This window comes from Athene cunicularia (genome assembly GCF_003259725.1).
Source record: "Athene cunicularia isolate RWA chromosome 2 unlocalized genomic scaffold, athCun1 chr2_part1, whole genome shotgun sequence".
Taxonomy (NCBI): domain Eukaryota; kingdom Metazoa; phylum Chordata; class Aves; order Strigiformes; family Strigidae; genus Athene; species Athene cunicularia.
The window spans coordinates 9,965,925-10,031,421 of record NW_020799095.1 but is presented as its reverse complement, the minus strand read 5'-3'; the positions used below and the strand labels follow the sequence as shown (position 1 = coordinate 10,031,421).

At 37.1% G+C, this 65,497-nt stretch overlaps 1 pseudogene; it reads right to left on the bottom strand.

Moving 5' to 3' along the window:
• Positions 1–7,165: 7,165 nt before the first annotated feature.
• On the bottom strand, positions 7,166–63,098 carry LOC113476925 (annotated as a pseudogene).
• Between the last annotated feature and the right edge of the window lie 2,399 nt (positions 63,099–65,497).

Sequence of the window (65,497 nt, the reverse complement as noted above, 5' to 3'; positions counted from 1 at the left end):
GGGCTGTGAGGGCAGCCCCAGCGCCGGCTCTGCCCGCCGCGCCCCTCCCAGGGCCCCCTCTCCTTCCTTTTTCCTTCTGCCTGAAAAGCTCTTCTGAAAGCTTACGTGACAGCGAGCTCCTCGGAGGATCTCGGAGGTTGAAGAGTATTTTCAAGTGCAACAGATCCAAATAGATCTGTGTGTCTCGCTGTGTTGGTTTGACCTTGGCTAAATGACATGTACCCACCAAGTCTCTCTATCACTTTCCCCCCCTTCCCCCTTTTTTCCCAACAGGGCAAAGAGGGGAAAGCAAATAAGATAGGTAAAAAAAACCCCCAACCATTGTGGGTAAAACAAATGCAGTTTTAATATACGCAAAGCAAAGGACCACACGCAGAAGCAAAAAGAGAAAACAGATTTATTCTCTCCTTCCCATGAAGAGGCGATGTGGGGCCTTCTCAGGAAGCAGGGCTCCAATATGCATAGTGGTTGCCTCAGTGGACTAAGGGTGATCCCACCTCTTTTCTCCCAGCTTTATACTCAAGCAGACATCATATGGTCTGGAATATCCCTTTGGTCAGTTCAGGTCAGCTGTCCTGGCTGTGTCCCCTCCCAAGATCTTGCCCACCCTGTCCCACTGGGGGGGAATGTCGGAAAGAGCCTTGGTGCTGTGTAAGCACTGCTCAGCAGCAGCCACAACACCAGGGTGCTGTCAACACCCTGCCAGCTCCCAACATAAAACACAGCACCATGAGGGCTGCTATAGGGGAAAATCAATTCCGGCTCAGCCAGACCCAGTACACTCACCTAGTTTTAATGCTGCTGCCTTGGAACCCACGTTCGTTGAAACAGTGAATCCTCACAGAGAACAGATGCTTTGGCAGATTAAAAATTAAGTCCTGTTAGGAAGGAAGTGCTTCAAAGAGGTTAAAAATATGAAGTATTGAAGTTTGAACTTTCATCGTCATCCATAGCTTAAGTAGTCAGGTTCTTTCGGTTGAAAAATCAATGCAAATCTTCCACTGAATTCAGCTGAGTTCAATTTCTTTTGTTGTCCCTTTAATGCCTATAGATTTTGAAATGCTAAATTGTTTTGTGCATTAAAATTGAACATTTCTTGTTTGTAGTCAGATGAATATTATTTGTAGATATTTCTACATTGTCACTTCTCTGTTTTGAGACTTAAAACAACAATTAGTGCCTATTTGCGTTCGGGAAACTTCACTAACTTTTCTTTCTGTGTAGCTAAAATACGTCTATCAGGCTTGTTCTATATATCAAAAGAAAGAACTGTCTGTTTGAAGCTTTGTACAATTTACAAATGACTTGAAAAGATTCTTAGAAGTCATATTTTTACTTTTGTTTGATGTTGCCAGGCGGTAAATATGCATGTGAATGAGAAGAGAAAAGAAAGGAAACGGAAAGAGATCTGTCCAGAACTAATTTGGTGGTAAACAGAATGGTCAGTCCTTTTTATGAAGGAAACACTGTTCTGAAAGAGAATGTAGTCAACAAAATGCATAAACTTCAAGGCGTTAGAGCATTGCCAGTCCAAATATGGCAATAAACAAACTTTTATTACAGTTTTTTAGAGAAATAGGTTTTGGATTAGAAAGGAATCAGGAATGAGGGGTGGCAGTTTAGAATATCGCTCAAGTTTTGCCACTGTCTTAGTAAGTATGGAATCAAGCTAATTAAACTTTTTTTTAATTGACATTTATCTATCTTTACTTTTTTCTTACCTGTTTCATGTATGCATTTAGTTTTATTCTGCAGTGCAATTAGGATATGGTACAAGTGGTCTAGAGGAAAGTCAGATATTTTCAGTATGATAAAGAAATACAACTAATTAGTAGTATTATGAAATTCATAAGCTGAGTAAGTAATATTTTTATTGTCACAGTAGTGGTTAGCTCTGTCTTTGTCACATGTCTCCTAAATTAAAGCCATGATCTGTCTACTTTTACATTCAAGGATTACAGTAGAAGAAGGTGTTGAGAGCTAATGATACCCTCAGAAAATGCCAGTGTTCTGTGACAGCTTCCTGTAGCAACTTGTTCTTACTGTTTGCTTGCCTCCGCCATCAGAATTCTTATGGCTAATTATGTTTTCTTTCCTTGTGAAATAGTTTTACTGTTTTACATAACTCTTCGTTGAAATTACTGTATAGGTTAATCACTTATGGGTAAGTAGCATGCCATCTTCTGTGACCTTGTTTGTAAGCCTTATAGTGAGTCTCAGGTTGTATAATTGTTATTTCCAGTAACAAACTGTTATTCTGTTAAAGTGTAAAAATACAAAGGTAGAATTGTTCAGAACTTGTAGCTCTCTGAAAACTTTATCTGAATTCAAAAATCACCATATCCCAAGCCATAAGCATTGTCTTCACTTGTCGAATGCTAGACACTAGTTGGTGTCCAATATTTTGTTATTCTCTAGCAGTATCTAATCAAGGTATCTGAGCCAGAGAGATCTGCTGACTGGTAGAACAACGTGTTCTGGTAGGATTTCAGCTAACCAAAGACAACAGGGTCTGGTCTTGAGCACGCTAACTCATTAGTTGCAACAAGTTTGAACTTCCATATGCTAATATGATAAAGACAGTTAATATTTCATTACCTTTTTCTGAGTAAGTTTTTTATTTTATTTCATTGTTAATCCCAAACTGCTCATCCTCTACTTATGAGTATTTGGAAGTGGAAATTTAGCTACTTTTGAGCTAAAGGTTTTCAGATCTTGCTCAGATAGAGGCTTTTGCACTGTTAGGCTGTTTCTTTATTAATTTATTGTACAAAATTTAGTGAAATACATTAAGAAAGCATAAGGGAAAGGAGAAGAATATTTGGATTTGTTTTTTTTTTGGGGGGGGGAAAAGGTGCTTTGTGGGGAGGAAGACTATAGGAAGGAAATGTTTGTACTCCTTGTTCCCGTAAGTTATTAAGTGGTACTGTGATAAATAGCTGATTTGGTACTATAAGAAGAATGAGTCATTTTCTGCTGAGATAAGTTACATTAATTAGCAACTGGTTTAATAAGTCTCCAGTTCAGTGATACACACTGTAAATGCTTTGTATTCTCAGGTCTTTCCCTACCAATAGAACTCTTTTTCAACAGCCTCAGTGTTTTAAACAATTTAGCTGATTCAAGAAAACTTATTTCTCAGCTCAGGAAGACTGCATGACTTTCTCAGGGCCCTCTGTTGGTAACACAAGCATCGTCCCACTGCTAAGGGATAGATCTCTTTCATGGACCAGGAAGGTCCTTTGACGTAATTTTCCACCTCTGTTTTATACTATTTAATACTGTTGAACCGCTCAAGATCCAAGATGGCCGTTTCAAAGCCATAAGCTGATAAGCATGAAAAGAAATGTACAGAGATGTTCTGGTCTGTTCTGTGATGGACCTGCATCATGTTCCAGAAGGCCAAGAAAGAGAATTAATTTTGTTAATTGTGGGGGAGTAATCACAGTTCAGGATAGATTGATGTACTCACCAGAAAAGCAGCATTTTCCTGGGGACTCTTTCTTCCATCTTTTTTGAACCATGAGAAGAGAGAGAGGTACAGATATGTATACTGTAGTGAAGGTAGGCTCTGTGTTCTTTGCGCTTCTCATCTTTTTCCTTTCTTCTCTTCTACTGGGCTCTTGTACGAGAATGCATTTTTGGATGTCTTTCCTGGTAGTCTTGACTGTATATAACAGAAAAAGAGGAGTCTGGACCAAGACCAGACTTGATATTCTGATATCAATATACATTGTTGATTCTGGCACACACCACACACCCACACACACCCACCTCCCCTTGCCCATGCATATGTGTACTAACAATGTCATATTCTGCAGTTAAAACCAGGACTATTTTACATGGTTTAAGTGCTGCCTAACACTGTCTCTAGTCATTGCACTGACCTGGTAATGTGGGCAAGGGTCTTTGCTGTCATACTCCATCTTGTTTTAAAGCACCGAAGCAATTCATTTTTAAGAGGACTCCCTTCCTCTTTTTGTGCAGTATTCTAATTTAACAAAATTAAAAGCAAAAAATGTGTTAGGTATAGTCATGCTTCTGTGATAAACAGAGCTGGTTTTGTGAACTGCAAAATGAGTGAAAGTAGAAGGTTATGTTATGATTTTGTTACTGAAATGCCATTAATGTACATATAATTAATTATGCATCTTAAATATCTGATATTCTTTTGGATGCAAGAATTATGGAGAAATGGGAGATCTCGAGAGCATGTATTGACAAATATATTTTACATAATTCTACTTTTTATCCACAACATTTCTTTGTCTTTTTTTCTTCTATCCTCTTCATTACTTGATAGAGAAGTAAGTAGCTGAAGTAATGTTACATATTGACTGATTGATAGTTTGTTGGTATCCTTGTTGAATGTTAAGATAAAATGCTTTTGTTAAAACATGTTACTTTTGGATCATAAAAAGAATTAAAAAATAACTTCACTGATAAGTAAATCTTCCTTGAAAAAAAATCTGTTGCACTAGTTGTTTCAGGTTTGGGGTTTTATCAATTTAGAATAAATATAGTTTGATGCTTTTTTTTTTTAAGGATTAGCAAAAATTTGACATTTCTATGGCTGAAAGAAATGAATATTTTATCTAGACAAAGTGTGGGTTCAGACTGAAAATGGAAAATGTTTAAAACAGGGAATGTTCTCAAGTGATGATGCTATATAAATTTATACAGATTAGCCACGGTATTGTAATGTGGCTACTTGTCCATGATTTAATAAATGTTCGATTTCTGACAAGTATTTTCCTGAAGAGTCTGAGTTCCATAAAAGTGAAAGATAGTATATCTGTCCAGAGCTTTCTCTAGGAAGTAGTTCTGGTAAAAGTGTGCAGATGGCCAAGATAAGATTTACAGGTGTTTTAATCTTGGGTTTTTTGGTTTTTTTTTTGGTTGTTGTAATTTTTTCTTGAGACATGCACATACTTACTTTTTATTATGTGAGAAAAACTTTAGATGAACTTTTTTTTCTCAAGTGTGATTTAATATGGAAAATTAGTCGTGAAAAACACAGCACTATCTCAATCACTGTTGAATCTGTGCTTGGTTATTGGGGTAAGATGGTTTATATCTAATTTTCAGCACCAGTGATATTTTTTGACTGGTTGGTAGTTCACGTTGTCTCCATTGATACCTATTTAACTGCACTGATTAATGTTTTGAAAGAAGTCTTTGTTAAAGGTTTCTAGTACCAGAGGTCGTTGAGCAAAGATGACTTTTTAAGACACAGTTTTAGGTATACAGAAAAAATTGAAATATGCAAGCCAAATTTTATCCTTTCAACAGACCAATATTTGACCTTCCCACCCTATCCCTTCATTTTTCAAAACTTTCTATTCCTTGGGGCTTTCTTTTCCTTTTACTGTCTTAAAAACCTTACCATTTTCTTGCTCACAAATGAATATGTTGAACTCTCCAAACCTTTGTTTGATGCTCTTTAACAGACAACTGTTCTGTCCATTTCCCTGGTGAACCTCACATCAGGCACTACCCTCTCTTACACAGTGCTTGCAGCACTGCTTTTTATAGTGCTCACAGGTGGTCACATGCCCTGGCTTACAGTTTCCAAGCCTGTTTGCATCGATTCTAAAGAGCTGCAGCACTTCTTTGGAACAAAGGTTAGCTCTTGCTTGCCAGTTGTAGCACTGACAGAATGCGTAGACCTTTGCTGTGGAACAGGAAAGCTTTCTAGTTCCTTTTGTGAATTTTGCTTTTACAAAAATGTTAAGAATATAGAAATTATAAAATATGCATCTTGCATGCTATTTCAGTTGAAGTTTTACAACCATTATTTATTTTGGGGTCAGGTGACATCAAGATGATCTCCAGCAAAATTGCACAGCTGTGAGATGTGTCCTAGTACTATTGGATTTTAGTGTTGACAGGTCTTTCAAATCTATGGTAAGAACTTCTGAATGCCTATAAAGACAATCACAATAAGAAATTTGATCATTGAAGAATCTTCAAAGATTTATGCCTGTATTTTCTGTGTGTTCTAAATTATAGCAAGCAAATCCATAAAGTCAAAAGAATGAACAGCTAGTATGTCCTGCCACTGCAGGAATATCAGTGAAATGGGAAACTAAATTTTGTTGCCCTCTCTTGATACAAAGGTTTATCATAAAATTCAGATGAAGTTAATATGGATGTTATAATTGTTCATCTTTACAGAGCTTTCAGAGTAAGATAAATACTTTATTTCTCCCTTCTAATGCATTCCATGCAGTAGTTGATGGTAACAGAGGTGTGGATAGATCTCCCAAATAGAATACCTGTGAAGGTATATTTTCTTTTGGCTACTTTTTAGGGTGGCCTGACACAATTTGTTCCAATCCTGTTAACAGGCAGTACATGATACATGATTTATATGGATTTGTTTAAAGCCATCACATGGAATTCCTGGTTAGTCATTGTTGCAGAGCTTGGCTTGCAGCAAAATGTATTAACAGTTATTCAAAATTCCTTTAAGGTTGGGAAAATAATTACTTTATACATAAATGACTGATAGAATATTTTCAGATATGAGTTACTGTATATAGCATGCTTAAAGGCAGGTGGAAATTGACTTTGCATATTATGTAGGTATTAACAGACATAAGAACAATGTGCTAATTTTTTTAGAGAATTTGGGTATTTTTTGACTGTCAAGTCAAAAGTTAAAGTGGATTAAAAGACTCTATTCAAAAGTAAAATTTAAATACAAAGTAGATTTAAAAATGAAAGTAATGTATACTTTCAGATAGACCATGTGCATCTACAGCAGTTGTGGTATGAAAAATAAGTAGTGTCACCAAAGATATAGCTTCACTTTATAAAAAAGAAGGTGCAAAAATATGATTGAAGTTTCTATAATCACAAAGGCAGTGAATAAAAGAACATGGAACTGTTCCTTGCCAAATTTTACAGTACTAAAACTAGCTGGCACTTAATTAAGGTAGTAGGAGGTGAATTTAAAACAGATAAAGCAAAGTGCTGCTTTACACAGTGGGCATTGAACTTTTGGAATTTACTGGAGATTGTAGAGTCAGGTAGTGTAAGTAAGCTCAAAAAGGAATTGTTGTCATAAATAAAACAACGATTTTATGGACTGTTTGGAAATTAATTGCCGATTTCAACCTGTATGTTTGAAGTGACATATCTCAGCTCAGAATAAAATTTATTAATCAAAATAAAAATCATTAGAATCAACACATTTTGCCAATGAGAAACAAGCATATTTATTCCGGTTGCATAAAATTCTGGACTTCTGGAGGTGATGAAGTCATCAAAGGCAGTTTTGGCCTCCTCTTGGTTTCTGAAGTGTCTCCCGCACAGGAAGCTGTTGAGATGCTTGAAGAAGTGATAGTCGGTGGGCGAGAGGTCTGGTGAGTATGGTGGATGAGGCAGAGTTTCGTGGCCCAGCTCGTTCAACCGTTGCAGCATCGAAAGTGCAATGTGTGGATGCGCGTTATCGTGGAGAAGGATTGGACCCCTTCTGTTGACCAGTGCTGGGTGCAGCCGTTGAAGTTTCTGGTGCATTTCATTGATTTGCTGGACATAATTCTCTGCCGTGATCATTTCACCCGGATTCAGGAAGCTGTGATGGATTAAACCAGCAGCAGACCACCAGACACTGAGCATGACCTTCTTTTGGTGCAAATTCAGCTTTGGGAAGTGCTGCGGAGCTTCATCGCGGTCCAACCACTGAGCTGATCATCGCCAGTTATCGTAGAGCATCCATTTCTCATCACACGTCACAATACGGTCGAGAAACGGGTCATTCTGGTTGTGAAAAAGAAGCGCCGCCAACTCTTCAAAATAGCGATTTCTGTGATTCTCATTCAATTTGTGCGGCACCCATTTGTCGAGCTTCTTCAACTTTCCAATCTTCTTCAGATGCTCAGAAACAGTTGATATGCTTGCCCCGAGTTCTTTTGCAAGTTCTCGAACAGTTGTGCGTGTATCTGCTTCCACCAGAGCCTTCAATTCATTGTCGTCAATAGCAGAAGGATGTCTGCGACCTTCTTGATCTTCAAGGTCGAAATCGCCACGTCAAAATTTTTGGAAACAAAGTCGCACTGTCCGTTTGTTAACACTTCCCTGGCCAGATACCTCGTTGATGTTTCGAGCAGCTTGCGCTGCATTACATCCAAGTTTGAACTCATAGATCTGTCGAAATTTCTGTTTTGACATCTGAACTTCAAACTTCCAAAGTTTGTCAAAAACGCAGTTTATAATTTAATTATACAGCATGAAAGTTCATAACATGAGCTTTTCAAAAATATGTAACAGTATGCTAGTCGAGAAAGTACTATTCCTCAAACATATACAATGAAAATCACATTACAAAATGGAAATAAATTTCCAAACAGCCTATAGTAAGAAAAGGAGTAGGCAATTAAGTGCCTTCTAGCATCCCTAACCCCAAATTTGTAGGTGCTGTGCTAGTGTGCTGGGAGAAACTGGCTGGGCATATGTGTTCTGCCTAAATAGCTTTTCCTTTTGCTACTCTGAAGAGCTGTGCTAGGTGGACCTTTTGTCTGACTTAGCAGGACAAAGTTCTTACTTATAAAACCTTCAATTTTTCTCCTGAAAATATTTTTTCTACTAGCGCTTGCCGGCAACTTCATAGGAGCTTACAAATTATATGAAAAAGGAAGAGCACTTTCTTTCTAAATTACTTGTAATTTGTTGGTTTGGTTTTTTTTTTTTTTTGTGTGTGTGCATGTTTGGTTTTGCTTTACAGGCATTCAGAACATCAGTATGCATTTCTTGCAAGTGTATACTAATGAAAATGTCAGATATTTACCATAAAATAAAACTATTTCATGACTTGCTTTGACTGCTTTTGAGTTCTTGCCAGAGATTAGACTGTGGGTATAATTTTCTTTTAATAACTTCATGTTGGGTAGCCCTGCACTCTAGTTTAGCCAGATTTGTGCCAGAACAAATCAAATATGAAATAGATGTCTTAATTTGGAATTCTGAATGTAAAATAGCTTATGGATATTTTAGGACTGTATGTTCTGTGTGTTGTCATCAACTATAATCCTCTCTTCCTCCAGTTATTCAGTGTATTAGCACTTGTTCCTCAGTGGTATGCATGTTTTTCTGGAGGATGTTATGCTTAGATTCGACTCACAGAACTGCAAAACATCTAATTCAAAAGTGCCATCTTTTTTGTTTAATATTATCTGAATGATTTTTCTGATGTCTTTCATTTTCAAGAAATCAATAATGCATTACATGTTACTTGCTATATTATCCATAACCAGTGCTTATTTTATACTGATAGAAACAGCAGTATGCTAATATATTTACACAGGAGTCTGTAAGTCTCAATATTCACTTATTTGGGCCCCAAACTGTTGAAGTACTGTCACTTCTGAGTGTTCAGGCACAGCACAGCTTTGTTTGTAGATACAGACCCATAAATAACATGCATACCAGTAAACTGACATTTTGAATGCTGAAATTAAAAATAACTTGCTTTTAAATAAATTAAAGTCGTCCTTAAAGAGGTAATATTTTGTGCAGAAAGGAGTCTCAGATCATTTTTTGAAACATTCTGTAACATTACTATGAACTTTTCTTATTTATGTGTAGCTTTACCAACCTAAGTATGAATGTTCTCTTTTATTTAGTTTTTAGACTACATCTTAAGAGGAAAAACTCTGAAGAGGCCATCTGACTTGTTATGTCTCTGAGAAGTGTTTGAGTATTTTTTTTAGGAAAGATAGCATGTTGTCACTGATCTTTAGAACCTCCAAAAGATTATTAAAAAGTTAAGGTGTAGAGTGTGGACAGATATGACCTCAAGCAGAGTTGACAATTTAAATGGTTTCCAGTTTGTCTTAGAGTGAGTGGATGAAAGATTTTTCTCCTTTTTTATGTATGGAGACATCTGAACCTTTGTCCTTTAATGCTAGACCAAAAGTACTTGCCAGGTACCTGATACAACTTCAGCTTAATTCATCCAACTCATTTATGTATTTCTTAATACACCCATTTCTGTTATTTTCAGACAATTCAGTTCTTTTTCTCAACAAAAGCGTGTCCATTCATGTAAAGAAAAAAAAATATTTCTTAAAGGAATGACTGTGTTCTTGTCTTTGGCTGAAGCATACATCACAGTTAAGATTGTGAGGAAGCTTGCTGTGCCACTCTGCAAGAGAGCAAGATTGTACCTGAGATTGATAGTCCTGTTGACTTCTTTCATAGACTTTTTCCTAATACCTGACTGAGAAGGTGATTACCTACAGCACTGATTGGCAGCAAAATTAACTCCAAATGGGAACTATACATGAGGTCTGCGGAGCTTTCCTCCAGAAGTCCTCAGAACCATCTGCTAGTGAGAACTCCAAGATAATATGCTTCAGGACTTTATTTCAATTTTCACATCCATCTGTTCTGATCATTAGACACATCTGATCTCCCTGCTGGAGAGGCTGACTCTGACCAAGTGGGGCGGGGTGGGTGATACAACTTTATGTAGATGTTCCACAACTCTGACCCCTCTCCTTCTGTCTTCCCCTCAAAACTGAACACTGAACTGAAACTGAACTGAACTGAACTGGGCATCTTTCAGCAGCTAACACAAGGCAGAAATCTGTATTTTAATGAGCATAAAGGAAGATACTTATTTTCATTCTGGTAGCACTTTGAGGCTGATATCTAGCTTTTCAAGTACATCTGATGGTGGCTTTGCCAAGTGGATGTAAAACTACCAGCAGGGCTCAACTGCAAGTTTCAAGGTTTCATGTGTGCTGGTTAGATTGTGATATTGCACTAGACTCACTATTCAGGAGGTGCAGTGATCTACCTGTAGATAAAATTATGACCTGATGGATAGGAAGTATTCTCAGTTTTTGCTGTCAAATCTACATGGATGGAAATTTGGTCATTAATGGTTTTGTGCTGGATTTATTTTTGTGAGTTTCTGTCAATTCTTATAATCAGACATACACTGTGAATCACACTGTATCATAATGGCTGCTTCTGTACAGATCTGACAGTAGAGGCATAGACATGTTCTCACCTCTCTTACCAGTATCTCCTTCCTATATGGCTAATTCGGAATAGCTTGTCTGATCCTTATCTTTACGCCATGGCTTAATTCATACAACACTGAGTATAACTGACTTTGTATCTAAGTCAAGATGCTATCTGGAACTGTGTATACTGTATAACATTATGCTTGAGAGAAAATGTTTATTTGTAGCAGAACAGTGTAGTCCCCCTCCTTCTGTATTTATCTAGTCACATTATTTATTTATTGTGTTAGATATTTCTAGTTTTGCTGGGCCTCTTATTCAGGTACTTCTGTCTTCCCTCTCACCTTATGCCTTGACTAAGACTCTTCTGAAAGGTCTTAGTAATACTTCAATCCTTGTCCTAAGAGTCATTGTTACCTGACCTCAACCTATGGCTAAGAATTAATTTTTTTTTCTCCTTCTGAAATGTTCAGCATGCTCTTTGCTTATCTTGCTGAAGACAGAATTTTTGTTACTCTAAAAAAAAAAAAAGAAAACTGGGAGATTGTAATCTTCACATTGCTGAATTCCACAAGAATTTCACTCTCATCTAGGAAAAGCAGACTTGCAATTTAAATACCTAGGGAGCATTACATATGCTCATTTTATTTAGTTATTATTAAATTCTTGTCAAGATTATAAGTTGCTTAAAAAGTTGATCAGTGTGATTTGCAATACTACTGAGCTCTTGCTATATATACAATTTTCAGGCTGTTAGACCAAATACTAGTTGAGACTTTGGGAGGAGAAAATCCCCTTGAACAAGTAATAGGAAAGTTTTGTGGGACTCTAATGGTGTGAACTCTTTTGTGGTTATTGTAAGTGAATAAACCAAGAGAAAATCAACAAAGTCAGACCACATAGTAGCTTCAGGAGAAAGCATGTCCCAAGAATGATTGTCATGAGCAAAGCTCATGTAATATTGCCTGTCACTAAAAGGCAAGCTTCTGCTCTTCTCAAACAAGCATTCACCACTTAAAATATGGACTGTACAGAGTGAATGAGGATGACTGCAAAAATCCAGATATTCTTCCACTTGTACATTTCATGAAATTCCTCACTTCACAAATAAATCTTTGGATAAAGAAATACGCCTTTATTCTGACATCTTTAGCCAGAGACATCTTGTATGTGTGTATGCATTAGGTATATTTATACACTTAATTTATTCTTTGGACTATCAACAATAAAGTTCTGTCATTAGTTCCATTAATTTGTATTTGCATTACTTATTTTAAAAAACCTCTATTAACCTGTCAGGAAAGACAATAAAGCAGTTTATTTTTAACTGGAATTGTTGGAAATGCAGAGATTTAGAGATGAGGCACAGAAACAGATTATTTCACTACAAAACTTTCTTGTCCTGCTACTCACTACAGAAAATAAGTGTATCAATATGCAAGTTAAATAAAATTTGTTAATATTTCTACATGGAAATACATTTATCTAAATTATTGTAAGTAGAGAAATGGGTTTTTAAAACACCTTGTCACTTTATTAATATTTTATTCAAGAAAGATTGTTTTTCAGATTGAATATTTGTCAGTTAAAGTGACTTTTTTCAACTGATTTGAAATTTACCCTTGAATAGGTATCTCAGTGAATGTGTTATCCCATATTTACCTTTGAAATTCAACATTAACTATATGATAATATTTACTTTAAAAATTAAATATTCAATCATTTCAAAAACCTAAAAGTAAGTAAATGAAAGTATCTAATAGTTGAAAGCTTGTGCTATTGTTGTCACAAATTCTATATACCCCTTTCTTTTAAGGATCTCAAAATAAAACTATTAGTATTGCTTTTGCTGTGCTGAGCTGAATGGCTCTTAACAGGTGCACAGAGCCAAAACAAGGGTTAGGAGGAAGTTCCATTCTGGAAGGGTTTCCAAATGAACAGCTATGTTTTGTTTCCTACTCATGGGTCTTTTAAGATTCCATGTGCCCTCTTGTCTGCTAGAACCCATTCCATTCACAGCTGGAGTGTTATTCAGGTGGTTTATGATTTTTGGGTTCAGATTAGGCTCAAAATTTAGTCTATTTTCCTCAATAATTGAAGTTGTATTTAACCATGTTAATGAAAGCATGTATGCTTGAATGGTAGAACATCATTTAAGTAAATTATTTTTTTATTTCATGTATTACTCTAGAACTTGATACTTTAAAACTTGAGATCTAGTGGGCCCTTTTAATAACCCCTTTTCTTAGGTTTTAGAAAAATAACCTTGCGTATATATATATATATATATATATATATATATATATATATATATATATATACAAGTACTGACTATTCCTGATTGTATTGCGCTCCCTGACCCCATCACTGATCATGACTTCAGGGTCTGTGCTATTAACATCGAAACCAAAACTCTACAGGTGCTCTACAGCATATTTAAAAATGCATTTACAGGGTCTGACCACTAGATGTCACGCACCTATTTGTGAATGTTAACATAGCTTAACACCGTTGCTTGCTTTTTTTTAATCTATTGGTAAAGATTTTTTTTTTTTTTTTTCCCCTTTCTCCCTCAGAACTCTATATTGTCTTTGGAGATGTGTTTGTTTTTTAATGGAAATTATTTCTGTCTTCAGCTGTCTTAATCCCTTGCTCTCTCTTTGCTAACTTGGTAGTCAAAATACTTTTGTTTTGTGACAAATGTTCCTTCAGACTTTCTTTAGAGCTTTACTATTTTGCTTTCTCTTATAAGTAATGGCTTTTCCCTTTTGTTGTTGTTGCAGATGTTAATTTTTGTGAAGACATAGTAAAATAGGAAATATGAAATAAAAAACCCCATAGGAATTCTGGAAGCCTCTTGATTGTCTTTTGGTTGTTTCAGATCTTTGAAAGTGCTGTCACCTTACTAATATTCCTGCCAGTAAGAGAGTTCTTCAGAGGCCTTTTGCTCATCTTCAGGCCAGGATTCTCTTGCTGGACACAGAATTCTATTTTTACACCTTTACTGTTGTAAAAAAATTGATCCACCTCCCCCGGTGGCGCTTTTCTATTGTCAGTTTTTGTCACCTCTTGAAAGGTGCTCCAATATATTACTTTTGTGTTTTGTTTTTGTTTGTGTTTTTTCTTTCTTAATCTTGCATAATATATGAACTTTTAATGTCCTTATTCCAAAGCCTTAATTTTTCCTGTCTTCATATGCTTCCTCCAAATAACTTGACATATTTTCTTTCTTGAAAGCAAACTAGGCTATGTGTACAAAACTACCAGAGAGTGTGGGGTTTGTGATGTGTTGAAAAGGAATGTACATGACACAAAATTATAATGTAATTCTAGCAAGTCAGACTGTTGGTCCAACTAGCCTGCCATCCCTTCCCTGATCAGTCAATGCAGAATGTCCAGTGAAGAGTATATGGACAATACCGATATGTAGTGGTACTTCTCTAAGATGCCCTCCCAGCCTCCAACAGTTTGTAACTGTAGGGTCTTCCTTTACAAGCAAAGGTCTTCATGATTTGTTATTTTCTTTTCCAGAAATTGTTCAGCTACTTTTTGGCCCCTATAAACTTTTATGTGATGTGACAAGGAGTTTTTCAGTGTAACTACACATTCTATGAAGTATCTTCTTTTCTTAGTTTAGAGCCTAAAGTGCACAGAAGTTGCTTGATGCCATTTAATTCTCATGCCAAAAAAGACAGTGGAAATCATTCCCTATTTACTTTCTCTATGCTAGTCAAGATTTAGTGGATCTCCATTTTACCACCTTGTCAGCCATCCCTTTTCTAGGCTAAAGAACTACTACCTTGCATAGTGGTACTTGAAAGTCGTTCTATACCTTGATTCCTTGTTGACTCTCTCTCTCTTTTTTGGTTCTATGTTGTTCTTGTGATTGTGGAACCAAAATTCATGCAGCCTGTAAGATTTGGGAACATTGTGGAATCACACAGTGGTGTGATATTTTCCTCTGTTCCATCTTTAGTAATTCCTATTGCTTGATTCACTTTTTTTTAATTGCTACTGACCATTGAACCAATGTTTCATAGAGCTGTCACATTCCATCGCTTCTTGGTTTTAATTTATTCTGGATTTCATCTCCTATTTTTATTGCCTGGTCAGGACTAGAAACTTGTGTTTTGGTTTTGTGTTTTTTTTTTTTTGTTTTGTTTTGTTTTTTGTTTGTTTGTTTGTTTTGTTTTGTTTTGTTTTGTTTCAGTCCCTTGTTCTATGCCTTTCATCTTTCCAGAATAAGTTAGTATCATCATCAGAGGATACTTAAAGATTAATCTCAGTGTTCACTCCCTTTTCCAGTTAATTTATGAACATGTTGCACAGCAAAGGCCAAGCACAGACCATTTTGGGATTCCATTAGTAAAATGTCATTATTAAGAAAACAGACCAAATATCCTTTTACTCTTTTTTTTTTTTTTGTCATTGACTTAGTCATTTGAGGACCCATATTCCATGGCATTCTTACTTGTTTTAAGAGCTTATGGTAAGGAACTAAGTGCCTTTCAGAAATCTAAGAATAATGTATAAACCTGATTTCTTTGTCCAGATACTGGCAGACTTCTTCAGGGAGTTCAAGTAGAAGTAATAATCTTTCTGTCTATATTCATTCTCTACAGTAAGCTGTGATTCAGTATTTCCATCAGCTGAAGGATCTTTGAAGAACAGTGGGATTTTTTGAAGAACATTGGTTCTTCAAGGCAGCAGTTCAGTAGGCTGCAGACATCTGTTTTCTTCATAATAGCACCATACATTTCAGCACTGTATTCTAAAACTCATCTGGTACAGCCTTTGCGCTACCACTATGGATGTTTCCTCAGCCATGGCATTATCTATCCCAGTTACAAAACTTTAGTGTTAAGAAAAAGCAAGAGAACAGAAAGATTCTTCGGTGCAAGCTCTTTTGAAAGAAAAAAATGGTGCTACTTGCGCTATGCTGTTATGCTGGGTGCTGCCACCTTGTGGTCTTAAAATTTGTTTTCTGAACAGCGGAAGGTCTGCAATCAGAAAATAGTTTGAGTAAAGGAGGAAGTCCTTTGTCTTGTAGATAGGTGGGGCTTTTGTTATTTTTGTTTTGTTGTTTTTTTTTTTTTTAGGTTGGTGTTTTGGTTTGGTTTGATTTTTAGAAGCTCTGAACTCTGTGGTCTTGCACTGTTTTCTCTTTTCTCTTATTTTGCGTGAATAGTTCACCTGTTGAATTCCTGAAGGCTCGTTTGGTATCAACCCACATGTCCCATTTAATTTCCCTAAAACTTTAAAAATATCAAACTTCAGAAAATACATGTTTATTCCTATGAACATTATTCTTTCTGAATGCAGTGCTAATAGAATTAAGGTATCTGGTTGACTATCCTTCTTATAAGGTAACATTCATGCCTATTTACCTGAAAAATCTGGTGGGTTATCCAAAGGTTTTCTACATACTTAACTGGTGCACCTTCATTTGTAACTCTGACTGAAGTTCCTGTCTTGAATTGAAATTATTCTAGGTACTATTGCCTTAATTGCAGCTGCACAAATTAAAATATGTAGAGTAGCCGTAAGAGAGTTGATATATCTTCTTTAGTAGTCATACCTTAATCTGTAATTCTGCTTAAATGTTATGCTTTATTTTTTGCGTAATACTTTTTCCTGTGTTTGACTAAAGAAAAACACACCTCCTTGTATTCTGTACATTTCTGACTGTTACTGTAAAAATGTACAGAGGTCCTTAGAGAAATGTTTTCTTTTAATAATAGTGGTTCTCTAAGAACTATCACCATATACACAAATTTTCTATGAGTACATCTTCTGCATCAAAGCTCATTTGCTCAAGGTAACATTACAGGTGAAGAGATTTAACTCAGTGTGTGGTCACCTCATTCTCAGATATAACCAAGTCATTCATGTTTTAGGAATGCTTTCAAGAACAGGGCCACTGGAGGAAGAATTTCTATCCTTCCCTTTGACTTCTTGTCCTAATTCCCAACCTACTTGTCCTTGCTCTAGCATTTGATCAATGATCAGACAAAAAAGATTGAAATTAAACTGACAAAAAGTGAATTTCCAATTATGCCAGTTTACAACATACTTATATTTGGAAACAGGATTTAAGACAAACACCAGTTTCAAATGCTGATTTCAGTGGCCCTGAGATTTGTTAAGGATTTTGTAAGCTTATCAATCAGAGGCTGCTAATTCCACAAACAAGAGTACACAGACGTAACACTTAACAGTAAATTTTCTTCAACAAGATATGCTCAAGAATCTTCATTCACCTATTGACTTAGTCTCTCCAGTTTCAAAACTCTCTTAAGGTGCAGAATAATTCATTGTGACAGGATGTAGTTTTAAAAGCTCCACCCTCAAGAGTGGTATGAAGCAGAAGACAGATTTTGTTAAGAAACCTGAGGGCATAAGTTACAGACAACAGCAAACCATCAAAGTTTAGTCTGATAAAGCTACTCTCAGAAGGCTTTAATGGGACTTGTGTCCTGCAACTGTGGATCTGGTCCAGTGTGATTAAACTATGTTCCAGTCAAGGTAAATGTCCTGTTGAATAGAAACTCTCAAGTTACAATGCCATTCAAAAGGTTTCAAGTCTAAGGGTCCATACTTTTGAAGCAGTCTTTTTACTTCATATGAGCGCTGCTTGGTCTTTTCAGATGCAAGTTCTGGTACATGGGTATAGCAAAATCCAAGAGTGCTAGGAATGTGTTGAAGATTATCTCTGTTTTCAGATGTGAAAGTTTGCTCAAGTTTAGAAGCTGAAAAACTTGCAGGCATTCACTTTCTTTTCTTGTCAAAAGGTGGAAAGCATGATCCCCAAAACCATCTGCTCTGATCCTTCATAGAAGACTTTTTCGATCAAGTTACTAAGATTCAGTTCAGTGCTTTTCTATCACTACAGAGTATTTCAGATAGGCTTATTTAAGGCTGCAAAACCAGAAATCTGAAAAGGACATGAAATTTGATCAGAAGCAATAAAGTATATTTTAAAACTATAGGTGGGGGGGGTTTATGTCTGTTCAAGCAGATTATAGGTCGAGATTTTATTAGTGTTTTGTTAATGTAATGTATTATATTGAAGACTTTATGCTCAATAAACAATAGTATTGTGACTTGTATCAGACTCAGAAATAGTTACTAAAAATGTTCATTTTAAAATATATTTTGTTTTGTACTTAAAATATTTCAGTCAAATTCATCAGCTTTTATGTGTAACATCTTACTAATTCAGAAATTGTAGGAAAACAATATGCATTTCAGCTTCCTGCTGAAACTTCAGTCAGAGACATAATGCTCCCCAAATGATTACATTATGTGAGTTGAACAGTGATGACAGTGAAAGATAGAGAATTATACAGGATTTCCTACAGATGCCCAGAGAGTATTCACATTTCAGTAGCTATATAGAAAAAAACAGCATTGTTTAATTCAATTTTTTTGGATGATGTTTTCAAGTAATGGTTTCTAAACTTGTTCGGTATTTATGAAAGTTTCATGTCTTGATTTATACTGTCAACTTCCACACAATATCAAACAGCTGTCACCTGGAGGTACATGATATAAATAGGCAACTGCTCTCAGTGGTTGCTATTAGTCTAGAATCAAGGCTGGAAACAAAGTTAAGGTGAGCCAAAGTTGAAATAGAAATTAGGGGTAGCACAAAGAATTGTAAAAAAAAAGTGAAAAGCATACTCAGGAATCAGACTTGGAATGAGAAAGCCACAGAATCAAAATATATATTAAATATATACTAAATTAAAGGATATATTAAATATATACTAAATTAAAGGACAGCATCAGAGTTTATTTAGACCTGGATTGAATATCAAGAAGCAGTGAGCTGGCAGTCAGGAGTGGGAAGGAGAATTAGGCAGGTATTAGCTGGGTCTGAGAAACAAGCCATAGGAATGTAGTTGCAACCGATCACAAATAACTGAGAGCTCACTTGGATGGCATCTCAGGGTTTGACCATGACAACATTCAGACACACAAGCTGATCCTTAACAGTTCAACTGGTCAGACTTACTAGGCCTTTCTGGGAAAAGTCCTCTCTCTTCAGTAGAGGCTGGAAGTTTCTTTGTAGAGCAAGATAATTCAGTCACCTCCCTGTTGTCTGTGTTTGTTCCAGCAATTACTGGTTCTGTTATTTAAAAAATAAAATAAATGTATGTAGCAATACCCCTTTGACACTCCACCTGATAGCTTTGTTAAGAAACTGGTTGTGGTGGTTTAGGCTCCACATTGCTGTTTTCTCTCCCCCACCTTCAGTCCGGACAGGCTGGAAGTGAGGCACAAACCCCAGGGTTGAAATAAGGAGAAATTTTATACAACAGTGTAATAAATAACAATCTGAACAACAACAATAGCAATAATAACAACAATAAACAGTAATAACAATAAACAAGACAAAAGATATACAGAGAAATACCGCAGTGAACACAGCCAGCCCGCTGTGCGTGCTTCTTGCAACAAAAGCCACAAAGGAAAGCTTCCCGCGCTGCCACGCTGGACCTGACATCAGCATGGTATGAATAACCTGGCTGGAGATCCCTTCCCACTGCTGGGGAAACTTAACCCTATCCTAGCTGAACCAGGACACTGGTACTACTGGAAAAGTCTTTCTTGAAGCACGGCCTGCAGGATAGTGATAGAAACATTTTCTTTTTTAATAGTAGCTGTAAGAAAACAATGGGAAGAATTTGAATTATATATGAATATAATAATTTGGTTAGTGATCATCTAGAGCAGTGGTCTCCAAGGTGTGCTGTGCACACACCAGGAGGTACACAAGATGATCCACTGGCATGTGGGGAAATTATGTTGTCTAGTTTTAACTACATTAACCCTCACAAAATGTACAAGTGGCTTATGATTCCTACAAAGAAACCTTGACTGAAGATAATACTGAGCACAAGGAACAAGGAAATGGCAGAGCTGACACTTCTGTTGATAGTACAAGCTCTTTGTCAGCCACATGAGATCAAAACCAATGGTGATCTGATCGGATCTGACAGTAGATTGATCAAAAATATTAAATATGATCAAGCCTGTCTGAAATATAGATAGACATCCACTCTTGTTAATGATGAACTTCACTCTAAGTGTGTATTATGTCCTGAGATAATAGATAATGATAGTATGAAGCCATTATGATTTGCAAGATGTTTACAAACTAAGCATTCAGAATATGAAGACAAACCTTCATTTTTTTCAGTGATGTTTCAAGTCGTGATGCTCAATCCAGTACTTTGCAAAAATTAATGATAAATATCTAGAAGTTTCTTAGGTAATAGCAGAAGACCACACACCATTGGGGAAACAATTGTTCTTCCTACCATGGTAAAAATAGCTGAAAGAGTGTGTGCAAAACAATATGGCAAAAAACTAAAATGAACTCCTTTGTCAGTAAATCCCGTTGGAAGATGCACAGAAGACAAGGCTGAAAATTTGAAGAAACAAGTATGAAGACAAGTTACACAGTGTGGGCGCTTTGCTATGCAGCTGGATGGAAGTACAGATGTTTCTAACTTCTCTCAGCGTACGGATTTGCATTTCAATAATGAAATGCAGCATGAAGAACTTCTTCGAAAGATAAGATTCTCAACAGGAAATGGCTTCTTTAATAAAAACAATGTTTTAGGGAAAAACTGTGGAAGTGTAACCTGTGGTGGAGCGAAGGGTAAGGTTACAGAGATGGCACCACACGTGAAAACTCTTTCACTGCCTCACTCATAGGTGAGCTATTGCAGCACAGAAGTCAGAGCCTGGAGCGCACAAAGCGCCACAGGATGACACCGATGTGGTTAACCTTATAGAAACAAGCCCTTCAAATAGCAGCACCTTCACCAGACTTTGCAGGGAGATGGGGACGGACCATGAAAATCTCTCCTGCCGTGCAGAGGTTCAGTGGTTATCTTGTGGCAAAGAGCTTAAAAGAGCGGCCAAACTTCTTTATGCATTTTTCTTTCATGAAAAGACAAGTGTTCCAAATTTGCTGACCTTTCTGGTGATGAGAGGTGGCTGCGAGTAGTTTGCTACCTCGCAGGTATTTCCAAAAAAGAAACATCCTTGATGTGTCCCTTCAAGGTGAAGGTGAAGTTTTAACAGTGAGTTAGAAAGTGACTGATTTTCAAAAGAAACTTATGCTATGGAGAGAGCTTTTTGAAAACAGATGTTTGAATATGTTCCCCTTATCATGTGATGGTTGGTTTGGTTTGGTTGCTGAATATAATATATGCCACCTATAAAATCCTCTCGTATCTGGACACTTTAAAAGGATACAAACAGAATTTTCTAACCTATTTTAAAATCTCCCAAATGAGAGTTTCAGTGGGTTTTGAACGTGTTTGTTACAAACATAAACATGCAACCCCTCTTGATTAGTTTGGAAAAACAACTGTTTGACATCAGGGAAGACGGTCATCTATGAGCCCAATTTCAAGCAAAACCTTTGCAAAACTTATGGATGGGACTGAAAAATGAATATCATGATTTAGTAACTGCAGAAACGATGCACTTCTTCCACTGGGATTTCTGCATCAATGTGAGTTCTCTTTTTCAGCTATGACACCCTTTAAAACCAAGTACTGAAATAATCTGAACCTAGAACCAAACCTTTCAATTGCTGTATCACAAAGTGTTAAGCAAAGATTTAAAAAAACCCCACCATATACAATCATAGAGGTATCACTAAAGTATTAATATATATTCAGTTATAAATATACATATGTGCTACTGTACTGATATGTACATTATAAGACATACACAAATTAAAAAAGGATGAAGTAAATTAAGATAACAGGCAAAAATGTTTTATTTTGTTATTTATTAACAGTATGCTTTTTATTAAAAATAATATTAATAGTAACAGAGACCACTGATCTACATATCTAAAAAGGTAGTCATTTGAAAAGCAAGCTGAATTTTTTTCATACCGTTCTTTAGTGTGACATAATATGTCAATTGCAACAGCTTTATTAATATTTCAACAGGTAAGGAGTACATTTATATCATGAATAACCAGTATAACAGTTCTGTTTGTCAGGAGTGTTTGGCTTCTGCTTATATTGGGTTTGAAATGGTCTTTTTTGCAGTACTAGACGATCAGGCAGGTGATAATTACACTGTATTGCTCAAAATAAGAATGAAACCTCTTACAAAATTTGTTGTAAAATATAAGTATCTAATGCTCTGATTAAAACTGATGATAAGCATGGTATTAGATTTGTATTTTTTAATTGCTATATCCATGTTTTTTGCTGTCAACCAGTTTTAGACTTTGAGCTCTTCAGGTACTTCAAAAAAACAACTGGATTACACCCACCCACTCCCACCCCCCAATTCTGTTGTTCTTTATACCAGAATAGTCTTTAACTTTTTTTTTTAACTATATCTAGAAGGCTGCAATAATATTTTAAGATATGATAAAAGCAATTGTATTTGTAAGTATTATTTGAGTTTTGAATTTCTTTCATATTACTATTTTTGCATAAGTTTTTCAAATTTTTCACTTTTTTTGGGTGTGTATTTTCTATATTTTAAAAGTAGATATTTCAAGTGTACCACTGTAGAACTGTGAGGCACAACGAGGGCATCCTTTGAGGTGGAAGAAAGCAATATCAAGTCTAAAATCTGAAAACTTGGTTAGTGTTTTTTGATGTGTTAGACATAGTTCAGACTTATATGGTAACATATGAATACTATTTAAGAAGTGGCATGTAAAATATTTTGTTTGTGTGGTTATGCTGAACAGCATAATTCAACTAACCCTTAAACTATATGTCTGAATTTAATTACATTTATTAGAATTTCTTTAAAATGTTAACAAAACATTTTTTTCTGCTATTTAATATTCAACCTCCACCAAGTTTTTTAGAAAAATAAATCCTAAAGTCCCTATTGCATTAAAAAGAATGTGAAAACAAACAAACAAAGCAATGCACATTCATTGCTCCCAGCACAGACCTCCAAAGGAGCTGCTACAGTACAACTCACTGGTATGAAAAGAGTTTACCATCTATGGTTAAATATAAACGATTTGCTGTAGGTTGGTATGCTTCAAGACTCCACAGTTTGTCAAATTTCTTATGCAAAATAGCAAACTTTAACCATGTTCAAACTTGCATCAAAGATTTTGGAGGGTGCCTTTTTTTTTTTTTTAATTTTAATATTAAACTCCCATTTAACATATAGGAAAACAGATTGCCTACATTTTGGTACTTTTTTTTGTTTTGTGATCTTTTTAAAAATTTTAGCTACATATATTTATTTTTGCATACTTTGCCTTTTTTTGGAGTCAAATCAATGGATTTAGACACCTCAACAGGTAGACAAATTTCTAAAAAATCAAAATACTGAGTACCAAGCTCTCTTAAAAATTAGGTCACAAGTAATGTAATGGGTCCCAGGGCATACAAGGCACATCTGAAAGTTTCATACCACATGTAGCGGATTAATTCTTTGAAAAAAGCTGTCTGACTAGTTTTGGAAGTTTAGAGAAATGATAGTAAGTCTGAAGTTTATTTTAACTTTACTGGTAAATACTACTATTGGTAGTGTTTCCAGATGTCATAATATTAGCTTGTATAAGTGATGCCATTTTAAAATTTATTAATTTACCGAACTGGACTTCTGGAAAATCAGGGTTTTTAAAAAAATATACTATACTCCAACACAATAAAATGTATATCTATTATCAAAAAAAGGGAACAATTGTTAAATATGGGATTGAAAAAGAACTTCTAAAGTACTGGTAGATAGCCAGTTGCTCTGCTGTAAGAACTGGTTATGTTTTTGTCCCTTTAACTGGAATGACAACTGTGCTTTTGTGATAGTTAAAAGCCTTCTGATTTCCAGCCTGAAGTAATTTCTGATAGATTTATAACCATTTCTTTGAGCTTGTGTTGTGTTGTCTTTATGTTTAACAGCTATGTTCCTTCTTGGTGTTGCCAGTCAACATGTATTTATTAGCAAACAGTGATCTCCACTTGCACCATGAATTGGCATTGCTACTCTTACCTCAGTTTGGGATTTCTTTTCTGTGTGCCAGGATAGACTTACATGCTCAGAAAATAAACCCCATCAGCAAACTGATGATTAAAACTAATTAGTTCACTGCATGAGCATTTGGGTTGATAGAAAGGCACAGGTGATGCTGAGGCAGAAACTGGTAGAATTGGGGGTAAGGAAAAATGTAGTGTGACATCACTTTATGCACGCATAAGTTCTTGGTTCTTATAAACCAGGGGATTTTCCATTCTCTGGTTATCCTAGTAACATTTCTCTGTGCATGTCTCAGTTTAAATCCATTTTTCTTTAATATCAGTTGCCAGAATTCTGCATAGCTGTATACACAGGGGCTTATTAGTGTGATGTAAAATAGTATAAAGACTTCTCTTACTTGACTGAGATGATCTTTTCTGATTTAAAGTCATGTTTGCCTTGTAAGGTTGCATCACACTGGGGGCTCAGTTGTCCTGAGACTGACTAATATGTCATGATCTTTATTTCCCTAATAGGTTTTCAGTGTATTAGTTTCTGAGGAACTGTCACAGAACTAGATTTAGGAATAAATAGTTGTGTATGGTGACAGACTGATGTGTCTGCAAAATCATCATGGTACAGAATTGCTCCCATAGCTCATCCTCTCTTAGCAGCTCAGGGTGTCAAGATCACGCAAGCATTAATTTCATGTGGCTGCTGCTGTGCTGGCTGTGTGCTCAGCCCCTTCTGCCCACACCTCATACCAGCCTTGTCAGCTCCCCTGCTAGAGTGAATAACAAAATAGAGAGCACTCATTTCAACGTGGGGGAGTAGAAGATAGGTTTAAGGGCTTAAAGTTGGCCCCTACTTCAAGCAGGGCTGGGTGTTTTAAGGTTTCATAGCCATATGTTACTGGGACTGGGAAGTTTTACTCAGTTGTGGCTTTTCTCCCCTTTTCATTTCTCCAGATTTGGCCATTGATAGAGGTGAGCACAGAGCAAACTGTGGGATCTTGGCTATCTGATGCCAGAACTGGAAGTTCTTTTGACCTGGGGTGTGCCTGTTTCAGCTCCCCGCCTCTGCTGGCAGCGTTCTATAGTCCTCCTCGGGCAGGGTGCATGGATCCAGCCCTGGGTCAGTGGGGAGTTTGTGCAGAAGGCAGTGGGACTGTGGCCATCTGTTATTGGTGGTAGGGATGTTGATTGCTCAGCAACACACAAACTTCTCAGGGAAGATGTTCCCATCCTGGTTCCTCTGTCATCACCATGAAATATAGTTTTGATGCCTGTTCATGCTGAGAAAATAAGTAATTTTATCCTCTCCTTGAGGGCATCAAAATCCAATTTGGTATACACTGCTAAGAAGCCTTGAGCGCTGAGCCTGTGTCCCAACCTCATACTTTGTATTATTAAATGTCATGACACTTCTACTACTCCAGTCCCCAAGTCACCCACTTTTTCCTTTATCATAGTTCAGTTCTCTGTATTGACACATAGTTAGGAGGCATTGACATCACTCCTACTTTTTACGCCAGGCAGTTTTAAAAATATTTGATGATTGTTCCCAAAGACGATCTTTGAGGAACTCCACTACTAACCTCACTCTAGGGCAGAGGTCTAGCACACAGGAGTTGACATCTCCACAGCCACTTTCTTGCTTCCTACAGTTGTAGCATTAATCCCCATTTTATGTAAAACTTCTTTGTAGTGTATTACAGAGGTCTGGATAAATCCTATCCTGCTTTTAATTTGTCCATAAAATTTGCTCTTTTATCAAAGGCATCCAGTTATTCTAACAGGATTGCTTTGGTAGTCATGTCATTTTATCTCATTTTCCTTTTACCCTCATATATTTAATAGTTTATTTTCTTCAGAAGTTGTTTTAGATCTTTTGTAGTCTAAGATCAGAGTAATGTGTTTAGGTGTGTAGATCACTTTTTTCTGTACTGTTTGCTGACACAGAAATGGTATGGCAATAGAGAAGTAGGACAACATTAGCTAATGGCATAAGCTAGACTATTCCTGTAATATTATTTTCAGTTATGGTTGTTATATTTCAAAAAGGGAAAATTATTGAAAAGGTGTTCAGAAATAGATATAAGAATATTTGTGGGCTTCTTGTAATATGAGTTATAATGAGAGGCTTAGAAAGCTCAATCTGTTCAATATGTTTGAGTGAGGATTCAGATATAATTTGATCAGAGTCCACAAATAGGTGCATGAAAATGAGATTTCTAGTATTTGATGGCTTTAAAACAGTAAAGAATATAATAAGGTCCAGAAGCTTGAAACTGAAGGTAGACAAATTCAGACTAATAAATAAGGGGCATACTTTTTAACAAAGAGGGTAACTAACCTTTGGAACACATGATTTAGGTGTCATTACTTGGAATCTTTACAAAGACATTTAGTTTTGATTTAATATGAGGAGATTCTTCGGCCTGTATAGGAAGTGTGGTCATGCTAATTTGGTTAGAGTCCCTTTTGGCCTTGATAGTTTTCTACTTCTCTATTAAAATTTTGAAATATAAAATAAGTCCCTCCAAAAAGCAAAAGAAAGGAAATAACATTAACCTCTATTTTCAGTTTGCCACGTACAATGCACGTATCTTCATTTTCTATACTTAGGAGGAAATGACCTTACAGAATGAAATCTACTTGCCCTCCTGCCTTGATAATCTGCAAATGATGGCATTTTATAATCATAAACTGTTGTAAACATTATACTATTTTTATAATACAACAAAGTTTGTCATTTAGTCAAGATTATTTGAGCTTAAAATAATTTCTAGCCAGTCTGTTTTCAAATGAGCATTGCTTTCTTTGTGCTGTGAGAACTATAGTATTTGTAAAAATATTGGTAGCCACTTAAAAAGGTAAAATTTACACTTCTGTTATATGTGGAAATCAAGTTGTAGACTATATAGGGAAGTATTGGGATTTTTTTTTGAGTCATGTTTTATGGAGATGGACAAAAATTCACTGAGAAATAAGGGCAGACATAGGGAATAGCAGTGGTGCTGTTTTTATCAGCCATACAAAGCAAAGTAGATGGGCTTGAAGTGACTCTGGCATGAGGATATCTGAGGTTTTTGTTAAAGAAAAAATTTAGAAGGTCTATGCTTTGCACTTTCTATTCAATGTAAAAAAAGAACATTATTTAACCATATTTATCTCTCCAGACTTCACCAATTAGTGAATAGTTAAGGAGGAAATTTTTATTAAACTATTAGAGGGAATAGGAAATAAAAATGACTAAGCTGAAAATATTGCATTTAAAAATATTTTGTCTATCACTTTCTCCTTCTGTTTTTCCATGTCGTATCAAGTGTTTGTGTGTTATATGAACAATTTATAAGCTATCATCACTTGAGGAAAAAGAAGCATGAACAGAAAGATAAACTAAGTTTTTTCTAATTTAGGAACATTTTCCCTTCAAAAGCACAGAACTACTGATTATTGTGTTAACATTCCTTGACATTGTGCAAAAAGTAGAAGTCAGAAGACTGAATTAACTATAACCTTTTAAGAGAAATCTTAATCTGGATGAGAGAATTAAAAATGGATGAGCAGTCTTTGACAGATGGATTAATGGATTGTCATCTAGTACACTTCTAATACCAGAATTGTTTAATTAGTGCTCTCTTTCGAGAGACATAAATTGACAGGGCCACTAGCAGAAAGTTGAAACTGATATGCAATGTCATGAATCTGGTAAAAAATCTCGAGAATTTAAGGATGGGAAATCAACTGTTTCTTATAGAACTGTATAGAGAGAATGCAGTATTCTTAAACGTTAGGTAACAATTATACTTATTTTTTACGGATCTTTTGCTTGACATCTGATTCAAGAACATTCAAAAAATATAGAATTTTACTGGAACAGCCTACCTTTGCCTTCGAAGTAATGAAAACCTGAGTGAGCACTGTGGTATTTAATCCTTTCCTGGAATTTTATGATTGATTTATCTGAAGTATTTTTGGTCCAGAATACTTGTGATCATTTATTTGAACATAAATAGGGTCTAGGAAACACTTATTTTAGAAATGTGGTGAGGCAAAACATAATAGCATACCATTACATAATTTCATTCTGTAAGGGCAAAATTTGAAGCAGAAAGTGCAAAGTTCCTCTGTATTTTTCTATTAGAGCAGAAGTCCAGGATGAATACTGAATTATTTTAGTCTTTAAACAGGAGATTTAGGAAGCTTCATGTTTTCAGTTGCACTGGAAAGAGCTATAAGAAAGAAATTTATTTTTATGCTGAAGATATGTGAGTGAGCTCTTCTGTATAATTTACATTGTATAACTTTATTCTGAAATTGTAATACTGTTGCTATTCCATTCACAGCAGTTTTTATGTGTCATGGTAAATTGTACCAAATCAGTGTTTTCTACTGTGATCCACTAGAGGATACAGGGATACTATCTATTCCATTTTTAAAAGCTGAAATTTCTAAATAGTAGCATATTGCTTCAGCAAGTTTTCAATGCACATTTTGCCCTGTAGAAAAAAGTTTTGGGGACATCTACAGCAGCTAGGAATAAAGCATCATATTAATTGATCTGAAGTGTATTCTCAGTAGAGGTGTTTTAAAAATAATGGGCATATTGGTATCATACTTCTTAGATAAGCTTTCTTGTTAAAAAATACACAATTTATTAGAACAAACCTCAACCCAAACATGGAATATACAGTAGCACTTTCTGCTGCTCTTAATTAAAAACTGTTCTCATACAGCATCAGTTTATAAAACTCACTTATTAAACAGATGTGCAGGACTTTATATAATACTACTAGTTAGGCAGTCAATCCTTGTTTGCTTGAACTTGCAAAGAATTCAGATCTACTGTGGAAAAAAGTGTTGAAAAGGCATAAAATTAGTATTGCTTTAAAGTAAGTTAAACTTACATGCTGAAAGCATTTAAGCTGCTATTTCTTCAAACTACATATGAACACAAAAGCTGAGATTGTTGAATACATTAGTACTGGTAAGAGGTTTGCAGGTAGGCTACACTCACAATAGAACCGAACAGAACAATCTTGTAGGACTGAGAGTATGGAGAATCAGATAAATGATAATGAGATATAAAACATACTCTTTAATGATATAGCTGTTAGTATCATATGGAGGGAAAGTAATAATTATTGTTATAACCAGTAACATTGGTGTGACTTAAGACTTGCAATAAACAGAGTTGGAGAACAGTGATATATTTTTATTTAATTGCATTTCTAAGTATAAACTTCAGGACTTCTTTCCTGCCAGACATGTGAAAAACAAGTTTGGGCGACTACTAATTTTCTATTGAATGACTACAAATGCCCAAAGACACTTTTGACAAGGTGGATAGGATCTGAAAATCATGAGATTCAGGGAATGAGAGAGAAAGTCTTGAGGAAGGAGAAGGAACATTACTGTCTTATGTATTAGACAGTTAAATTATAAGTTTTCTTAAAACATAGACTTTCTGAGAAGTACATATAATATTTATGTAAATACAGGTAGAAGTCAGAGACCATAGGTTTTTATTTGTTTGCACAGAAGTATTCACAGGGTTTATGTTACGGTCCTAGAAACATTCACAAAGACAAATCTTAGCCGTACAGAGTGGTTCAAGATTTGATGTGGGCAGGAACTCCTTAAGCTGACTTTGATACACAGGCTGACAAATCAAATTCCTATTTATTGGAAATACCGCAGTAAATTTACCTGGTTTTCCTTACTGTGTACTAATTTAGAAAATCTTAAGGAACAATAGCAAATTTTTATTATATGCATTAAGTGCATCAAAAAGCCTACTCCATGGGACAGTGTAGAAATACACTTCCAAATATTTCAAAATATGTTTAAACAGAGCTGACAGATAATCAGAAGGAAGATAGAGGCTCAAAGAAATGAAGCATGTTACCCAGTACTTCAGAACGGGTCAGTGGCAGTCAGAGGTGAGACCCACATCACCAGACTGTCTTAGCCAAATGATCAATGTTTACTTGCCTTATAATATTATGAAATTTTAATGGGCAATTCTAAGGAAAACTGGTGATGAAGAGCAGTTTATTATATTAAATAGGTTTTGTTTCCTTTGACAATAAGTCTAATCTTTTGGTCAAGAGTCCATTAACATGGTTTTCTTTACCTTCCTTTTTTGATATTTACAGACAAAAAATCCCCCACTATATGTCAGCCACTGTATCAATGCTAGAGTCTTAACTCTGCTAGCAAAATTCTCAAATCTCAACTTTTTACACATACATGCTTGGTGTAGCATGTAATTTACTTTTTAATTGGAAAAACTTATATAATGCTAAATTTAAATGTAGATTGAAGTTCATTTTGTAGCCAAATTTATTAACATACAATAGAAATAAAGCATTACAGCTAATTGTCAAATACCAGAATTTATTTTTACTCTCCTGGGGAGAACAAACTCATAATAAAAGATATGGACTTGGACAAAAGAGAAAGTTTGGAGTAGTCTTAAAAAAATGCTTTTATGTAATCTAATAAATTGTATAAACTAATAACTTTGTTACTTGATAACGCTATGACTAACATGCAGAATAATTTACTGAGTTATTTCTGCATTCTTCATCTAGTCATTAGTGATCTGGATGATAGGATCAAGTGTATCTTGATGAAGTTTACTGATGATTCCAAACTGAGTGGCGAAGTGGACACTTTGGAAGGGAGAGCCACCCTGCAGGAAGACTTGGATAGGCTGGAAGAGTGGGCTAACAAGAACCTTATGAAGTTCAGCAAGGACAAGTGTAAGGTCTTGTAACTGGGAAAACATTCCAGGAGTGCAACACAGGATGGGATCTATCTGGCTGGTTAGCAGGTCTGTGAGAAGGGACCTGGTGGTCCTGGTGGACAAGCTCAATATGAGCAAACAGTGCGCTGCCACAGCAATGAAAGCCAACAGGATGTTGGGCTGCATCAACAAAGGCATCACCGGCAGAGATAAAGAAGTCATTATCCCACTCCACTCATGCTTGTCAGGCCATACCTGGAATACTGTGTTCAGTTTTGGTCCCTGATGTAGACAGGCTGGAGAAGGTCCAGAGGAAGGCTACAAAGGTGGTCAAAGGATTGGGAAGCCTTCCATGAGGCTGAGAGAATGGGGTTTGTTCAGCCTTGAGAAGAGAAAGCTTAGGGGAGGCCTTATCCTCATGTTCCAGTATTAAAGGGGTGGCTACAAAGAAGATGGAGACTCCTTTTTTACAAGGAGTCACATAGAAAATACGAGGGGTAATGGGTACAAGTTAATTCTGGGGACATTCTGATTGGACACAAGAGGAAAATGTTTTACAGTAAGAACAATCAGCCATTGGAATAATCTCCCCAGTAAAGTGGTGGATTCCCCAACACTGGACAGCTTTAAGATTCAGCTGGACAGGGTGCTGGGCACTCTTGTCTAGAGCATACTTTTGCCAAGAAAGGGTGGATCAGATGATCCTTGAGATCTCTTCCAGCCTGGTATTCTATTATTATGCATCTGTTGTTCATGGGGATATATGTGTGCTTTTAGTGTTCTGGGATATAACCAGTATTTCTTAGTAGTTTATTCACAACACTGTTGAAAGGAAGAAACTCTGTGTGGTTGCAAGAAACAAAGAATTTCAAAGGAGAAGACACAGGTAAGATAATACTTCCCTATCAAGTAAACATAAAATTATTTTGTTCAGAAGTTAGAAACACTCTTAAGTAAGAATACCTTTTCCCAAATTCACATCTGCTCACCTTGCTAAATAGCTTATTGCTACTTCTAATGACTTAATGTTCATGGTGATTTTTATCAGGCTTTAATTTTTGGTCCAAACTATGTCAGCGAAAACAACAGCAGATGCAATTCTTACTGGGTAACAGCATAGACCATTTGTACCTTTAAACATCTCATTTATCAGTGAAATTAAGTACTTAAAGAACTATATAACTTAGATTACTTTGTGAGATATTTAGGCAACAGAGTTTTGCCTCATTGCTCATAGCCAGAAAAGCTGTTTTTCAGAATGTGTAACTGTGGAATCATTGCCCTGTTAATAAATCGCAGCAAAATGAGCTAAGTACTATAATTATTGCTAAATGGTGAAAATAAAGAGTCTTTTTTCACTGTTGATGTCCAGCCGCTAGCTCCTTTATGAAATGATATGGCAGGAGATAATTTTTCAGCTTTTTGAAACTATGAGTCTTATGGATATTTAATTACATTTCACAAAATGATGACATCTTTTTAAAGGAAAGGTGTGCTAAGATGCTCTGTTGGAACAGTTGTTGTGGGTATGTAAGCTGCATAGAAGTCTTTTGTTTATTTGAGGGTCATCTTATCAGGAATTACTGATATACAACTAGCATGCGATACATGTGAAATATTTAATAATTTCTCTGGAAGGAGAAAAACATTTATTTCTGATAGAGCAACATTCTAGCAGCCAAGTCAGATGTGTACTTCAGGCCCAAGAAGAAAGCTTCTATGCTAGTGCTTTTTTCACCCAGATTTGGCCTAAGTAAAGATTATCTTCCTATAGAAATTGTTTTTGTTTTTGTTTTAAATATCACAACTGTAATGGTACTACTATTGCCATAATAAGTATATATAAGTATATATAAATAGTATAAGGAAAAAACACAAGATCCAAGACATCTGTTATTACCATATCACATTTTATTTCTATTAATTTCAAGATTTTTGGCAGTCATATCCTTACCCTTTCAGTGTAAGTAACATTTTCAGTTTGGCACTGGAAGCAGTGGCAGAACATAGGATAGCTTGCTTGTTTGTCTGCCAGCCCACCTTGTTGTCTTAATAAACATTGTGTAATGGAAGACATTTACTTTGTCTCAGACTGTTTGTTTAGCTGAGATAGTTCTGTTAAGACCAGCTTCAGTTTAAAACCAGTTGAACCTAGTTGACATATAACTGAACTGTGTGATTCGGATCTTCCATGGTAGGGGACTAGGTTCTCTGGTGTTCCTATGCCACATTGTTTTGGCAGCATCTTAGATGATCAGTTAATTTGTTTATAAACTGTGTGAAGTGAAAAGACCCCACTCAGTAAGAGCTATGGAATTACAGAGTTTATACTCTAAATCTGTTGAAAAATTGAGGTTGAAATGGCTACGCTCTAGTTCCCAGCCAAACTCATCTTCATATAAGTCGCGGAGTATTTGGAAAGGATGGGAGTGGAAAAGGAAGGGCAGGGTGGAGGGAAGAGAAGCTGGTCTTGCTTTGTTTTTATCTTGGTTAGAGGTAGAGTTCTGTATGTTCCATATGTAGAAGGTCACATAAGTGAAACTTAGGAAACCTCAACCTCATTTGTACTGTTAATTGTAAAAGCATTTTGGAAATAAACAATAATCATAGAAGTAATTTCAGTATCAGTAAGGTTTTCTTTCCCCCTGCTTTGACAAGAGGAAGTTTTCACAAGTTGTTTTGTCATAGTGATTCCAAGTGTAGTTCCAGCTGTTTATGTGTAAATCTTTTCAATCTCTTGTATCATTTTCTTTCGTGAGTTTTGTTTTTGCTAGATATGCCTGGACTTTCCAGGGAAATAGTTGACAGGCAGAAACAGAAAATCAAAACAGCTGCTTGACCAAATCCCATTCTCAAATACACTAAAAATTACTTAAAATTGCTAAACTTCACAACCATGTTTTAGAGCATGTATTTTTGAGACCAAAACCCTTTTTAGATAAACCTATGAAGTGACTGTGAATTACAGTACGTAACAGTGTAGGAAAATAAGACTAAGTGAAATAACCCTGCAGTGTAATACTACCAATGTACTAGAGGCTAGATGGCAGCTATTTGTTTTATTTCCTCTGTTTTCTTGTCTGGCATTCCAAACAGGCTAGCAGTGGACCAGTTGGAAAAGCCCTTGAAAATACTGTATAGAATTTTGTGTAAGCCCATCCACAGGTGGTATTTATGAATATATGGACTGCAGTCAATCAGACAAAAAGAAAAGGAAGTCAGATCGACCAAAAGGAAACAAGACAAAACATCCTAAAAGCAGAATTAAAAAATCCTTTCTCTTTTGTTTTTCAGATTTCTTGCCGAGTACTCTCAGTTATGACATTGAAAGTGATTAATAGTATCAAGTTTTAGGTTATATAATTTTTGTGTACAACTGCGTTTCCTTAGCTACAGCTTTGAGGGACACAGTTTCACAAATATTCTTAATATGCTGAAACAGCCCGAGTATAGGCTACAGTAAATGCAAAAATGTGAACTTTTGACATTTCATATATTTTAAAAATATTTCTCTCTGTTACTTGGTATGTAAGTTTTCTTCTAAAAGAGGAATTTTTATCAATAAGGAAGAAATAAATCATACATAAAATATCTGGTATTTTGATAGCTGATTTTCACATAAACAGCAAGAAGCTGCTGTAAATTAAATGCTTCCTGCTGATCCACTTCCTTTTAAAACACAGTAGGAGGGGCATTAGTTAACATTAAGGCAAACACAATTATCTGCTGACTACATTGTATTAAAAATAGCTAACAGCAATAATTCTTTGGCTTCTTCCATCATTGCAGGTATGTTATAAAATTAGTTCATGTAAAAATGTTGGACACCAGTAAAATACTGCTTAATGATTTCCTGTATGCCAATCCTTTGCCATCAAAATAATTTTCATTTATGAAGAAACATATTAACCATGTTCAGTATGACCAGTTTAAAATTATCTTATTTTCAGTGGGCGTGATGAAAAAGTATTTGTGGTAAGCATGAAATAACCCCCTTTAAAAAAAAATTAAAAAAAAAAAAATATATATATATATATGCACCTATATATAAATAATGTATTTTCCTCTTGTCTTATACCCATGTATGGAAGTATGGAAGAGGTCCATGTATCTCTTTGTCCCCAGAATCCTGTTGTCTCTAGGTGGAACTCCCACAGCTACCCTAATACTACTGTATCTGAGAGAAAGCTGAGGAAAACCCAACCAAACAAAAAATTCATATCCTTTTCCAGAGAGGTCAGCCTCAGGAATTTTGCCTTCTCATGTGGTGTTTTGTAAAGATTCTTCCACAGTCTTCTGCCTAAAAGGATGAAGATGTTTGTTTTGATTTGTGTGTATATATAAAAACTTGAATATTATTCATTTATTTCAAATAAGTGAAAACTCTGGGGTAAGTGAAGTCCCAACTTGAAGCAAAGATAATTAATCTGTGCTCACATTAGTATCAATGAGAGCTTTTTTTTTTTTTCTTCTATGTGCTTTGACAATGTGAAAGCCATTTTTTATGGTTAAAATCATATTTTTTCTTACAAATAGTGTCCTTCTGAACCACTATTTTAAATGATCAAATAATAGAAATAGTATTGCATTAAAAAAATAACATATATGTTAACTAAATTTTGCTTTTTAGGAGACAGCAATTATTTTAAAAGATCTGGAACTAATTTTGAGGCATGTTGCAGAGCTGTTGTTTTAAAACAGCTTGTGAGTCATGTAGAGACAGAAGGAAGAGATACAAGGAGAAAAGGTACAAAGTATTCATATTTTTCTGATAACTGATGACTGGAGGCATTTTTGCATTTTGGAAGTATATTTATAATTCTAAAATGCAATTAAAATTTCCTTTGCAATTAATAAAATCTATTTATAAAAAGAAGATTTTTTTTTTTCATCCACTGTATCAAGGGGAGTCAGCTATGGGAATTCATTTTCACACTGTATTGATGTTTGTGCTGCTCTTCTCAGACAAGGCAGGATGCACAGATTGGGATGCTGGCATTTTTTGTTTTCTGTAAGCCTTCACATGGGCAATCATATTCTTAATGAAGGTCTTGGGTGTACTTCTAAGCTTGGACCTTTAGAAAAAAAGTCAAAGCTGCTCCCTTCTGCCTCATTCTGTGCCCTGAAATTACACCCAAGATCTGCCTTTCTAGGTCTCAACTGAATTGACAAACTTTGCCTTGTGAATAGGAAATTAATACAAAGAACTGCAGAGAATAATGATAACTTATACAGTCTTACTATATATGGTGGTATGTGGAAATTTTGAAGTCTAAGATTCAAATGAGAATGACAGCCTCACAGCAAACTTTTTTGATGATAGAGACCTTGTGTTCCAGTGGTAGTTACAAACTTAACAATGAGTAGTAGTACACACTGCAATTTCAACAAAAATACAACATCTGAAATGGAAAAGATAATGTCCGAGCAGGTCCTCACTTTGTGTGTGTGCTTTACCTTTTGACTGCCACAGAAATTTGCTATTAAGTGTTGGAACTTTGTAGGGATGTATATTTAGCTGTCTTTTTAATGCAATTTATTTCTAACTGATTTTGAAGAAAGAAATTTCCATAACTCATGAAGATGTCTCAGCATATTTTAAAATACAGCATTATGACTCAGTATTTGTTAATATTTGTTATTCCATATACTTTCTTTTTATTTGAAAAAAAGAAATATTTTGGCTAATATTCAAATGTCAAATTAGCTTTTTTTCAGAGAAGCAATGCTTGTAACTTGGGACACTTTTTAGACTCTATTAGGCTCTGTTCCTTTCACAACCCTTGAAACATTAGTGGTCTGTATTGTCTTTGGACATGAGAGTACGTTTCTTTTGCTGTTCCCTCTTGGGAGCAGTATCCCAGGGAACCCCATGGTTTGTTATATCTTACACTAGGCTGCTCGGTTCCCATTATACTATTTATTTTAGAAAGGTCTCGTAAGAGAAATGCTTTTGACATACTTCAGCTCTCTCAGCTCTCTTGTGTTTCTTGTCTTTCTTTTCTCATCATGATTTGTAGGTCAGACACAGTAAGGCTATGTTTATATAATCTAAATGCAGTAGCATTGAAACGCATCCTCATGCACACTGTTTGTAGACCCTCTTGGGCATGTTTTGCAAGTTATTTGTTTCCTTGTGTTGTAGGGGCCTTTTTTGAATCAAAGTATGCTATGGTGTGAAAAAGATAGCAATTCCTGCCCCCTCCCCCAAAAAGGGGTCATGAATTAATGTATTATTTTTTTCCTACAAATCTACATCTCCTTTAAAAAGTGACTGGGTAGGGCTGTACAGTGTTTAAGTATTCCACATGATCTGAAAGCTTTGTTGATTCTTTTGACAGGGTGGTTTTGTATTTATGTGAAGAGGGAGATCAGAATTAATTTAATACTATTTATAAGACAATGGATCATAATCTTTGCTTTAAGAAAAACTTTAGAACTGTACGTTGTCTCTTAGTGCAGTATACTTTGAAGACAACCATATTGGCCTAAGGCATTTTTTCAACTGAAATTTATTATAAATCTTTCCCAAAATACTCAGAACCAAAAGCTCTCTTGTGAAATATCAAATAGCACATATTTGTCGAAGTTGAATGCAATAAGTATATTTTCATATATACTTCAACATAGTTGAAGTCAGTTGCCCTGAAGGCATTTGACCCAAACCATCTTCCAGTCCATAAGGATGGATCTCAGTAGAGAAAGTCCAGAATTGATTGTCTTTTAGGCTTTACCTACTTATACATTAGGTACAGAGTATGTTAGGAATCTGAATTTGTGACAGGAAGACTCAGTGATTGAGTTGTAATTAACTAAAATTATGGTAGTGGTGTATCCTGTGTTAGTAAGGAAGACATTTTTTTATTCATTCATTATTCCTCAGTAGAAATTAAATGTTTCCAAATGTTAAAAGCAAAATGGGATAAATACTGACTTTGTTATTTGCTACTTACATTATCTCCTGTGAAAAAGCTGGTTTCTGCCAGTGCTTCCAGAAATGCCTTCTAACAATTAGAAAATTTTCATCATTTTATCTTTGTGTTTTGGATGATTTTGCTGTGGTGTTACATTCTTTAGAACATAATCTTCCCATTATTTTCTCTCTCAGCATTTTGAAACAATTCTGACAAGAAGATTATATTGTAATTTGTTAATCAGAGATTCATATATCAGACTTTGATAATATTTCTTGAAAGTGAGCATGTATATGCAAAGAATTAGGAATAAATTATCTAAAATTTGTTTAGAAAATTGACCTCTTCAGACAAACCCTTTTAAAGAAAATAGGAGGAGCAGCAGTACCAGAAGGGACTGTACTCTTACAGTTGGTATCCACTTGACCAGGGTCCTAATATAATTTTCAAATGGAAAATGATCTATATAATTATCAATATATTTTTGTGACCCTCATAAAGCACAGAATGCTGTTCAGTGTCATGACTGTGCTGCAGTCACAGGGTGTTACCTCTCTTATTTCTACACAGTTTTCAATCTCCCATTCAGTAATATTTTATTTCAACATATTCTTGCTGCAGGTATGCTCTTTATAACTACAAATGCTTTGAAAGACTTTTATATTTCAGGACACATCTGAGATGCAGGAAAATGTGGGCAAAAACTTCATGGTTTTATGCCATTGCGTTGTTTTGCCTTTCTTAGTGGCAAAATTATTCCATCATGATAGGAGTATCACAGAATCACAGAATGGTTGAGGTTGGAAGGGACTCCAGTGGTCACCTGATCCATCCCCTCCAGCAGGGCCACCCAGAGCCCATTGCCCAGAACCATGTCCCGGTGGCTTTTGAATATCTTCAAGGATGGAGACTCCACAACTTCCCGGAGCAGCCTGTGCCACCAGTGCTCAGTCACCCTCACAGTGAAAAAGTGTTTCCTGACATTCAGAGGGAACCTTCTGTGCTTCAGTTGGTGCCCATTGCCTCTGGCCCCATCACTGGGCACCACTGGAAAGAGCCTGGCTCCATCCTCTTTGCAGCTTCCCTTCAGGTATTTACAAACACTTATGAGATCCCCCTCTCAGCCTTCTCCCACTCCAGACTGAACAGTCCCAGCTCTCTCAGCCTTTCCTCGTAGTAGAGATGCTCCTGTCCTTTCATAGTCTTTATGCCCCTTTGTTGGATTCTCTCCGGTATGTCCATGTCTTTCTTGTACCGAGGACCCCAGAACTGGACACAGCACTCCAGGTGTGGCCTCACCAGTGCTGAGCAGAGGGGAAGGATCACCTCCCTTGACCTGCTGGCATTGCTTTGCTTAATGCAGCCCGGATACCATTAGCCTTCTCTGCAATGAGGGCACATTGCTGGCTCATTATCACTAATGGGAGAATATTTTGAAGATGGAGATGCATTGAACATTGTTTCCTACCACAGTTCTCTTTCAGAAGCATATGCTTTATGAGCAGCTGTTTTTTTTTTTTACTGCTTTCTTGGTACCATCTTCAGAACTGTGATACCTCAACTTTGAAGAGTACTCTGGAATCTGGTAATGGGAAAAATACTGTAGAGCTACCCAGTCATATACAGTATTTGATTATATTGTGTATATAAAAAATTACATATCATATTAATGTATATTTTAATACATAAAATAACAATAAATATAATTAGCCATGCTTTGAGAAACTTATTTTGCACAGTGCAGAACAGCATCGTAGTCCTTCATGAGATACTTTTCACAGGATTCTTGGTAAATTGGGGGGGGGGGGTGTTGGCATATAATTTTTCATATGCTAAGATGATACCAAAATAATGACAGAATGTAAGAAATGTTGCTTTTAGGGTTATTTTTTCATGGAATCAGAATGGTTTGGGTTGGAAGGAACCTTTAAAGTTCATCTAGTCCAGCCACCTCTCCATGAGCAGGAACATCTTTCACCTTATCAGGTTGCTCAAAGCCACATCCTTTGCATTTATTTTATAATATATCTTGGGATTCAGCCATCAAAGAATTGGTTAGGCAGTCTGTAGCACTATGCTATCACTACTCCCCTGCTGGAGTGTATACTCAGATATTGTCCACTTTCTCACAAATTCACTGGTTCTTAATGGAGTAGAATTGTTTGTACTATTCAAAGAAATAATTATTTTAACTGAGCATTACATGACATGATACAAATGATAACAACTTACTGTATGTTCAAGTTTAAGGTTGAAAACTGAAGTTGGATTTATTTTTTTTCACAGAGAATATTTTTGTGAGATATTACAAAGTTTGAGATAGCTGAAATGTGACTGTTCAAGCAACTGTTAAAATAGAACCAGACAAGCTTCTCTGATTCTACACACATCTTCAGTTCCTAATGCATTCTAGCAAAATGCTGGATCTTTGTATGTTTGAAGCTGATTTACACAAATCTTTCAGCAGTTAGAAACTACATTTCAGCTGTATAATCTTGAGTACATTCCTTTTTTCAGTATTAAACAATAATGGGGTTTCATTGTCCTTTGATCTTCATATATAATCCCTTTTGGTTAACATTAGGTTTAAGTTCAGTACTGGAAAATTCGGCTTTGCAAACTCCAAGTTGTCTCTAAGAGTTTTTCCGCTTCAAAAATAGTATGTTTGTCCAGAGGAGTATTATCTACACAGCTTTTAGATATATTAGAGAACATCCAAAGTATGCTCATTTCACTTTCCTACAACTAAAATTATATTTAAAAAAGAAAAACCTGCAAAATATAATAAAGATCAAAGAACATTCCTTCCTCCCACCCCCAGGAGTAGGGAAGGAAAAGAGAAACAGAACAAAGTGGATAAAAATGGAATTAATAAAGGTAGAAAGAGACAGATAAAATATTAATATTAAATGTGAAGGCTTTCACTTCACTATTCTACAGGATAACAGGTCATCACCCCCATACTGAATTTTTCAGTGGAAAGCCTTTTAAAATTATTTTATGCTATTGTTTTCAATAATTAAAAATAATTCTTTTTGAGACTTTTAACAAATAAAAGTATTACTGAAATTATTTCCAAAATATTTATATCTCTGAAAACTATTGTTTTTTAAGGTTTCAGATAATTACTTATTAAAGTAATGCATTACCTCATTTAGGCCAGTCATTTTATAGTAATTCTTAAGGCCTCAAGCAAACACATGCTATCTTTGAAAATGTTTCTTCTTTGCTACATTTTGCTTGTGACTAAAAGACAAAAGAACTCTAGGAGCAAACCCGTAACATAAAATGTGAAAGTGAAACTATAAAATCTATACATTATTTAAACTAAAAAAAGTTATGTTTGAAAAGTTTCTAGCACTGCTCATGCATTTTAAAATGGATTTAAGAATTATTAGAGGTATCACAGTCTGGCAAACTTCTCTTCAGTACTAGAAGAACTAACGGAGTATAATTAAGGACAAAGTAATGAAATGCTTGGATAAATACATGCTGATAAGATCAAACCAGCCTGGTTGCCACAAGAGTAAATCATGCATTCTTGACCTGCTAAATTCTTCTGAGTCAACAGTACAGTGTATAAAGGGCATCTTGAGGAAGTAATTTACTTTGATTTTTCAAAAGGATTTCTGATAAAATCTCTCAGAAGAATCTAATAAGAAAAATAAAGTAGCCATGAGGCAAGGCCAAAATTCTGAGAGGGATTAAAAGTGAGTAAGCCAAAACAAACAAGGTTTTAATAAATAACTTCTTCACAGACTAGGGAGGAATTCTTAGCAGGCAATATGAAACTTAAGGAAAAAATAAGGTTTTGTGGTTTTACCCAATAGCTAATAGTTTAACCTGCTTTAGTAATTTTGCTACCTAGATTGGTGATTTCCAGGAAATCTCTCATGATTCACTTTTCATCACAGTTATCTATGGTAGAGCCACTGATGTGTACCATTTAGGTACCATTTTATTTTCAACCGTGCTGTTTTCTAATATTGTAGCTTCAAAGCATCAAATTGACATTGCTGCAGTCCAGTCCTTCTGACTTTGGTGCTTTGTTTTTGTCAGTGTCATTTGATGTAGCTCCACTATTTGTGTGGGGTTTTAGTAAATTAGATCAGGTAACCAATCTGTGTCAAAATTAATCCCGTATCCCTCCAGCAAAGAGTTAGTGTTTTGCCAGATTACTTTGCTGATGAAGTTCACCATGTAGCTACATAAATATGTCTGGTGAGATAAGAGAAGGAATAGAGCAAGGGGAGGAATAGTGTCTGCAGGGGGCTCCTTCATTTGATGACAGTTCCTGTTTATGCTTGCTTCTTGTTATTTTTGAAGTTGTGGCTAACTCTGAGTAGAAAAGGTAGTGAAATCAATTAGATCCAGTTCAGACTTGAACTCTAGTAATTGCTAGCACAGATGCAAATGCAAATGGAGAGATCTGTGATAAATGCAATGATGAGAGATATTCTAAAAGGGCTGTAATAAAGTATGATATATCTTTGTGTTATACATTGATTTTTCACTGGGCATCTATACTGATATCCATTTCACTTTACCTAAGCTTAACAATCAAATTGGTGATCGTTTAAAAAAAATATTTAAAATTATTTGAGGTAGCAAAGTTTTGTCTGCATTATAATTAGAAATACTTAAAAATGAACTGAACTTTTTAGAATGCTTGAAAGTTTACAGAACAAAATATAATCATGCATGATGTAGTGTATTAAGCATACATATTAATATAACATTTCACATGTATTAAAAGAAAATCTTCAGTATATTTTTCAATTGGTTAGTAGTAATAGAGACAGGAAAAGCTGATTAGGTTAAATGCTAGTCTGAGAGTTACCTGTCACACAGAGCTCTCAACAAAGCAGTAAATCTTTCACCATTCAAATAAAAAAAGTGAATAAATAGCTTAACTAACATTTGCCAAAAGAAATGTAGAGGTGAGAAAGATGTAACAGAAAATTCCCTGCTTCTTTGGTATCTTGATTACACCTGAACATTTTGGCCAAAGATAGTTAGTAATGGATACTGGAGAGAAGTAACCTCTGAATTTTTCACTATTCAGGTGCTTGTAGCAGGTGACTGGCACCCAAAGCATTATAAGCAGCATGGGTGTAGTACCCTTTCTGGCTGCCTTGCCAGAAGATATTCAGCTGGCCCTCAGTGTTGGACAAAAGTAGCATGCATAGAAGGTTAATTGATTGCGGCTGGATAGGGCACACTTTTACAAAAAGTCTCTAGCCACATCTACAATTCATGAATCTTCTACTTAAGTTTAGTAAAACTTGTGTTTGTGAACTTTCTGAGGATAAGGTAGGAGTGGTATTTGTTGATGGAAGATCAAAGAGGTGTCAGTTCCTCAGAACACAGTATGCTCCCTAGGTAATCTGTGCTACCATTTATTCAGATCGACCTTTAGGGAAACAGATTTCTTTAGGTTGTGTGTTGCAAATATTCATTGAGAACGCAAGGAAGGAAACTGCGTAATCTCTTAAATGTGTCTTATTTAACACTACCATTAATGATCTGAAAGACAGGGCTGTTGAAAATAGCAAGTTGCACAGATGATACTAATTTAGGAGGTGTTGCAAATATTAGTGAAAACAGAGGTAATACAGAAGAGCAAAAGGAGGTGACAAATACAGGGAGGAAATAAGTAAAAGAGAGAAAGTTTTCTTAGAAAATTCAAAGCTAATTATATAGAGAAAAATAATATGAAAAAAGTTCTGTGTTAGAAATATGGAAAGTAGTAACTCTAGAGAAGCTACAGGGACAATAATCGGACTGTATATTATATATGAAAGTGAACTGGAACATGGAAGAAAACAAACAATTTGATTTGGGAGGCAAACTCCCTTCTCCAGCTCACTGATCTGCAGAGCACATAAATAAACTATATCATCTTTCAGGATAGTGCATCTTGTTCTCTCAAGTTTACCTTGCCAATTTTGTGAGCTGGTTCCAAGAGAGGATCTATCACCACAGTGCAGCATTTTTATTGTGCACCAAGTTAATGCACGATGTGAGCTACATTGCTATAAGCAGAGAAATGATAAGCCCTCACTGTATCTCTGAGGCCAGAGGTAGATGTGGTACAGCTGCTAATGGTGGAGGGGGAGGCTGAGTCCCATTTTCATCGTTTCAGGTCATTCCCTGTAGACTGGGTCATACAGTGGGGCGTGCTGCCAACCTAAGAGCTGCAAAGCATATTTTTTACACTCATATTTTCAGGTGCTGCACAGCACTGCAGTTTCTCTCCAGCACTGGAGGAGCTAGAAACTGCAGTGCTCCCCTCAAGTCAAGACTGGAATAGTGAGTTGCTGGTGCAGTGGTGGAGAATGAAAGAGGAAGTGGAACACTATAATAGTAGTACTGTCAGTAAATATCATTATTAGCTATAAACATCTCAGAGCTTTCTTTTCTCTTCAAGGAAGAGTTGAAATGAAAAAACTTTTTGATACTGGAAGGGTTGGCTTGTGGAAGAGAGTAAAAGAACTAGACATATGTTCATGAATATGATTATGTCTACATTGCACCTTAGGGGCTGGACCACAGAGCTCACTAAAGCTGCTGTGCCCCTTGATGTGTCTCAGTGCTTTGCATGGTCAAATATAGGACACCTGTAGCATACCCTACAGGCTTAGAAAGACTTCTGGAGCTCAAACAACCTACAGATCCATCTGCCTTTGTATTTCACAACAGTGAGACTCTCCTAGGAGGATTCACATAGCTGACTTGTCATTGGCCATGTTATGTCACTGCAAAGCAGATGCTTGTCCAATGTATAATTCAGACAGAAGCATACTCCAACTTGCTAGGACTTGATTGAAATTTTCAGCCTGCAGCATGCCCCAAATCTCTCTCACTTTTTCACAATAAACATATCATTTGTAGCCAAATAGTGTGGGCCTGAGACAACCGTGGGCCTTTAAAAATGGGCTTTAAACATACACTCCACAAAACCAGGAATGAAGCCTCTATAATGTTTCTAACAGATAACTGAAGAGAACTGAATAAGCATTCTTTAACAAAATATATACTGTACAATAAAATGGAAATTTGCCAAAAGGTACCTGTCTCGTTTAACACGAGTAATAGTAAATGAGAAGACAATGTTAGGATGTTAGTATGTGCTGACTCTTAAGCGACCTTGGATGTGTGCCCTGCATGCCAAAGCATGCTGGATGTACTGGAAATCTCCATTGCTATTGTCAGTAGAATATTCTACAGTTGCATGTCATTTTGCTGTGCACATATACCCAAACATAGGAAGACTGCGCAGCTAACACCTTTCAAGGGCGCTGCCAGGTTTGAACAGGTTTTGTTTTTGTGGGGTTTTTTTGTTTGTTTTTTTTTTAATGCCATGATTGCCTTCATCCTTTCTGGCTGCAGGTATCTTAGAAAATGGTGGTTCAGTCTCTCTCCTTAGGCACTGTGTGTCTTTCATACCTTCTTCAGAATTGCGCTTGACATTTCAATATCCAAAATTTAGCATAGTGATACATTGTGTTGATTTCCACACTTGAGTTGGGCATTAGGAAATGTTCAATGTTGCTGCCCCAAAGAAACAAAATATTGCAAAGGACTGAGTCTTAAAAATAAAAAATTGAAAAGAGGAGACATAAGACATTCAATAATTTTTTAAAAAAAGTGCAATATAAATATTTTATAAAAGAAATACATATGCAGTGCACTATTGATAAGCTTGGCAGCCAGACAGCAACCATATCACACACAAAAAAAGTTATCAGAGAGTAGAAAAATGTTAACAGTTGGCCAGTGATTAGAGGAAAACCTTATCCAAGTTTTAAACACTAACCTGCAAAGAAGCAAGTGTTTTAATGTATCTGCAGCTGGGGAGCTGAGCATGGACATGAAATCAGTGCCAGTGGAGGGTTCTGTCAGGGGAGGGCTCTGTTTTATTGTCTAAGCACTAACCTGAAGAAGTGTTATTACAAATGTGGCAAGCGGATGTATCTATTTTTGTCAACCTTTCTCCATCTAGACTAAGTCAAACCTTAGACTCATTCAGTTACTCTAATTCTGGCAGAAGTGGAAAGTCCAATGCTGCTGATCTCTGACTATTTCCATTGGCACTTCCTTAGATATTTCTTTTTGTCCTACCTAGATTAAAAGCTTTAATTTATACATCATGGTCTCTAATGTCAAAATTTATCTTTCTATAAAGCGTTAACGCCTACTAATGCTTATACTAATGCCTAACTACCTATTAAAATCTGTTAGCATTTTTATATCCCTCCCCCCCCATCTTTTTTGTATTTGTTTTTTGGAGTAGGAGTCATCTTTCTTATCTTTTTTGTTACAGCACCTAGCACAATGGGGCCCGGATATGAGACTGATTTTCTTAAGTAAAAAAGTTATAGAGGAGATGTATTGGGAGTAAAAGTTTCAAAATAGATCCTATGTCATCTGAGTTTCTGTGCTTCACTGCATGACTCCCATTTTAAAGGCAGGGTCATATTCAGGAGTAAAATAGTTGGAAAGATAAAGAGGAGGGCTACATGAGATTTCTGTCAAAAATAAGATCCGTAGTCCTGCAGTCTCTGAGACTGACCTGTCATGTTGTGAAATCATGTACCTTGTGCCAGCCTTCATTTGTATGATGAGAAAACACAAGGGCAGAATGTTATAACTGTTTCCACCAAAAATGTTTAATACTAAAGATACAAAAATGTCATGTGAAGCTTTGATAATTTCTTAAATAATTATTTGATTAACAGAGATACCATATCATGTACTCAACAACATTTCAATCAAAAAGAGTAAATTCCAAAATATGTGAATGTTGTATTATGCAGTTGGATAATATAAAGTGAAAGAGTGGCTATGTGAGACTGACAAATAATTAACAAGAAATAGACTTTATCATTATTAACATACTTATAAATTTTCATTTTTCTTCATTGTAAAAGGAATTTTTAAGGAACCTCTATTAATGAACAGGGAAATATTATGGAGTTGCATGAAGTACTTGCTGATAAGCAATCCTTTGAATCTTTAATAATTATACCAACTGCCACCCCCAACCACAAAGAAAAGCTTAACTGGCCCAATGTCTTAAGAAATGCAGCAGTTGTCAAGGGAGACTAAACAACATATAATTCTGCATTTATTTTTATATTTACATGCATATACAATTTGTAAATGCACATACTTTCATACATATAAGCAAAAAGAACAAAAATACCTCAGCAAATGATACTGTTGATGATTTAAAATTCCATAATCCCCTTTATAGCCCCCTAATAGGTATTGCAGCAAAAACAAAAAAGGAAATTTTCCATTTTAACCAGGCCTCTTAATCCTGAGAAGTATTTAATCTTTTGGAAATGCCTCAGTGGCACATAGCTGATGGCATGCAGTAAAGGTAGTTGACCTGTCCCCTGTGGAGCAAACCCAAGGCAATCTGCCTAATCTCATCCTGGGAAACACATCCAGTGTCACTGCAACTGGAGAAATCTCATGGGTATTGATTCAGATGCCTTGCAAATACACACACAAAAATTATTAAAACAAGCTTTGTTAGTTCACAGTTTAGCCTTTCTGAAGTATCTCCCATGCCCTTGAAGAATAAAGAAGCCAACTCTAGTTAAATTCTGGTTTTAAGATTGTCTGCAAAACGACTCTCATCCCCTTGAGAGGAAATAAGTCATTCCCCACAATGCTGGATTTCAGAGGAAATACTGGTACAGTCAAAATTTAAAATAAACACATATAATTGGCAGAATAAGAAATCCATATATTTAAGATGTTGCCTTTTTCCATTATTAAGTGTCTTAAGATATAATACAATTTTGCTAAATGTTAAATACTCAAGTTGAAGTTTTCTGTGGCAGGTGTCTGCCTCAGGCTGAAATTCTTGTAGTTCCTTCCTTGTTTTGGAAGGCTTAAGCAAGCAGAGCACATCTATACCTCACAATAGGTTTCATATGAATATAGTTTTGCTCCCATGAAAAATGTTGACAATTCCCAAGGATACTGTATTATCTTAATGTTCTGGAGCAGTGGCCTAAAATTTGGCATGAGCTATCCTGTGAAAATCTGCCTGTATTTGGCTTGAATTGATAACCTCCTGGGAAAAAAAGAAAAAAAGAAAAAAAGAAAAAAAGAAAAAAAAAAAAAAGAAAAAGAAAAATAAAAAGAAAAAGAAAAAGAAAATGAAAAAAAAAAAGAAAAAGAAAAAGAAAAAGAAAAAGAAAAAGAAAAAGAAAAAGAAAAAGAAAAAGAAAAAGAAAAAGATAAAGAAAAAGAAAAAGAAAAAGAAAAAGAAAAAGAAAAAGAAAAAGAAAAAGAAAAAGAAAAAGAAAAAGAAAAAGAAAAAGAAAAAGAAAAAGAAAAAGAAAAAGAAAAAGAAAAAGAAAAAAAGAAAAAGGAAAAGAGAAGAAAAAGCTTCCATGTTTTTAGCCATTAGGGTTTGGCAGCTATCTTCTTCAAAGCTTCATCTGCACTGGATCTGCTCCTTGCCTTGGACAGAAGGGGCTTAGTGGGACTTGGTGCAATTCCTCCTCTCTTTGACAAGTATTGTGGTTTGGAGAACAGAGCTTGTAGCAGGAGATTATCTCTCTTTTAGTGTCAAAGAACCCCTGCTGATGCCACAGCAATAAAAGGAAAACTGCCTAAGTGAGGCATTAGGGACTGGATCTTAGCGTTACAAGGATGGGGACAAGGACAAAGCACAGGAGAAGTGAGGGTAACTGAAATTATTAGACAAGAGATGTGAAGACAGAGAAAAGTGGAGCTAAAATGTAAAAATAATAGAGAGAAAGGGGAACAGTCCGGATCTCAGAAAGGAATTCTTTGACTGGGAAGGCCATCAGGGAATCTATGACGTAATATGGATGTATTGGAAACAGCACAAGTGGAGGATATATGTTTAGATAGGTATATGCCTTTGCAGGCCCCCTAGAACCTGGTCTTTTGCTCCTGCCAGGTAATAATTCTGTAGGCCCGGTGAAATGAACGTCTCACTTGCGTCTTGTGGCTGATTCATGGAAGAGTGACAGCTTTTCACTATTCAAATGCTTTTCTAGATTGCGTGTCAGATATCTGCTGCATCTAAAAACTCAGATCAGTTGAGAGTACACATATGTGATGTAATTTCTGTTTCAAATTTTTGCTTTTTAAAAGCTTGGAAGTTGCACTGACTTTCCAAACATTGTCTTACAGGCTTTTATGTAGAACATATACTTACTTCATCAAAAATTCATAAAGACAAGTTTTTCACTGAAGCCTGATATGAATCGGTCATTCTTAGAATATCCTTAGAGTCTACAAGCTTTGTGTTTCTGTCATCACATGTCTCTGAGGAAAGAAACTCTAAATGAGAATATCCAAGGAAAGAGAATATTCGAGACATAGTCAAGCTCATAGAGCTTAAAAGACATGGATATATTTGTAAGTTCAAAGTGCAGCTGACTGGAAAATATTCGGTGATGAGAACTTTGCAAGAAATGAGTTAGAAACAGGAAACTTCTCTCTGGTCATTCAGCTATGCTGCCCAGTTAGGTAGAACTCTGGAGACAGGAGCTAACCCATCCCCAAACACTGCATGGTGTTCTGTGGTTACAAACTTTGTGTTAACTAAGCATTGAGGAGTTTCCTTTGTCTTTGTACAGCAGCACTAACTGAACTATTATGCAACCTTAATACTTATCTTTTTTTACTATTTACCATTTCTTGCTTGCTGTCATTCTAAATAGCACTGATATTTACTTCTACATAAAATTACAAATGAAGTTTTCTAATGAAATAGAAAATATCTTGACCGTAGTTCTGCTAAGTACACAATGCTTTGTCATGGTAAATGCTCCCCACAAATACCATGTCTTATGACCACTGTTGCTTAGAATGAAGAAAAAGACAAACATCCAAGTGATAAAATCTATTGCAAGAATAGTGGAACATATTGAAACTCCACTCTAGCTAGAAAAATTGAGTCATTGCCATGACTAAGAGAAACGAGATGACTTACTCATAAATCCCTAGCAATCTTCATCTCTCGGACATCACAGCTAATAAAAAATCATTTGTTTACAAATAGCCTACATCATCCTCTGGTAGCTGGAAGTCTGTGAAGCTAGATCATATTTACCTCTTTTTGAAGCCTTCCAGTAAAGCTTCTAAAAGGTTCCCCTTTGACTATTTTATGTCTATAAAAATTGAATCCACCTTAATCCCTTTGGATATCGTATTAGGTACAACATTTTTCAAACTCTGAAAATCTTGAAATATCACTGTGAAGGTGTTTTTAAGATGGTTTAATTGTAAGCCAATTTAAGTGATGTAATGTAGTTGCATTTTCTTTAGCCTTTAATTGTACTTAACTGAACAGTTGAATTATCTTTTGCTTTTAGGATTAATATTTTTTCCTAAAACTTAGAGCTATCAGGCAACTGAAAAATTTCAAGATAATAACCAATGTTGAGTGCGTCCTGGTTATTAGAGATGCTAAATGATAAGAAGTAAAACCAAAATTTGATTAACAAAGAGTATCTGAATATTAAAAGGCAACTGTTTTATCCAAATGATGGATTTCAAGAGAAATTTTAAAAACTTCTATTTGAACTATTTTGTTTTGAAATCTCTATTTTTCAGTGTTGAGAAAATGTTTATTGCTATAAAATTATTTCTGAAGAACAGGGACTTCACTCATCAAACGACCACCATCAGTCATAAAGGCTGTCCTTTTTTAATGTTGTACCTATATCACATTCCTTTCAGTTGCCTCCTGATGACAAAATCTCTTTAGTCAAGTATTAGTGAGATAACAAGAAGTTGTATTTTAACTAGTACAATTAACTCGGTTGCTGTGCCAAAAATTCAAGTTTTCATTTTTGAAAAAGAAATTACTCTGGCAAATCTTTTTCCTCACAACTCTTAAAATATACACCAGCACTAAATCAGTGCCCTTTAATGGATTCACTTGAAGACCTGAGCTGTGAAATTTCAGCTCAAGAAATTAAGAATTCTTCGTACTATGACAAGTAATACATACTAAACTTTTTACCCAGAACTGGCCAAATGAGATCTTCCAATATAATGGTATCTTTTAATCTTTTTAGTGAAATCAATACTTGTGATTTTAAGTTTCCAGATTTTCTGAATTTCCACTTGAGGGCATGTATGGCCATTATGGTCCTATATCCTTTAATTTTATATCTCCTCTGTGTGATTCTTATGAATCGTAAACTTGTTCTTCAGTCAGTCTGCTGCATTCATTTCATTTAAAGTTAGTTTTGGCTCTCTGAATCAGACTACTGTTCTTTTAATACTCGTCCATAATCATCTACACCAGTTTCTGCTCAGATTAATTTATTTTTCCAACATTTTAGCATTGTTTCAGCAATCAAGATTTTATTCTGTTTTTTTTTTTTTTTTTTTTTTTTTTTTTTCTCCTTTATGTTTGAAAGGAATTTTCCAGCTTCCATTGATAAACACTCTTTTTTCCTCTTGAGAATATTACTTTTCCCCAATGCCACAGCATTTCTTGCTTTTCTAGTTTATCCTAAAACATGGCAAATGGGACTGAGCTAAGAAGCAGGGATGTTTTTGTTTGCCATCTTCCTCCTATTGCTTTTAAGGTAGGAGGGTGTAGGTCTGTCTGTATAATATGGAAATATATCCTTTATATATATTCCTGTTTTATATACTGATACATAACCATAAGTTTAAATGCACAAATACACAGGGTCATCTGAGTGGATTTTTTAAATGAAAGGTGGAGATTAGCTTTAATATTTTCTTGTCTTTGTTTTTGTGTATGCTGCAGATATACTTGAAACATGTTAAGTATTTCCTAAACAGAGGATAAGAAAGTTCTCAACTTGGCATTCGTGAAGTTAGTTTGTTGAGAAAGAGTGATCAAAAGGCAGTATTATCTGCTTGTACCTATTTAACCCTTCCATTCCTCTGAACCATGCCCCAGAATACAGGTTTCTTTAGTAGGAGAAAATCTTAAAAAAGAACTTGAATATTCTCCTTAAATAGATTGTTATGTTATGACAGGCAGAAAAAACAAATCAGCTGTTAGATGTCACAGGACTGTAGAATCACCAAATTGTTTAGAACTTCAGTCTGACTGATAGCACTGCACTGAAAGATGCAGCTGTAGAACTCAAAATGAATATCTAAACAACACTGAGTCATTAGCCATGTTGTTTGAAAAAGTAGTATCTACTGATCTGTATTTGCTTTGCTGTACCTCACTCTGGATTTTTAAAAAGCTTTATAAGATTCTCAGAGTACTAGACCTTTATATGGGTAAAGAGAACATCAACAGTTACAGGAGTTACAATAAGAAATGATTTTTATGCTGTAGATAAAATTTGTTATTTTTGGCATGACAGTGTGGTGGGAATTAAGAGGAAATGTCTAGTACAGGCTAATTATTACATACTTATTCGATATTTTCGCCTTCTTTTCCTTTGAAGAGCATTTGGCACTGGGCACTGTCAGAGTATTGGAACAGGAGGCCTGATGGTCTTATCTAGGATGTCAATTCCTAATGTTCTTCTAATTTGCTTTAGAAAAGACAGAAGTGCCTAATATAATAAACACAAAAATAATTATTCCAGAGTGGTTATTGTAGGGTTAGCAAAACAGGTAACTTGACATGCTTATAAAATCTGTATAAATATAGCCAAGTATGTAAACTGTAATGTTTCTCATTAGAAAGTAATAGAAATGCAAACTAATTTCGGGGAAAGCACACAAAATAGTTTTTTTTCTACAAAATTGTTTTGTTATTGTGAGACATCAGTGTGATAATGCCACAAAACAGCAGGCATCCTGCTGTTTCTTCATTCTCAGAAGATAGGGGTTTTCCCAGTACCAGACCTGCTCAGGTTAATGTACAGCCCTATTATTTCTAATAATAGCTGTTTAGCACCTTGACTATCTTCCAGGCTAAGCTCTTGCATTAAACCAGAAAACATTCACTAGATCTACTTCACATAGGCTCCATCTTCACGGACATACCCTCTAGCTCTCAAACTTGAATTCCATTTTTAAGTATACTAAATTCTGCTTTGGTGGAATACCATTTATCTTATATTCAGCTGTGAACTGACTTTCATGAGAACACAAGGTAATTTAAGAGCTATTACTGCTCAGGGCTTGAATCCTGACTACTTTTACATGTACAAAGAATGATTTGAGGACTCAGGTTTCACATGCTGGCACAGTGTTCCCAGAGGGCCAAAGCTTAAACTCTGGAAACCAAATTTCAATTGAGGTAGGTACAGGCAGATCAAAGGAAAGTACCTTTTGGAGGTTGAGAATAGATTAAGTGGCTGATGAAGAAGTAAAAATATAATCTCTTAGATTGCTATTGGACTCTGATTTCAACTATTTTCTGCAGCTCAGAGTTCTCTTGGTGTTCATATGAAATGAAACAAATAGCTGAATAGATAAGCTCACAGACTATGAGTGAACATGATTTATTATATGAGGGATAACATTGTGACTTAGCAGCAAGTGCAAGAGTTAAGCTGGACAGTGAAGAGTTCAGCAGTCCAGTTCTTTCCTTGGCAGTTGAGTCTTGTCTTTCAGAATCTAAGCATTCACTCTAAATAAATTTTCTCTAGCTCTTGTTAAAATGTCCTGTCAAACACAAATAAATAATGAAATAATATATTTTAAAGGCAAATAGACAAAGCCCAGTGGATCCCAGTGCATTAGGATCTATTGGGCTGGGACTGTGCTGAGGCAGAATTCAGTGAAGGGCCTAGGTCAATGCTGAAAAGGGTACAGGGAGACATTAGCTGTCTAACTCAGCCTCAGACCTCTCCTGATCCAGGAATTTTACATCTGGTTGCATGACTGGCACCACTGTAAAGTACAGACATGCCAGGAGTCTTCACGTCAGGATCAAACAAGAGTACTAAGGGTTATGAATTGTGTCTACTTGTAGCAAAGGAGTAGTAACTTCTCTGAAGTTAACTGACCCCTATTGACTGTCAAAATTATGAACCGTCAATTAAAGGGCACAAGAAAGGAAACAAACACACTTTAACATCTACATGTTGCCTGGTATCTTGTTTGTTTGATCTTAAATTGTGTTATCTTATTTTGGTGTAATTGCTGGAAATGGATTAGATTGTATCTGCAGCATTGTATTGGGGTTGTTTTGCTTTTCCTGATTATACTACTCAGAACCAGATTTTCAAAATGTGACATCTGTTTTTCAGGTACAATTTTGAGCACTGCTTTTTCTGCAAGCAAATGATAAAATATACAGATATGCATACAAACCTCAGCTGTATGTGCTAACTGCATACAAACTAAGCACAAATGGGCTTTTACAGATGTAAATTCTATCATTTGCTTGTACAAGTGACAGTGATAAACAACCACACACCCCAGTGATTTGCATGAACAAAGTTGAAGTTTAGCCCTGAGTGCTTTTTGAGACCTTAAGTGTCATACCCTGTTGACAGCATATTTGACCTGAGAACATAGGCTTTTTAATCAAAACATTTCCTTGCAACTTCAGTTTATTTTCTTTATATCCATTACCATGTCTATTTATTTTTAATCTGTCATCAAAACATCTATCTTTGAATGGTTAGGCTGACTGTTGTCTTTTGCTGAACTATTGCTAATATGCTGGCAGGCGTTGCTATTCAAGTACATTTGCCTAATTCTGGGTCTAATCCTACTCATTTTGAAATTACTGGACATCTTTCCATTGGCTTTTCAATTGTACACTCCTTGGGGCAGGGACATGTTTTCCATTGTTTTTTGTGAGTGTGGTACCAGTGATGGTGTCCAAGAAATACAAGTAGACAATAACGTATTCTTTCAGGGAACAAAAGGATGTTCTTTTTGATGCATTCATCTTTCATCTCTTGAGTTTGCCATTCAAAGTCAGAAAACTGTTTGCAGGGTTTTTCGCTTTCATCAGTTTCCTAGGATTTTGCATCTTATAGTGTTCTCATGTATCCTGATTAACTTGCTCTATACTCAGTTGTTCAAGTGTCTGTTTTTAACTCTATGATTGTGGGTAGAAAAATTAAACAGAAATAAATGTCTTATGTTGCTTTTGAAAGATGTATGCTATCCCACTCAGCAAATGTTTCTTTAAAATTTTTACTAGGGTTTCTTTTTTCTCTGTATCATTCCCCTGTATCATTGGGTTACACCCAAGGGTGCTGAGAGAGGTGGCAGATGTGCTCGCCAAGCCGCTGTCCATGATTTACCTGAAATCATGGCTAACTGTGGAGGTCCCACTGGACTGGAGGGTGGCAAATGTGACACTCAACTACAAGAAAGGCAAAAAGGACAATCCAGGAATCTATAGACCTGTCAGCCATACCTTGGTGCCGGGGAAGGTCATGGAGCAGGTCATCTCGGGTGCCATTAAAAGTCATATAACAGACAACCAGGGGATCAGTCCCAGTCAGCATGGGTTTATGAAAGGCAGGTCCTGCCTGACAAACCTGATCTCCTTCTATGACAAGGCGACCTGCTTATTGGATGAGGGAAAAGATGTTGTTTACTTTGACGTTAGGAAGGCCTTTGACACTGTTTCCCACAGCATCCTCCTGGCTGATCGTGGCTTGAATGGGCACATGCTTTGCTGGGTAAAAAACTGGCTGGATGGCCAGGCCCAAACAGCTGTGGTGAACGGAGTTAAATCTGGTTGGCAGCCGGTCATGAGTGGTGTCCCCCAGGGCTTGTTTTTGGGGCCACTCCTGTTTAACATCTATTGATCCAGATGAGGGGATTGAGTGTACCCTCAGTCAGTTTGTAGATGACACCAGGTTGGGTGGGAGTGTTGATCTGCTCGAGGGTAGGGAGGCTCTGCAGAGAGACCTGGACAGGCTGGAGCCATGGGCTGAGCCCAACTGGAGGAGTTTCCATAAGGCCAAATGCCGGGGGCTGCCCTTGGGCCACAACAACCCCCAGCAGCGCTACAGGCTTGGGGAGGAGTTGCTGAAGAGCTGCCAGAGAGGGCCCTGTGGGGGTTGATTGACAGCTGGCTGAACAGGAGCCAACAGTGTGCCCAGGTGGCCAAGAAGGCCAATGGCATCCTGGCTTGTGTCAGCAATAGCGTGGCCAGCAGGGACAGGGAAGGGATCTGACCCCTGTACTCAGCACTGGTGAGGCTGCATCTCGATTCCTGTGTTCAGTTTTGGGCCCCTCACTACAAAAAAGACATTGAATGACTCGAGTGTGTCCAGAGAAGGGCAACGAAGCTGGTGAAGGTCTGGAGCACAGGTTGTATGAGGAGCAGCTGAGGGAACTGGGGGTGTTTAGTCTGGAGAAGAGGAGGCTGAGGGGAGACCTCATCGCCCTCTACAGCTACCTGAAAGGAGGGTGCAGAGAGCTGGGGATGAGTCTCTTTAACCAAGTAACAAGCGATAGGACAAGAGGTAATGGCCTCAAGTTGCACCAGGGAAGGTTTAGACTAGATATTAGGAAGCATTTCTTTCCAGAAGGGGTTGTTAGGCATTGGAATGGGCTGCCCAGAGAGGTGGCAGACTCCCCATCCCTGGAGGTGTTTAAGAGTAGGGTCGACAGCACTGAGGGATATGGTGTAATTTGGAACTGTCAATGTTAGGTTAATGGTTGGACTGGATGATCTTCAAGGTCTTTTCCAACCTAGATGATTCTGTGATTCCGTGATCCTGCAAAAGCAGAAATAGTGAAAATGTGGACTTTACAATTTGCTAGTTCCAAAGTACTCATATATTGAAATTATTTATGGAATTTAAAATTATTTTGTAAAGGGAAAGTTCAGGATTTTGTGTTTCTCCTTCAAAGCCTAGTCCTTCATTCCACCTTGTAGTTAGTATTGACCTCAAAACAGGTTTATCTGAGGCAAACACAGATTATCTTTCCTAAAGATTAATTAAAGTGGTGAAGACTGTACTGTATAAATATGTCCTCTCTGACTCACTGGATTCAGCCAGTTGCAGATCAAGACCTGAATACAGTGGACAAAACTGTAAAACCCTAACTTCAAGCCACAGCAGTTGAATAGCAGAGTAATAGATAATGTACATACTTGTTATCAAGTTTTAGTTTTAAGAAGATGTAATGAATTTTGTTTGGTCTTATTTATGCTTAAACATACTTTGCGTCGTTAATTTATACTTAACACACTTTTTTTTTTTTTTTTTTTTTTTACTTTAAGAAATTTGGTGAATTTAAATGTTTTTCCAATCTGCAGAAGGAATGAGGAGAGAATGAGGCATATCTCATCAGGGCCAGAGAATTAGCAGAAGTTAGAAGTAGTCAAATTGAGTCAATTTAAAAATAAAAGCAGAAACATTTTAAGAAAGTGCTTTTGTGCATATTGTTTACACAGATACTACCAAATGTATTACTCATCTATTTTCATCATCAAGAAAATTCTCCAGACTTCAGTTTTGACAGTTTTAAACAAAACCCATCATCTCAGCTCAAAACTATATTTGCATATGTATATATGCAGTCTGCTACAAAAAAAGAAGATGCTATTAGCACATTGAGCCCTTATGCTTCTCTCCACTGCAAGGGACAGAAGCAGTAAGAAGAGATTGGGAAAGAAAAAAAGAAAAAGGAAGGAAGGAGGAGATAGTGGAACTAAACACCTAACTGTTCTGGGCATTCTCCTTAGCCTATGGCATGTTACATCTGAGGATATTTCTCTAGGATCCCACTGGGCACATCAGAGATAAAGGTACATAGGAACACTCATAGCATGAAAAATCAAACAGGAGTTAGTGCTCCTAAGAGGGGAGTAGTTGTACACAGATTTCCTCTGCACTTTACATGACAAAGCTGTGGGCTTTGGGTCAGCTGGTGAAGCAGAAATGCCTGAGGGCTAAACCCACACATATTCTTGTGTCTCTGTCTCTCCCTGTTAGTGGGACTCTGAACTTCAGTGGACCAGTCCTTGCACACCGACCCTTGGCTGAATATGTTGCACACCGACCCACTGAACACATTGTATACCTTGTAGAGCATTCTCCTGCCTTTGTCTGCTCCTGAAAGTTTGATCTCTGGCAATAAAGATTTGGCATCCATTTGTTTATTTGTTTCTAACAAATGGTTAAATTACCTTTCCCCCCCTGTTTTCTAAGTTAAGTGAGCCCAGTGGAGACTTTCCTTTCCAAAAAACCTGAAAACTAGTTCAAATTTTTCAATTTGACACAGATCCAGGCTTACAACAGGAACTGAGAAGACTGCAACATCACCCAGTGAAATACAGATGTTTTCAGACTGTATGAAACCAATGTCTGTGTGGTTGAGCTGCCTGCCCATGTGCCTCAGAGCTGCGTTTCCTTTCTTTGAGTCTGTTAGGTTAAGCCTTCTGTCCCACCTGGTGATGTCTTGACTAACTGTGAGCCCAGGTCAACTCTCAGAAAAGTCAGCAGAAATATTTGCTTCTTTTTCTACCTCACACTGCAGTTCTGAGGGGAATAAAGCCCTCCATATACCCTGCAGAACAGGTGCTTAGGTGCTCAAATCACGTCAGTGCTTTGGAGAGTGAGTGGCAGGGTCTGCATGGCCATTGCTGTCTTTGCAGTATCTTGGGCAAGGAAGGCTGAAGCTCTGGCTATGACCAGCATAGTTTTGTTTGTCAGTTATGTAGAATATAAGCTACAAGGAGCTATGTTCACATTTAAAAGTCATGAAGCCTAACAATTCTATTTCAATGGCTTTCTAGAAAAGGAGCTGTAGGAGCTCAGGAGACCTCCCAAGGGTTACAGATTTTTTTTTGTTCCAGAAAAGGGACGGAGATAAGTCTTTAAGAGACTCAAAAAATATTATTCAAGGTTTGAGTTTTGCAGTCATTCTTTGTGGTTTCAGTACTTGTGAGCAAAATTTTAGAATGCAGGGGAGAACTGATTTTATCAAAATTGTGGGTGGAAAGCTAGAAGACAAGATGATTTTGAAACTGCAGCTTGTAATGTATCCATTTTCATGTTGGACTGTGTAGAGAATGGTGGAATTCAAATAGTATTTTCAGCTTTTACTCTCTAAGAATATCCACAGCATGTCTTTATATCCCTGTGCAACATAATTCTTTTAGGGCAGCATTTAGCAAGCATATACAATTATAGACTTTCTGAGGCAGAAAATACCTGCATAGATAGATCTCAAAAGTTATAGGAGCCCCCAGGTTACTGAATGTTTGCATACCTGCAGTAAAGCACCTTAGAGAACAGAAGCAGAGATCGATGGCTGGGAAAATGACTCAATGAACATCTGTGTTAGCCACTTTGAAATGTGTAGTACAGAGGGAATTATCGATAAGGTCAGAGTCTTCATGAGAAAGCAACTCTGTTTGCAACTCTCAAGAAAGAAACGAAAGAGCCTAGAATGCAAGTTGACAGATACGGTGTTGAGTGAGGCCCCAAGGAGCTTGCGTTGACAACAGGAAACCTTTGGTTTGAATTGTCTAAGGGTGGTAAAAGGTCAAAATTATTCAAATGTGAAATGCGGTGGATAGGTGAATCCTGAACTAACAGTTATATGAGGCAGCAGAAAGACAAATGCTCCATCTTTCATAGAAAGATAGCTGTGTTTTCATAGAGATTGCATATATCCTGCTAGCTTGTAACAGTCATTTTTGTGCATTTGACATGTAACACTTTCAGTTTATCCACATAAACATAAATGTGCTTGAGGAAGACCTGAAAATATCTTTGAACAAGAACTGGTGTGTAAGTAAATATGAATAAATTATTTAGATCATTTCTGAGCAGTTTTCTAACTGTACTTCAGAAAAAATGACACATTGATAGATGAAACAAATGACCAAAAGAAGAGACCATGGAGAGGGCTTAAATGTTCTATTTAATCTGCTACTGAACTACTTTATGATCTTAGGCAAATCATTTAATTTGTGTATGTCTTCCCATCATTTCTAGCCTTATTAATTAGTACAACAGAGGATTCCTCTGCCATGTGGCTTGCACAGTATGTTGTACTGTCATCTGATCATAACCAAGAATAAGAATGCAGAAATGACACTGGATTCTAGAAGATGCAATCTTTGACCCTTTCCATCAAATTGTTCTGATACTTGGCCTGTAATTAAATTAATCACTCCCTAATTTTATTTTTTTAGACATGAGGAATGTAGTTGGTCTTCAATTGAATGAGGACCTGACTTATGGGTCAGGATTTTAAAGGGAGGGCAGGGACAGGAGATGTTATAGTGGGGGTCTGATACAGGCCACTTGGCTAGGTGGACCGAGCAGATGAGGCACTCTATAGACAGATAGAGCACATTCACAAGTCCTGTTCCTCATGGGGGACCACAACCATCCCAATATCTGTTGGAGGGACAACACAGCAGTGAATAAGTAATCAAGGAGGTTCCTGGTATGCACTGATGATATGTTCCTTCTCCAAGTGATAGAGGAGCTAACGGGGAGAGGTGCCATGCCGGACCTTGTTCTCACCAACAAGGAGGGGCTCATGGGGAGTGTGAAGCTCAAGGGCAGCCTTGGCTGCAGTGACCAGGGAATGGTGGAATTCAAGATCCTTAGGGCAGTGAGGAGGGTGCAGAGCAAGCTCAGTACCCTGGACTTCAGGAGAGGGGACTTTGGCCTCTTTGGGGATCTGTTTGTTAGAGTAACATGGGATAAAGCCCTGGAGGGAAGAGGGGCCCAAGAAAGTTGGTTGATATTCAAGGATCACCTCCTCCAAGCTCAGGAGAAATGCATCCTGACAAAGAAGAAATCAGGCAAAAATGCCAGAAGGCCTACATGGGTGAACAAGGAGCTCCTAAACAAGCTCAAACATGAAAAAGAAGCCTACAGAGGGTGGAAGCAAGGACAGGTAGCCTGGGAGAAATACAGAGAAAGCAGCCAGGGATCAGGTTAGGAAGTCCAAAGCCCTAGTAGAATTAAATCTGGCCAGGGATATCCAGGGCAATAAAAAGAGCTTTTATAGGTACGTTGGTGATAAAAGGAAGACAAGAAAAAATGTGGGCCCTCTCCAGAAGGAAATAGGGGACCTGGTTACCCAGGATATGGAGAAGTTTGAGGTACTCAGTGACTTTTTTGCCTCAGTCTTCACTGTCAAGGGCTCCAGCCACACCACCCAAGATGTAGAAGGTAAAGACAGGGACTGGGATAAGGAAGAACCACCCACTGTAGGCAGAAATCAGGTTTGAGACCATCTAAGGAACCTGAAAGTGCACAAGTTCATGGGACCTGATGAGATACATCTGTGGGTCCTGAGGGAACTGACAGATAAAGTTTCCAAGCCACTATCCATCCTATCTGAGAAGTTGTGGCAGTCTGGTGAAGTTCCTGCTGACTGGAAAAGGGGAAACATAAACCCAATTTTTAAAAGGGAAATGAAGAAGACCCAGGGAACTACAGGCCAATCGGTCTCACCTCTGTGCCAGGCAGGATCATGGAGTGGATCCTCCTGGAAACTGTGTTAGGGCACATGGAATATAAAGAGGTGATTGGTGGTGGCCAACATGGCTTTACTAAGGGCAAATTTGGTGGCCTTCTACAATAGAGTTACAGTGTTGGTGAATAAGGGAAGAGCAAATGATGTCATCTACCTGCACTTGTGCAAAGTATTTGACAGTGTCCTGCACGACATCCTTGTCTCTAAACTGAAGAGACATGGATTTGATGGATGGACTACTCCGTGGATAAGGAATTGCCTGGTGGCTCTCACTCAAAGAGTTGTAGTCAATGGCTTGATTTTGAGTGGCAAGCAGTGATGAGTGTCATTCCTCAGGAGTTGTTGGGGCCAGCGCTGTTTAACATCTTTGTCGGGGACATGGACAGTGGGATTGAGGGCACCCTCAACAAGTCTCTTGACAACACCAAGCTGTGTGGTGTGGTTGACACACTGGAGGGAAGGGATGTGCCATCCAGAGGGACCTGGACAGGCTGGAGAGGTGGGCCCATGTGAACCTCATGGAGTTCAACAAGGCCAAGTGCAAGGTCCTGCACAAGGGTTGGGGCAATCCCAAGCACAAATACAGGCTGGGCAATGAGTGGATTGAGAGCAGCCCTGCAGAGAAGAACTTGGGGTTATATTAGTGAATGGAAAACTGACTGTGAGCCAGCAATGTGTGCTTGCAGCCCAGAAAGCCAACTGTGTCCTGGGCTGCATCAAGAGAAGTGTGGCCAGCAGGTCGAGGGAGGGGATTCTCCCCCTCCACTCTGCTCTTGTGAGTAGTACTGTGTTCAGCTCTGGGGCCCCCAACATTAGAAGGACATGGACCTGCCCGAGGAGGCCTAGAGGAGGCCACAAAGATGATCAGGGGATGGAGCACCTCCCCTGTGAGGACAGGCTGAGAGTTGGGGTTGTTGAGCCTGGAGAGGAGAAGGCTCAGGGGCAACTTTATAGCGGCCTTCCAGTACTTAAAGGAGGCTACAGGAAAGATGGGGGGAGACTCTTTATCAGGGTGATTAGGGATAGGATGAGGGGTAATGGTTTTAAACTGAAAGAGGGTAGATTTAGATTAGATATTAGGAAGTAATTCTTCCCTGTGAGGGTGGTGAGGCCCTGGCACAGGTTGCCCCCTCCCTGGCAGTGTTCAAGGCCAGGTTGGACGGGGCTTTGAGCAACCTGGGCTAGTGGAAGGTGTCCCTGCCCATGGCAGGGGGTTGGAACTGGATAATCTTTAAGGTCTCTTCTAACCCAAACCATTCTGTGGTTCTATGAAGGGTTTTCCTTTTGCATTTTAGAGCATCGTCTCTGGAATCTAGTCACCTACACCTCTTTTACAGCACAACCCACAACTGCAAAATATGCAGGAGCATGGAGCGTGTTTTAATGAGTTGTAGTATTGATTTCACTAGCAATATTCTAATGCAGTTTCTCTTGAAAAAGGAACATGAGATCCAGGCTCAGAAATTCTTAATGCATGTTGTGTATGGTAATAGACAGTCCATATTCAGTAATGTACTTTATTATTCTACATAGAAGCTAAATTATATGGTGTTTTACCACAGTGAATATGAGTGAAGGATCTGTGCTCTTTTTTTTTTTTTTTTTTGATCTGATGGCACATCTGGAAAGCATTCAACACAATCTTGTTTTCTTAAGAACATAGCCTTCCTGGTGCAGATTGACTTGCCCTCCAGTGAGACTCCCTAGTTTTGCTTCCCAGTGCCTCGTCCTCCAAGACAGTTGCTGTGTGAAACAGGATTCTGGCTCGCCATTCTTCCACCTTAGCTCCAAATACTATTCTGTGCACTTACGTTTTGAGTTCGACATATGTACCAAGTTAGTTGAAGGTACCGAAAACTTTTCATTACTCAATACTGATCAACTCTTCAGCTCTGTGGCTTGTTGCATTGTTATGGTCTGTAATCCCATTCTTCTGTCAGTGTTTACCAAAAAAAATTCATCATAAGAGCTCACGTGCTTCTACCTGGACCCGAGGAGCCTCATACTTGTCAGAAGGACCATTTAGGAGACTAGAAGGAGGACATATTTCTTGTCTCCTCAGCCCTGGTTCAGATTTCATTTTCCTGTCCATTTTGTTAGTGCTCCTAGATTTGTAGTTACTGTTTGTACCTCAAAGTATGTTTGACCTGAAGACTATTATTACCTCTCACAGAAATTTGTGATGATTATTCAGACCCTTACCTTAGCCTGACAAAGTATGTTCTACTTAGGATTCTCTTAAAATCCATTGAAAAACAGCAGCTGGGCAGAAACCTCATTTGTGCAGAGAACAACTGGGAGCACGCTATTGTGATGATTTTTTGGTAATAATTTTATTTTTTTCAGTAAATCTTTTGCAGTACAAAAAGGAAAGATGGGGTAAAAGAGAAAAGAAAGGGAAATTTGAACTTCAGCAGCCAAATACAAATCTTTGTACTGACTTTCATATAGCCTAGGGACTGCCCTTCTCTTCTTATGGGTGATCACGTGCACTCAAACCATTTAAGAAGTTTCTATTGGTTTGGGGGGTTAAACTCTCTTGGATTAGGAGCCGAGCTTTCTGAGTCAAGGGCCCCCACCTCTGGAATTAGTTTTCCTTGGTTCTCTGCCAATGTCCAGCTCCAGTAAGCATCACAGCACATGGTGAAGTGTTTGTATTTGGGTTAGCTTTCCTCTATTTTCAGATGGTTTGGTTTTGCTTTGAATTTTACTTTACAGATCTGGAGACGGTAGATTGGGAATTATTATTTTCTAACAGGATTATTTGGTATTACCCACCATGGCAAGGTTTCTGTGTCATTTATCAGTAATTTTGCAAGTGTACACTGCAGTGTGTGAATGAACAGTGTTTTTATTTTCCCTTTTATCTTGCCATTTTCCAACCTGTGGTATTGGAAGTACTTTGACCCAAAGTGGAAGAGCACTTGAACACAGAATTTTGTTCCTTGTGTGCACTGTCGTGTGTGGAGGGAGGTGGTGACTGCGCCGGCGACTGGACTGGCAGGGGGGTGGCTTGTCACCTCCGTGGGCTCATTGCTGTGCTCTGGGCAGTCCTGCAGCAAAGTCCACCTTTGTACGTGTTCCGCAGCCGTCGTGGCTGTGCAAAGAGATCCCACCAAAAGTGCCTGTCTGCAGTTAGTATTGTTTTTTTGCTAATGAGGCTAAAACTACATGAGTATCCAGAACATTTAAATCCTTCCACCCCAAAATGTAGACTATATTTAAATGATTATAAAGAAATGATTGTAAGTAGTCTAAAGTATTTGATTATAAATTTAATATTCAGGGCTTGATTGTCTTATTATTTACCTCAGTTTAAAACATTGATGCTGATAGTTTCGATAGAAATGCTCCTTATTTGCACCAATCGAAGGCAGCAGGGCCCGCAAACACTTGACATGCTTTGAGAATAATACTAAAGGATCTTTAGAGATGTGTATTTTAAAAATGCAGCTTTGGTGTGTGTCAGAGACTTTTTTTCACTACTGTGAGATCAGCTCCTTGCCCTTTGTCCAGATATATTGTTGCAATAAGATGCATTCAGGTTCCCACAGTAACAACCCTGTTGGGGAATAACGGGACCCAAGGTGAGGAATGAAAGGGCATCATGTAACACCTGATAGAAATGCCCTGGGACAGGTTCTCTCCTGGTCGAAAGTAGACCGGCTCCTGAGGATGTGCCTCTGTGGGAGCTGTTATGGGAGAGGTCAGCACATGCATCAGGCAGATCACGTATGGATCAGATACGGATCTTGACACTGCAGGCTCTTGGTAGACATTTCCAGTTAACTTTCAGAGCAGCTGCTCCTCAGGACAATGTGCTGTTATATTTAGAAGTGCAGACTGGTCACCTGACGGTGTCCTGATTTAAGAGCGATCGGGTCTCCGCTCACCATTCATCTCTTCAAAATGAAAAGGGGAAGACTTGAAGAGTTGGCTCGGCTCCGGCGCCACTAAGGAAATTCTTGTTTTGGTATAAAACACTCTTAATGAGACTGCATTTTTCCCTACCATGTCTAACTTCAGTCTGAGACGGAAGCTAGCACGAGGAATAAAATAATCGTGTGCACGCTGCTGTCACGACTGATTTAGCAGCTTATCCGCGATTTTGTTCCCTTTCTCTTCTTCTATTTGCGTTGATAAAATCGGAGAGCCGGTGGCTGGTCCTGATTTAGCTTTCCAGCCTGGATTTGCTCTTGTTTTTCTCCTTACTCCAGTTCTCCTTGTGCAGTGCTGCGTGGCGCTGGCAGCCTGAGCGAGAGGGAGCTCCAGGCACACACATACGCTCAGACCGCGGAGGGGAGATTAACATCAAGGAGCCCACATTTGCAATAGCGGGTGGTGCTGGGGGGGAGGCGAGGGGAAAATAAAATAAAAGCAACAATCGGGTAAATGCTCGTCTCTTCTCGCCACCAGCACCTTGCACAGGTCTGAAATCGCTTGTTTTGCTTTGCTGTATTGCGCTTGCCTGGGATGTGGAGAGGGGAGGGG